This window comes from Pelobates fuscus, chromosome 3 (genome assembly GCF_036172605.1).
Source record: "Pelobates fuscus isolate aPelFus1 chromosome 3, aPelFus1.pri, whole genome shotgun sequence".
Lineage (NCBI taxonomy): Eukaryota > Metazoa > Chordata > Amphibia > Anura > Pelobatidae > Pelobates > Pelobates fuscus.
Genome location: NC_086319.1, coordinates 113,849,003 through 113,921,091, shown reverse-complemented (window position 1 = coordinate 113,921,091; position 72,089 = coordinate 113,849,003). Strand labels below are relative to the sequence as shown.

The following is a 72,089-nucleotide window of genomic DNA, read 5'->3' as shown; positions in this document are numbered from 1 at the left end:
GTCCCTCCCGGATCAGACCCAAGCCCGACACACGGCGGGTGGGGGGTACTTGACACCGGGACTCTTGTCCACTATCCTTACTAAAAACAGGTTCCAACGATACAGCAGGAACCACGACTACCTTGGCCACGCACACGGACACAACCACAACACCTCACGGACACTCACACCCACCGTCCCTAGCCGGACTAACCCACCTTCCCCCCCCTCCCCGCGAAGCACCATATAGCCCCCCCTGGCCGCTCACCGTAGGACCTCACCGTAGTCTCATACAACGTTCACGGCCTCAACGTACGTGAGAAACGAACTAGGCTCCTGCGAGATCTCAAACACTATAAGGCATCCATAGCCTTTCTTCAGGAAACACATTTCCAGGAAGGTAGAGCCCCAGCACTGAAAGACCGCTACTATCGCCAGGGATACTTCAGCAACAACCCAGACAGACGAACGTTAGGAGTTGGCATTCTCTTCTCTAGCCAGATTCCATATATTGAACGAGCCACGCTCAGATGCAAACAGGGCAGATATGTCTTCATGAAAGGCACCATACTAGACCAGGCCTACACCTTCGCCAGTCTCTATTCCCCAAACTCGAAGCAACATCAATTCATACGCAATACACTAAACACACTTACGAACTTCGCGGAAGGCACCCTGATCATCGGCGGTGATCTAAACCTGGCGCTGCACCCTGGACAAGATTCGACAACCAAACAAGGACCTACACCGGATAACAGACACGCCAACACACTACACACCATCCACTACCATCAACTCACAGACTGCTGGCGGGCGCTCCACCCCGCGTCCCGCGACTACACTTTTTACTCCGCGACTCACTCCTCATACTCGAGATTGGACTATTTCCTAATACCCCACCGAGACCTCACTTTGCTCAAGGAGGCGGAAATATTGCCCATGACATGGTCGGACCACTGCCCTATCCGTATAAAAATACAATCACCCCTGTACAGGCCGAGACAAACCTCCTGGAGACTGAATGAATCGATCCTCTCTGATGCGCTACTAGTAGACAAGACCAGACAATCCATACAAGACTACTTCACGGACAACGAGCGGGGGGAGACAACGCCCCTGATGTGTTGGGAGGCCCACAAAGCAGTGATCCAAGGCCAGCTGATAACAGCGTGCTCCACCCGTAAGAGGGAAGCAAAACAGGCCATGATAACCCTCAGCAGGGAGATTGCAACCCTGGAAGCCACCCACAAACGCACACTGGACGCAGAGGTCTACAGAGACCTGGTCAACAAAAGGGACCAGCTCTCCTCGCACCTGAACCGCTCGATACAGCGCTCCTACCAACACTTCAAGCACGTAATATTCGAACACGGGAACAAGTGTGGGAGACTACTAGCAAACCTCCTAAAACAACGCAGGACCCAGCTATACATCCCAAAAATCAAAGGCCCGCAACAACAGCACCTGCACCTCCCGGACCAGATCTCGTCCGCGTTCCTCTCTTACTACCAAGGACTATACCACCTGCGCCAAGACGCACCAGGGGAATCACACCACCAAAAACGCGATGAGATCCGGCGATACCTGGACACCGCAAACGGACCCAGACTGGAAAACGCTGACCAGGAGAACCTGGAAATGCTCATCACGACAGAAGAACTGACACACGCTCTCAAAAGAGCAAAAACAGGCAAGGCACCGGGACCCGATGGCTTCCCCCTCACCTACTATAAGACCTTCTCCACGGACCTCCTCCCGAAACTGCAAGCGGCCCTCAACTCCATTCTAGAAGGAGCTGCGCCAACGGCCCAGTTCACAGCCGCGAACATCACCCTTCTACCTAAGGAGGGGAAGGACCCTACGCTATGCCCAAGCTACCGCCCGATCTCCGTATTAAACACGGACCTTAAACTCTTAGCAAGCGTCCTGGCGGCACGCCTTGCCCCCCTACTTCCATCAACAATCCACCCGGATCAAACGGGATTCATCCCAGGGAGAGAGGTGAGGGACAACACCATCAGAGCCCTGAACATCATAGCACACGCCAGAACACTGAAGACCCCAACGCTCCTCCTATCCACGGACGCAGAAAAAGCGTTTGACCGGGTGGACTGGGACCTCATGTTCGGCACACTCCAGGCTCTGGGCGTGGGACCACACTACCTCTCCTGGGTAAAGGCATTATACACGCGCCCAACCGCCCGCATTCGGATCAACGGAGCACTAACGGACCCATTCCAGATCCACAACGGAACAAGGCAGGGCTGCCCGCTATCACCCCTGCTCTTCGCACTGACATTGGAACCCTTCCTGAACAGAATACGACAGAATGACAGCATACGAGGGATAACTATAGGACGGACCCACCACAAGACCCTAGCATACGCAGACGACCTCCTATTTATAGTCACAACCCCAGATCTGACCCTACAAGCCATCCAGTCGGAATTTGAAACATACGGCAGAGTTTCGAATCTCCAAATCAATTCAACAAAGTCAGAAATCCTAGGACTGTCAATACATCACGCTCTCAGGCAGACACTCCAGCGAAAGTACCCATATCGCTGGTGCAACCAGCACATGCGATACCTGGGAGTCTGGCTAACACCAAACCCGGCAGACCTATATGCCCATAACTATGTCCCCATCCTCAAGAAGGCGGTTGAGGAACTACAAACGTGAAACACACTATATCTCTTGGCTAGGAAGGGTGAACGCAGTCAAGATGACGCTACTGCCTAAGCTTCTTTTCATATTCCAGACGGTGCCAATATTGGCCCCGGATTCCTTCTTCTCGACCCTGAAATCGGAGGTTCGCAGGTTTGTATGGAAGGGCAGGTCCCCGCGCATAGCTCATTCTCAACTGACACTGCCCAAACTCCGAGGGGGACTAGCGCTCCCCGATTTCGGAAAATATTATCAGGCGACACACCTTAACAGGCTCTTGAGCTGGACAACGGAGAGAAGCACGAAAATATGGGCCCAACTGGAATCAGAAATAACCAACTGCAACCTACGTGCCCTGCCATGGATTACGAAAACCGCGTACCGCCGCATGCGAATACAGAACCCATTCGTAACGGCGACTATGCAGGTCTGGCACAGACACGGCACGAAACACTACTTGACAACGGACCCAGGTCCGCTACTCCCACTGACAGGCAACCCGGATTTCCCGGCCGGAGACCAGAGCCAGCTACCCGGCCTGACCAAACACATCCCAACCCTGCGTATCAAAGACGTACTCAGTCGACCATTCGCAGTTCGCCCGACGACTGAACTGTTCCCCGACCAACCACTTACATTCACGCATACCCTAGCACGGGCGCAGATCGTGCAATACATTCGATCAATCCCGCAAAGACCCTGCCTACAACGAGAGCTGACGCAGTTTGAAACGTTATGCACGCAGGACCAGGAACCGACCCGGGCCGTATCCCAAATCTATTCAGCCATCGTAGTGAACAGATATATTCTGGCACCACCATGCATCAGACGCTGGGAGGAAGACATTAACGAGTCCCTAACTGACGCAGACTGGGACAAGATCATCACCCACGTACAGAAAACACCGGGCTCGGCGAGACTACAGGAGAATTCATACAAAATCCTGACCAGGTGGTACATCACCCCATCGAGCCTCCACGCTAGAGACAACCAGATCCCCGACACATGCTGGCGATGCGAAACAGAGACGGGCACATTTACCCATATCTGGTGGGAATGCGCCCGCATTCGGCCCTTCTGGGAAGCGATACGCAAAGCGATACGGGACATAACGGACGAGACCCTACCGCGGACACCAGCCGCCTTCCTCCTCCATCATACTACAATACCGACGCCGGCTTACACCAGATCAGTCATCCCGAGACTCCTTAACGCGGCCAAGGCCACGATCCCCACGTTCTGGAAACAGACAAACACGCCACCCTTAAGAAGATGGGTAGAGGAAGTGGAGGACATAAGAAAATACGAGGACATGAAGGCAACTACCCCGAAACAGAGGGAGAACTACACAAACCGTTGGTTCTACTGGCTACGCCACATTAACTCGGACGACTTTCTACCACATCTTGCAGAACCGTAAGCAGGGATGCGAAGAGTGCAATGGAGGCCCAGAGGTCCCCCGAATGCGGCCCCGGGGAGAGGCAGCTCTGGGGCGGCGATGGGGGGCATCACCCTTCCCTACCCCATGGAACCCTCCCCCCCCACCCGAACAGACACACGACCACTTAATATAACCCAGACACACCACGGCATTACCCTGACTACACCTCGGCAGACCAGATCACTGAACCGAGCAGACGCGCACCGCCCACAGACGACCCACAAGCCACTGAAACCGAGACACATATACCCAAAACCCGAAGACGACCACATGACCACACATACACCTACTAAACAGCCCATACACCCACGAGAGACTCGGGCCAGCAGTGGACCCACAAAAGAAACGAACGACACCCAGCTACTCAGACCAGGCGACACGGACACACCAAAATACCCTGCGCACAAAGCCCAAGCACCGCACATGGTGCAGGAGCAAACACAGGACTGACCCCAAGACAACTACTCTTTTAGCACAACACGAGAGACACAGCCCCGCACACACGACCGATACCCACCTCCTTAGCGATGGGACAGTGCCACACAGCAACTCCCGACACCATACTAGATACCATCCCCCCACAGACAGCGTAACGCGGGGGAGAGGGGTAGCCATACACACAAATATACACCCCCCCCAAAAAAAAAAAAAAAAAAGCACGGCACCCACAAAGAGAGCCACGTAATGGACCAGCCATACACAGCCCAGCTACGGACCTTGTCACGACCCAAAATACAATGAGACGAGACACTGACCAACGCCCAAACGACCACACAATACACCGTGACACACAAAGGCACAAATACCCACACACGGCCAGCATAACCCACACCGTTTATCGACCCAGACGAGACATACCACCCACCAGGGACTCTCGAAAGAGATAGAACCTAATGTATTACACAACTTCAGAAGGAGACCCCGTGATCGCATACCCTCCAAACAGAGGACCCCAAACACCGTGAACACACACTTCAACACATAAGAACCGACCACAGTACAAGCAGACATAGGCCAAGGCCACAAACAACCAAACCGATTCGCAGATAGCACACACAAAGATACAAACTGAGAAGTATTGCTATAAGTTAGCCTCGACGTAGGCGTAATGTTAGTTACCTTTGTTATATAAGTAGAGCATCTACATAGGCGTTTTTCTCTTGATGATATTTTACCATAACAAGCAGAGCCTCTGCGTAGGCGCATTTCCAAGTTCTTGGGATATACGAACAGAGCCTCTGCGTAGGCGATTTCCTTCTGATTATGTTTTGCCATACCAAACAGAGCCTCTGCGTAGGCACATCCCCAAGTACCTGAGATATACGAGCAGAGCCTCTGCGTAGGCAATGATGCCACGAAAGTATTCATATATGCTTTGTGAATGTTTAACATAAGAGAACGTAATAAAAACTATTTAACACAAAAATTCTGGCCGGGCCAAATGTGGATATGACGGCACGTAGAGGCAAAAACCTTAGGAACCTTTTAGTCCCAAGCCATTTCCATCGTTCACCCACACGCACCTGGCTACACACCCCTATAGTGGGATCATATCAATGTGGCCATTGTGTCGCGTGTAAATACATCAAACGTGACTCTAAGTCTATTATGGATAGCGATGGGAAAAAGGCTTTTGGGATTAAATCCTTTTTCAATTGCAACACCGCTGGTATAGTCTATCTCCTTACATGCACCTGTAAGCTACAATATGTAGGAAAAACTTTTAGACCGTTTAAGGAGCGCATTATCCCCTTAAGGACCAAGCTTCTGGAATAAAAGGGAATCATGACATGTCACACATGTCATGTGTCCTTAAGGGGTTAAGGAGCATGTTAGATCTCCAAAACTACCTGTTGATACTCCCATAGGTCGTCACCTGAAAGACTTCCATGCGGGCAATCCGCAGGGAGTGCGGTTCTGTGGATTGGAATTGGTGCGCAAGGATAAACGTTGGGGCAACTATGACAGATTTTTGAGACAACGGGAAAGCCTCTGGATTTATCAACTTCGAACACTTCACCCAAAAGGTCTCAACGAAGGTTTTTCTTTTGCCCCTTTTATTTAAAAACACTGCAATGTCTTGATAAATTGTCCATTATCATTAATATCATCTATTTCCACCATTACTTACTACTTTTCAGTTTTGCGATTTATTAGTTATTTGCACCAATATTACATGATATGTGAATATGGATATATTATATTACTTCACTTTTCATTCATTCATTCATTCATTTTTCATTTTTCCATCTCTCCTTTCATTTTACCATTAATGGAGTATTTTTCAATTTGCTATCTAAGTCAATACAGGATTTCTACTCTAAAGAATTCTCTTTGAATCAATATGTATTCTCCCTCTTTATATTTGGAGTTTACTTTATTTTCTATTTTAACCACACTGTGGGGCTCATGTTTCTATGCCCTAATTTATTATTCTATTTATATAATTTTGAATACCCCTCTAATGTTGTTTTCTCTGGGCTCATTATATACTCACTACATGATAGAGTTTATTAAGACATACAAAGTCACACATTGTGCTTAATTATTACATCTTTACTTTATGTGATTAGTTTTACACTGTGTGTCACACTCATACATGTAGTGCCACTGTTGTGATATTTATCATGATTACTAGGGAATTGCTCCCTACATTGGCTTCAATTGTTTAACCTGTAGCGTTATGTCCATTTATACACTACCTTTGCCAGCTCTTCTGCTCAGCTACATTTACATTTTACATTTTGTGCCTTCACTCTATGAAGACAGAAGATATGTGCTAGCTTCCACTCATATTCTGGCTACGTGAGGGTTAAATCTATAATTAGCTTCACTCCTGTTGAGCTCGGTACTTTTCTCTGCCCCCTATTTCCTGATTGGACAATAATGATTACGTCATACTTATGGGCGGAGTTCTAAACACATTCAAAAAGAGGCTCCCTTCAGTCTGCAAATTGCTCTTGATAAAGGCATATTTTACTGAAGCGGATGATGATTTTAATTTAGGATTCTACTTTGTTTTCAGACTGTCCTATCATTTATTTATGGTGGGATTAGATACTAGTCTATTACCAGCATGATATTAGGGACTCCTTCCCCCAAATCTCCTACAGCTGCTTAGACAGTTCGTTTAACATTTATATTGCTGGCTATTTAGACTGCAGGCCTCTTTCCTGCAATGTTGCAAACTTATTCTGGTAGATCTTTGCACATATATATTTTTTATGCACTTGATATGCTCTTTGTTCTAATTATAGAGTTTATTTACTTTTGTATTTAGAGATCTTCAGTTTGCTACATTTAATGTATCTCCCCCCCTTTTGGTCATAGTTATTTGCTACTATTTATGGCAATTCTGCCCCACACACATACTTATAGCATTTCTTCTGACCATATTCCTATTATTTTTGGACTAGTCGATTCTATCCTATTAGATCCTAATTTTATTACTTGTTTGTTTAGTATCTGTGTGTTTCTCCCCCAAGAGAGATTAATAAAGAGTTTTTTGTTTTTTGCTCTCTGAGCTCCACTTTTATATTTATTATTGCAGAGTAGCTTTTTTTCACATAAGGATACAAGGTATTTTTGGGAGGCAGATTGTCTTTAATCTGCAACCCATTTGTCCTATTTTTTCTTTGGTCTTACCAGTGATTTATAAAGAGGCAAAATTATATTTTCATCCCAAGAATTTATGCCCCTATCTATACATGACAAAACCTTACTGGCCTTAGCAACTGCAGATTGACATTGCATATTGCTGCCTAATTGGTTGTCTATAACATTTCTCAAATCCTTCTTATGTCTTGTTATCCCTAATTCACTACCCTTTAAGGTGTAAGTTGCTTGTGCATTCTTGACCCCGAAGTGCAGAACTTTGCATTTCTCTACATTAAATTTCATCTGCCATTTTAGTGCCCAGTCCCCCGATCTATCTAAATCTCTCTGCAGCAAAGCAATATCCTGCTCACATTTTATTACTTTACACAATTTTGGGTCATCCGCAAACACTAAAATATGCCTATTTCAAGATAGTTTATAAATATGCTGAATAGAAGCGGTCCCAAAAAAGAACCCTAAGGGACACCACTTACCACTTTTGTCCAGCTTAAAAATGTACCATTAACTATTTCGACTCTATCCTTAAGCCATTGTTCTACCCAAGAACAAGAATATTCATCTAGACCAATTTATTTTAGACCAACCTATTGTGAGGAACCGTTTCAAATGCCTTGGCAAAATCCAAGTAGATCACATCCACTCCAACACCCTGATCTATACTTCTATTTACTTCTTTGTAAAATTTAATTAGGTTAGTTTGACATGACCTATGTTTCATAAAACCTTGATGATTGTTGCTAATTACAAAGTTCTTTCCAATAAATTCCAGAATATTATCCCTTAATAGCCATTCAAATATTTTCCCATTCACAGAAGTTAAGCTTACAGGTCTATGATATCCAGGCAAGGATTTTAAACCCTTTTTAAAAATAGGAACAACATCTGCCTTCCTCTAATCCTCCGGTACAATACTTGAAACAAAAGAATCTTAAAAGAATAAATACAGAGGATCACTTATTTCCCCACCTAGCTCCTTAAGTACTCGTGGGTGAATACCGTCAGGCCCCAGAGCTTTATTTACATTAATTTTCTTTAACTGCTGTAGCACCTTGTCTCGAGTCATCCAGTCACAAGTTATCTGCTGGTTTTTTGGTGCAATCATTTGCATATCTCTTTGCATATATACTGAAGAAAAATAGTTATTTAAAATTTCTGCCTTTTCCTGATCTTCATTAACTAACAGACCCATCTCTGTTTCCAGTGTACCTACACTTTCATTTTTTGTTTTTTTAGAATTGATGTACTAGAAAAAATTTTTAGGGTTGGTTTTGCATTCTTTGGCTATCAATTTCTAATTTTTTTTTAGTTTAGCCACTTTAATTGCCTTTTTGCAAGCATTATTGGCTTTCTCATATCTTATATAGGATGCCTATGATTTGTGTGATTTAAATACTTTAAATGTCTTTTTCTTATTTTTAATCTCGTTTTACTTCTCTACTAAGCCACATTGGTTTAAATTTTATTTTTTTTAATATTTATTACCCAATGGTACATACTGAGAAGTGTACCTTTCTAATATTTGTTTGAAGAGCTTTCATTTATCCTCAGTGTTTTTTTCACTAAGGAGCTGTCCTCATCTAATTGAAATTGGCTTTTTTTAAATGAAATTAGTATACTCCACATGCTTTTGCTTTTTTGAGTTTATTTCAAACGACACAATATTGTGATCACTATTTCCCAAATGCCCCCCTTCTTGAATGTTGGTCAACGACGTTCGGCTTCCGCCCCTGATCCGCCTCATTGATGACATCATCAGAATTGCTGAGTTTAAGCCAATCCAATGCTTTCCTATAGGGAAACCATTGGATTGGCTAAAATCGGCAAGGAGGTGGGATGGGGGCGGGGCCGAACGCCGTTTTGGCCAATTAGCACTACTTCATAGAGATGCATTGAATCAATGCATCTCTATGAGGAAAATTCAGCGTCCCCATGCAGAGCGTGGAGACGCTGAATGGCAGTGCTGCCTACTGTGCAACACTGCCCCAGGAAGCACCTCCAGTGGCCATCTGAGAAGTGGCCACTTGGAAGTGTCCCTAGGGGCAATGTAACCACTACATTTTCTCGGAAAAGGCAGTGGTTGCATGAAAATGCCTAAAGGCAATTATTATACTCACCAGAACAACTACATTAAGCTGTAGTTGTTCTGGTGACTATACACCCTGTTCTAAATTATTATGCAAATTATATTTAAGTGTCACAAAGATTAAATATTTTGTTTTTCAGTTTAACTCATGGATGGCATCGTGTCTCAGGGCTCTTTTGATCACTGAAAACAATTTTGGACGCCTGTGATAATTAGATTGCCAGGTGAGCCCAATTTAAGGAAAAACTACTAAAGGAGGGATGTTCCACATTATTAAGCAGAGCACCATTGTCATGCACTATGGGAAAGAAAAAGGATCTCTCTGCTGCCGAAAAGAGTGAAATAGTTCAATGCCTTGGACAAGGTATGAAAACATTAGAAAACTCACGAAAACTTAAGCGTGATCATCTGTGGCTGATTCAGAGCACAGACGGGTTTGTGCAGATAAAGGCACATTGAGGAAGATTTCTGCCAGATCCATGCCTCGGATCAAGAGAGCAGCTGCTAAAATACCATTACATAGCAGCAAACATATATTTGAAGCTGCTGGTGCCTCTGGAGTCCCACGGAAATCAAGGTGTAGAGTCCTCCAGAGTCTTGTAACTCTGCATAAATCTATTCGGCCACCACTAACCAATGCTCACAAGCAGAAATGGCTGCATTGGGCAGAAAAATACATGAAGACTAATTTTCAAACAGTCCTGTTCACTGATGAGTGCCGTGCAACCCTGAATGACCTAGATGGATGGAGTAGTGGATGGTTGGTGGACGGCCACCCTGTTCCAACAAGGCTGGTGGAGTCATGTTTTGGGCCAGAATCATGGGAAGAGAGCTGGTCGGCCCCTTTAGGGTCCCCGAAGGTGTAAAGATGACCTCTGCAAAGTATGTGGAGTTTCTGACTGACCACTTTCTTCCCTGGTACAGAAGAAAGAACTATGCTTTCCGTAATAAAATCATCTTCTACATGACAATGCACCATCTCATGCTGCAAAGAATACCTCTGCATCAGTGGCTGCTATGGGGATAAAAGGAGAGAAATTCATGGTGTGGCCTCCATCCTCCCTTGACCTCAATCCTATTGAGAACCTTTGGAGCATCCTCAAGCAAAAGATCTATGAGAGGCAGTTTACATCCAAACAGCAGCTCTGGGAGGCTATTCTGACATCTTGCAAACAAATTCAAGCAGAAACTGTCCAAAAAATCACAAGTTCAATGGATGCAAGAATTGTGAAGCTGCTTTAAAAAAAGGGGTCCTATGTTAAAATGTAACGTGACCTGTTAAAATGTTTAAAGAGTTAAAATGTTGTTATAAGTTTGAAATAGCTTCTGATTTCAGTAAATATGCTGCAAACACAACAAATGACAATTTTCAGTTCTTTACAACCTATAAAGTATTTTGAAACTTACTGTGGGCAGTGGTGTACACACACTCCATGGGGCCCCGGTGCGAAACTGATCCGTGGGCCCCCTCCCCACCCTGACCCTCTCCCCCCTGACTGTGAGACCCCCCCACACATACATACAGACACAAACACATACACACCCGACAGACACATACATACATTGCACACATGCAGACACATACATACAGAGACACACACGCAGACACATACATACAGAGACACACACAGACACATACAGAAACACAGACACACACAGACATACATACAGAGACACAGACACACAATCATACACATACAGAGACACAGACACAAACATACATATACAGACATACATACAGATACACACACACACACACACAGAGAGAGACAAAGACAGACATACATACACACACACAGAGAGACACAGACATACATACGGATATACACACACACACACACACACACACAGACAGACACACATACATACACACATACAGAGACAGACACACACATACAGAGACACAGACGCAAACATACATACACAGACATACATACAGATACACACACAGAGAGACACAGACACACACACATACACACATACAGAGACACAGACATACATACACACATACAAAGACACAGACATACATACATATGTAACTATGTAGAGGAGACACAAAATATGTATGTATACACACATACAGAGACACAGACAGAGACACAGACTTACATACAGACATACATATACACATACAGAGACACAAATACACAAAATGTTTCTTACCATGTGTGACTCTCCCTGGGGTCCAGTGGTGACTCCGCCTGATGGGAGTCAGAGTTCCCACTCTGACTCCCTTCTCCTTTCTGTTTCCACACGCGTGGGCTCTCAGTATGCTGGGAGGAGTGACGTGCGGTCACTTCCTCCCAGCAGTGATGATGTAATCACAGCGCCCAGCGCAAACCGGACCCCCTTACAATCCATGTCCATCGGGTGGCCCTGACAGCATGGGCCACCCAATGGACCCCTCCATATGCGGCCCCGGCGGTTTGCCGCACGGGCTTGGGCTGCAAAGCGTGGCAGCTGCTACCCGGCCGCGGGGGGCCGCAGGGCGGCCACGCCCCCTGGAGTACCGGGCCCGGTCGCAGCTGCGACCTCTGCGACCGCGGTATGTACGCCGCTGACTGTGGGTAATAATTTGGAACAGTGCATTGTAAGTTTTTATGTTTAAAAAAATACTGTTATCATTAGGAGGTTTGTTCAATAACATTGTGATTGTACTCTTAATAGTTGATAACATGAGAATTAAGCTGACTGTTATTTACATCAATTATTTAGGGAAATGAGAAAAATATAATTTGCATAATAATTTGGAACAGGGTGTAGTGTCCCTTTAAGCTCTTTCTTTCTTGAACTTAGATTCTCAATGAGGAGTAGCACAATTCAAGTCATTGATATTTGAATGAAATTATAGTTTCAAAACTTGTAGCAAAGTATAGCACTTCTATCTTGTCTACTTAGATAGTCTTGTACATCTCTTTGTTGTTGGCCTTCTACTCTAGAGCCATTATATTTAAAAGTTGTTCGAGTGGACAAGGTTCTACTTTGCTATAGTTTTTGAAACTATATATACGTTGACTTCAATACCAAGGATTTGTGCTGTGTATTTCCTGATTAGTTGTTTATTTATGGATATTTTTTGCATTATTTTTCAACCTCTTGACAACGTCTATAGTAATACATATAATTAGTTTACAATGAAGCATTCAACAGGATATCCTGTTAAAATAAACAGCACAGAAATATAACCTTGGTATTTTAAAATAGATATAACTTGTGAGCAATAAAGCAATAATAAACAATTATATTAACTGTATTCACAGTAATTCTTTCACTTTGGGGTGCTTTTTTTTCTTGGATACAGGGGCATATGGCTTGCTGGAGTGTGAAGGACAATGATGCAGAAACAATGAAGGAAAGTTCACTTGTGAAAAGAGAAGATTTGGTGGCATGCTTTGTTCCCTTTTTCTATACCCAAAACACTCAAAGTGAATTATTTTATGTTGTTGCTTCTATAATCATGGCACATTCTGTGCTAGCACAAGGTCTTTAACAACCATATTATGGTTAACCTCTTCACATCAAGACTTGTGTATAATTTGTACAATTGTGTACAATTTGATGGTTATACAATTCAAATTAAACTCACAGCACAGTTACAGAATCATATAGACAAAGAAAAACAGCAAATCAATTATATCTCCCAAGCATCATGTATCTAGTGGAGGAGGTGCCATAGGGAAAGTCACCAGATGCATTTATAAGAATACACATACCCTATGCTAAACTCTCACTTTCATATCTCAACCAAATCCATACCCCTAACACTGGTATCCTGTGAAGCAGGATGCTGGTAGGAGAGGTAAAATGAGATCGGTCAGGGAACCAAATCGCGTCATTAGCACTCCCCAAAGGGGCAGACCTGCACGGAAAGGGGGCAAGTCTGCCTGAAGAATTGGAAGGTCAGACTGGTGGGAACTCACACAGGGACGGACTGACAGACTTCTGGGCCCTCGGGCAAAATTAGATCCTGGACTCTTCGAAAACCATATTAAGTATTAAAGGGACACTATAGTCACCAGAACAACTACAGATTAATGTAGTTGTTCTGATGCCCATAGCTAGTTCCTGCAGGCTTTTTAACGCCAACACTGGCTTTTAGAAAAGGATGTGTTTACATTGCTGCCTAGGAACACCTTTAGTGGCAGTCATTCAGACAGCCACTAGAGTTGCTTGATAGGTCAGTGCTGCTGATGTTTAGTATCTCCACACTCTGCATGGAGACACCATAAGGATTGATTCATTGCATCCCAATGCAGAGGTGATAATTGGTGTAGTGTGGCATTTTGCTGCGCATGTTTTTCTATGAAAAAGAATTTGTGTAGTGCCAGAGAGTATAAAATGCAGAAGTCCATGTAGCGTAAATGGGTAAATGCATTGTTCCATGAGTGAGTAGAGCAGATGAAAAGCAGGAGTGCATTTGTATGTAATGTTGATGTGTGAATGTAAGGGTGTATTTATGTTGAATGAATACAGGGGTGTAATTTGTGGAGGACTTGTGTGTTGGTGTATGAAAGCCAGTGTGTATTAGTATGAAATGTCTGTGTAAGAATGTAAATATAGATTTGTATGGACTGTTTGTGCGTGAATGCAGTATGTGTGCACAGTATGTATGTGAATGCAGGAGTGTATTTTTATGTGTGCAGAGTTTATGCATGTGAATGAGGGGTGTATGTAACATTTGTGTAAGAGTGCATGTGTATGTGTGAATGAGAGGTGTATTTGAACCTGTGTCAGTGTATGTGTGAATGAGAGGTGTATTTTAAACCTGTGTGTGAATGAGAGGTGTATTTGAAACCTGTGTCAGAGTCTGTGAATTAGAGGTATATTTGAAACCTGTGTGTGAATGAGAGGCGTATTTGAAACCTGTGTCAGAGTGTGTGAATGAGAGGTGTATTTTAAACATGTGTCAGAGTGCGTGAATGAGAGGTGTATTTTAAACCTGGGTCGGAGTGTGTGAATGAGAGGTGTATTTTAAACCTGTGTGTGAATCAGAGGTGTATTTTAAACCTGTGTATGAATGAGAGGTGTATTTGAAACCTGTGTCAGAGTGCGTGAATGAGAGGTGTATTTTAAACCTGGGTCCGAGTGTGTGAATGAGAGCTGTATTTTAAACCTGTGTGTGAATGCGAGGTGTATTTTAAACCTGTGTCAGAGTGTGTGAATGAGAGGTGTATTTAAAACCTGGGTCAGTGTGTGTGTGAATGAGAAATGTATTTGAAACCTGGGTCAGTGTGTGTGAATGAGAAATGTATTTGAAACTTGGGTCAGTGTGTGTGAATGAGAGGTGTATTATAAACCTGTGTCAGTGTGTGTGAATGAGAAATATATTTGAAACCTGTGTCAGTGTGTGTGAATGAGAAATGTATTTGAAACCTGGGTCAGTGTGTGTGAATGAGAAATGTATTTGAAACCTGGGTCAGTGTGTGTGAATGAGAGGTGTATTATAAACCTGGGTCAGTGTGTGTGAATGAGAGATGTATTTTAAACCTGTGTCAGTGTGTGTGAATGAAAAATGTATTTGAAACCTTTGAGGCTCAGGCAGTTCGGGAGGAAACAGACGAACGGGGAGCTTCATGTTAGGAAATGACACATTTAAAAATCTGCATTTAATCCATTTGGAATAAGGGTATTTAATCTAAAGATCCACTCCATTTCTATCTTACTAAGTTTTAAATTGAAGTTACCTCCTCTCCAGTCTTTTTCTATTTTTTTTAAACCTAAAAATATTGTGCCTTTTAATTCACTGTTATGAAATTGTCTGTAGTGCAAAGAGATGCTGTGTTTCTCAAAGCGTTTAGTAATATTTCGGCTATGTTCCTCTATTCTGATATGTAAGGCTCTGGTAGTTTTTTCGATATAGTATAGGCCACATGGACATTGTATAAGATAGATTATATTCTTGCAATAACAGGTTATGAATTCTTTAATGAGGTACTCTATCCCTTCCTTTGTTTTAAAATGTTTAAGATGTCTTTGTTTATTCTCTGTTCTTTTGCAAGCCAAACAATGGCCGCAACCGAAAAATCCCTTTATCTGTATTTAAAAATATACTAGAGATTTTATTTTATTTGTATGTTGTTGTATTGTTAATGCTAGGACTGGGGAGTCTAGACAAGAATATTTTTGAGGACCGTATACAAACAGGTGTAAAAAAAATGCTGTGAAGTAAGAATGCTTTCAAAGGTACAAATGTTAATATTTTATTTTTATCAAATAACAAAAACCAAAGTCTACAAAGAAAAATCTAAATCAAATCAATATTTAGTGTGACCATGTTTTTCCTTCAAAACGGCATCAATTCTTCTAGGTACAGTTGCACAGTTTTGTAAGGACCTGAGTAGGTAGATTATTACAAACATCTTAAAGAACTAACTACATTTCTATTGAGTACTTACACAGCTGGCCTTAGGCCATTAGGCGCCCTTCGCAGTCCTCCTCCCTCCCCGATCATAAGAAAAGGAAAAAGGAAAGAAAAAGAAAAATTACTGTCCAATTTTAGTACTTATCATAGAGAAAATGGAAATAAAGCCAAAGAAAAATAAAATAATAGAAATTAAGTAAAAAGTTAAATCAATTTTGTGAGTATTTTAATAAATAAACAATCCTGCAAAATTGCATTATAATTACATTTTGTGTTTGGAATGAAACACAAAGTATTACAGCTAGGAATATTAAGTGCCATAGCCTCAAATAGTCTTCCTTTTTCCATCATTGATGCTTCAAACAATAGAACTGCGAAACTGCACAGCATCTAACAATATCTGTCATATTGGGTATGCTTGTGTGTATACATTATCAGCATTTATGTTGCATATGCAAATGTGTGGTAAATCTAATGACCTGTACATTTAATTAAATAGAGGATTTAACTACCCTAGACAAATTGTCTTGCATATATAAATGGAAACAAATGCTGCAAGTTTTAACTGTATTTGATAGAACATATTTTATGTTTAAATACAGAGATATAGTGACGATTATTACTGCCTGAGGAAATCCCTTGAGGATTTTACATCAAAATGTCTGAGCTGTTAATTGCAAAATTTTACAGTCGTAATTATGTGAAATAGATATATTGCATCAACATAGCGTGGAGGCTAAACGTTTGCCATAATTAATTGATTAGTGGTGGGTCTGCACAATACTCCTCACTGCCTGTGTAACCTTTAATCAATCTAGACATTGCTTCGAGGGAACAATTAAAAGTAGGCCAGGAACCAGTAGGCCAGGAGAATAGCTGAGCAGTGTTAAAAGGTATAGATGCTTGGATATATCTACTAAATATGCCCCCAAGCTGCAATATCTGAGAAAAGTCTTTTGAGTAAAGTTTAATTAAAGGGAACTGACATTATGGGACATTATTTACACAATGTATCATATATTTACTATTAATGTATACAAAGCGTGTTGTTCGCTTTATTTTGTGTATATTTTGGAGAATCAACTTAGGCAGACTCCTTGCTTCTGTCTCTTCATGCAATCCCAGAGAGGCTTGATGATGTTGAGCACAGGGCTCTATAGGAGAGATACCATCACTTCCATTAATTATTGTTCTGTTTTACACTGAAGACAGTTCTTAATAACTTTGGCTGTATATGTTTGGGTTTGTTGTCATGCTACAGAATACATTTTGTGAAGGATTTAGTGAACACCGAGATCATCCACTACTTGTTTACCTTGGTAGCCACCGTATTCACACTCCGGTATCCTAGGCGCACCTTACCGGAGAGATGCTGAGGTGGAGAGAAAATTTCACTCAGAGCTTGTGGAATTTCAATATTTTCTGTTTACGTCCGTTTACAAATTTGGATTACAGGATTGGAATCGAACACACTCATAACATCTTTACCCCAAAAGATCAGCATGACTTATTGGAAACGAGCCCAGGTCAGACTCTGTGTTTTTTCTATTTTGGGAGTAAAAGTGTGCACACTTTGGATTGGGAGCAACAGTGTGAAAATCCCCTTCCCTTGTTTTTTAGTTTGAATTTTTTATTGTTTATAAGTTTTGTATCAGTGTTCAAGTTTTTTTTTATATTTTATGTAATTTAAATAAAAGGTACCGTATATATTTTATATATTTCTTATATGCCTTTCTCCTTTTGCGCTTTTTCAGATTCTTACTAATTATATTCTACATATAAGGAGGAACAAGGATACCTCCTATCCGAAAGCATCCTTAGGGCTTGCAGCACATGTACACAAACATAGTGTTATTGAATATTGTTCACATTTCATCCATATGCATATTGTATTAGGTGTACTATTATCTAGACAATTACCATATATATACAGGCTGTTTGATTTTAGCATCATATTTGTAGCGCGGTTTTGATATACCCTGGAGTCCAGTACTCTAAAGTTTTTGAACACAGAATACATTTGGGGCCTATTGAAGTATTCGGTATTGAAGAGATCATTCACTCTAACCAAATCCCCAACTCCATATATGTAAAAGCAGCCCCAAACTTTAACCAAATCCCCAACTCCATTTATAGAAAAGCAGCCCCAAATTTGAAAATAACATCTACCATGCTTCATTGTTGACTGCAAAAAAATGTATTCTTGTACCAAGTCCTTCGGTGAACAAACTGCCTTCTGCTTCAGCCAAATATCGAAAAGTTTGACTCACCAGTCTAGAGCAGTCTGGACCTAGTGGCAATTTTCTCTGTTTTCATCCAGAGTTGCTAGGCCTTGCTTTCAAATCAGAGATATAACTTGTTTTCCTGACACTATATCATCCTTAGGACCCCCCAACCTTCAGGGTCCCCCTCCCTTGGCGCTGGTGACCTCTCCTCCCCACCGACGTCAGCAAGAGCCGTGCGCGCATTCAAACAGTCCCTAGGAAAGCCTTTCTCAATGCTTTCCTATAGATGTGTTGCACGCTGGGTGCAAATGTCAGGAAGACAGCCACTAGAGGTTCTCTGAAACTGCTATGTTTACATCTGAAGGGTTAAAACCTGGGGGACCTGGCACCCAGACCACTTTATTGAGCTGAAGTGGTCTGGGTGACTATAGTGTCCCTTTAAGTAATATACTACCTATGAATACAGAAACAAAAAGTACATTTAATTTAAACATTACTTTTCATGATGACCAAAATACTCTGATTGTGGAGGGTTTTGTTTGTTTAGTTTTCTTTTACAAACCACTTGGTAGTGGAGTCCCCGACATTGTTATTGATTCACTTAATATGTCAGGGAGTAGGCATTTTATTTGTCTAGAATGGAATGGAATTTTGGAATTCATGCAATAGAATTAAGTATGTAGGCAGTGGCAAGTTCTCTGTGTGGAAACCATATAGTTGGCTATTTTTAAAGGGACACTATAGTCACCAGAACAACTACAGCTTACTGTAGTTGTTCTGGTGAGTATAATAGCTCTCTTCATGCATTTTCATGTAAACACTGCCCTAGGGACACCTCCAAGTGACCACTCCTTAGATGGCCACTGGAGGGGCTTCCTGGCTCAGGGCTACACAGTAATGGAACTATTTTTTCCATTATTGATGCTTCAAACAATAGAACCACGAAACTGCACAGCATCTAACAATATCTGTCATATTGGGTATGCTTGTGTGTATACACACGTGTGTATTATCAGCATTTATGTTGCATAAGCAAATGTGTGATAAATCTAATGACCTGTACATTTAATTCGAGTATTTAACTACCCTGAGGTGAAATTGTTAGGATATACAAACTGAAACAAATGCTGCAATGTTTAAATGTTTTTGATAGATCATATTTTTATGTTTAAATACAGAGCTATAGTGAAGACTATTACGGCCTGAGGAAATCCCTTGAGGAGTTTACATCAAAATGTCTGAGCTTTTAATTGCAACATTGCACCAACATAGTGTGGAGGCTAAACGTTTGCAACAATTAATTTTGATTATTAGTGGTTCTACACCAGGGGTCCTCAAACTCCGGCCCCCCAGATGTTGCTGAACTACAACTCCCATGATTATCTGGCTATCTATGTAATTCAAAGAATCATGGGAGTTGTAGTTCAGCAACATCTGGGAGGCCGGAGTTTGAGGACCCCTGTTCTACACAATTATCCTCACTGCCTGTGTAACCTTTAATCAATCTAGACATTGATTCGAGGGAAAAGTTGATGGTAAGCCATGAACCATAGACAAAGGGAAACAGCTGAGTAGTATAAAATAAATAAATTATTGGTGATATGTACTAAATATGCCTTCAAGATGCAATATTTGAGAAACGTCTTTTGTTTAATAAAAAAAGGAACTGACATTGGCTGACATCATAACTGAATGTCATCAGAGGGATCCAGATACATAGTTTCTAAAATCTTGGGGGACGTTGAAATTTAACACATCGTGCAATACATAAAGCTAAAATTACTCTTTTTCAGTATTTTGGTGTAGGGAGACTGAGTAAGTCACATTCATGGAGGTGTGGCTAGGGCAGCATAAAAGGGACACTATAGTCACCAGAACAACTACAGCTTATTGAATTTGTTCTGGGGAGTAGAATCATTACCTTCAGGCTTTTTTCTGTAAACACTGTCTTTTCAGAGAAAATGCAGTGTTTACATTACATCCTAGTGATAACTTCACTGGCCACTCCTCCGATGGCTGTTAGAGATCCTTCCTGGGTCATGGCTGCCTAAAATGCATCCAAACATTCAGTGTCAACTCCCTCTGCATGCAGACACTGAACTTTCCTCATAGAGATTCATTGATTCAATTAATCTCTATCAGGAGATGCTGATAGGCCAGGGCTGTGTTTGAATCATGCTGGCTCTGCCCCTGATCTGCCTCCTTGTCAATCTCAGCCAATCCTATGGGGAAGCACTGTGATTGGATCAGGCTACCACGTCTGATGATGTCAGCAGACTGCTTATTTTTCTGAGGCAAACAGCATGCAGAGTTACAGCTGCAGGCTTGAATACAGTAAGATTTTGCTATATTTATGGAGACATGAGGGGCCCAGGGGGGCTAGATAGTGGTTTTAACACTATAGGGTCAGGAATACATGTTTGTGTTCCTAACCCTATAGTGATCCTTTAAGCTAAATCTGTTTTGGTGCTTAGTGTAGCCCTTTAGAGTTGGATAACATAAATACAGAAAATTGTAATACAGAAAGCTAACTGACTGTATATGTTCTACTGGAAACATAAGTTTGCCACCTTAGATGTCTGCTAAGCCATTCCAGCCGCTGTTGACAAAAGAACACTGAAGCAAAGCCATAGAAAATATCATCTGCCACTTCAAAGTGAAATTAGTTTGATGCACTCTCTCTTCAAAGTTTAATAAGTTATTGTAGTATGTAGTATATTTCTTTAAGTTTAATTTGTATAAACTGATACATTTAAGCATGCATTTAACTTGCCTATTTGTTTGATCGCATGAAGATGTCAACATTTTGTAATAAACAATGAGATTGTTATCATCCACATATTTTTTAGTCTGTGATCTTGAATTTTATTCTGTCTGTATTCAGTCAAGCGGAACACAGCTTTGTTCATTTTCTCTGTAAATGTCTTTCTTGGAGCAATAAAAACAAAAAAAAAATAGCAAAACCCATAGACTGCAAAACTTGTGTCTTGTGCTATTTTCTATAAGCACTAAAAGATATGGAAGGGCTGCGCCAAATAAGGGTAGATAGTCCAGTAAAGTATTGCTAGGGTGCCAATAGATGGTCTAGGATACTTGATAGAGTTCCTCTGTTGATGCGTCTAGTGTAGACCGTTCCGTATATGTAAATACAAGAGAGGTAGAGGCGACTAATGGTATAGTATGAAAGTTCAGGGTGTGATAGGTAACAAAATGTAGAGAACTCACATTCAAGAGAGCTATGGCCAGCTCTGGTGTGGATTGCGTACAGCGGTATAATCCCCGCTTATGGGATATGTAGGGAGGGGGTCTCCGTCAACACCGTCTGGTAGTCCAGAACTCGGAAAAGAAAGACAGAAAGTGACAATAGTGCTCTCAATTTTGATGTGGTTCAGTGTGCAGATAAGAAGACTCACATTTGAGGGAGCTATGGCCAGCTCTGGTGTGGATAGCGTACAGCGGTATAATCCCCGCTTATAGGATTTGTAGCGGCGATACGTCCGTCAGCACCGTCTGGTGATCCAAGACTCCAATATAGAAAAATAAAAAGCAGCAATAGTGCTCTCAATTGTGATAGGTTAAGAGAGTAGTAGAGGAAATAAAATAATACTCACAAAGATATAGCAGAGGTACTGCTCTATGGATAGGCGCTGGTGGTATGATCCCCACCTAGGATTTCTTGGAGTACTGGAACTTTAAAATTGCCAGTGGAAGTAAAAGTAACCAGGAAAGGTTAAAATGCCAGGAATAGGTAAAAAAAAGTTTAAAGTGCATAGAGAGTGCAATAAAAAGAGGATTGGTACAATAAAGTAGCCAAAAAACTTTTATTGATCTAAAATACACAATAAAATACAGAATTAATAACCATAAACGCGTTTCACCATAAGTGGCTTCTTCAGAATGGGATAAAAGTAGTAACCTGGCAGGGGTTGTTTAAATAGGGCTATGTTAATTTGAAAATTGTGCCAAAAGTGTAATTGGCCAATCAGAGACAATTTTTAAAAACACTTTTAAAAATTAGGATTCAAAAGTATGGGAGTGATGTTATAAGGGTGATGAGTCCATTTAAATTATTTAAATGTAAAAACTAGGGTGAGAAAGTTGTTTTTAAAAACAAAACAACAACAACAAAAAAAGGTTGTTTTATAAAGTTCATAAAAAAAAACAAAAAAAAAACAGCAAAGGTTGTATATAAAGTTCAGAAAAAAAAAAGTTGTTTCCTGGCCATTCATGGCAGCATCACTAATGGGTTAGCTCCGCCCCTAACAAGAACAGGACAGGAAACAATTAATCAATTAATCACCCAGACTATAGGTATAAAAGGTCCCTCCTCCTTCTAACCCACAGTCTTTTTTTCTGTCCTTAGCAGGACAAACAGGAATTATACCTTTCATATTTTTCTTTTGAGGCCACCTTCCCATGTGTACCATGGGTTCCTTCCAGATAAAGTTCAGCCTCTCTTTATCTGAAGAACTCAGTAATCAGCCTGCAAGAGCAGGACTAACTGAGTTAAGGTACATTATAGTATATGTACCTCTTTAATAGAATAACAGGGCTGTTAAAAACTTAAAAGGATGTGGGGTCGGTGTATCCTTAAAAATTCCCCTTTAAGCATCAATAACCCCCTCAGAATTGTGGCAGAAGAGAAGCTGGGTAAGTGACTGAAAATCTTGGTCTTACCCTGAATGTGCTTGCTGTAATTCATGTAGACAGTGTATTGTTTTAATTGTTTTCTCTTGTGTTTTCTCATTCTGGAGAATGAAAGCCTGCTTGTTTGCACCGGCTGGGTGCTACTTCCGGGTTCGGAGGGCGGGGCATGCGCATTAGCATCGGCGTTGGGGAGTTGCTATTGCGCATGCGCGAACCGCCGGACTCTTAAAGAGATCGCGCAAAAATTTTAAAATCCGAAAATCATATAAAAAAGCGTTTTTTGTGGGTTTTCCAATGTTTTGGCTGAAGTTTGGAACAGTTTTGGTGTGTTTAAGGCTGCACTAGACTGATTCTGGATATATAAGGTAAAGAATTTTTTCTTTCTTGGTTATATTGTTTTTCTTCTGTTTAGTTTTTCAAAGTAATAGGATAACAAAAATAATTTTTTGTTTAAATAGATGGCTTCTCACTCTGCCTCAAGATCTGTTTCTAGAAAACATAGGTGGGTTAAAAGAGTGCCACTATGGGCCAAAAATATATTATTGTTAATATGGCCTTTCTTGACAGCCCGAATAGTCCTAATGAGGATTCACTAAGACAAATGGCAACCAGTGAAATGAACTTATGTCAGGATTGTCTGCCAGAAGCTGCTGAAGTAAGGGAGAGAATAAATCTCCACAAACAGAATAAAGAAATGGATTGCAGAGGCGATTGCAGAAGGGTTCAAATCCACAAGCAAGATGTCCTCATCTAAACGCCTGAGAAGAGGATTCAAAATCAGTTGATAAGTTGATCAACATAATCAGAGAGACCCTGAGATTCCCAGAAAAAGAAAGGAAATGAAGGAATCCGATAGATAATTTGAGGATTTGAGAACCAATAGACCTACCTTCCCAGTATACTCTACAATAGAGGAGATAATTTCACAAGAATGGCAGAAACCAGAAAGAAAAGCGACTCTGAAAAACCGGGAATTTTGTCCCCAAGATTTATGCCGCAGTCATTCATATGGCAAAGAAGACAGCCCTTCCTATTGACTCCATGGATTATTTGAGAAACCGATGGAGAAAAGGCTAGATGCCAGCCTGATAAAGTCATACCTGGCCTTAGGATCAGCACTACATCTAGCAGTAGCGTTAACAACGTTAACTAGAGCCTTCAAAGTATGGCTAGACAACTTAGAAGAGGATATCACTAAAGGAGTTCGGAGAGATCATCTGCTGGAAGGACGGAGAGATTTGAAGTTAGCAACTGATTTTTGCTCTGAAGCATCTCTGGATGTTACCAGAATGGTGGTTAAAAGCATGGGCCTCTCTATAACAGCAAGGAGATCATTATGGCTACACTCCTGGGGAGCATACTACACCTCAAAAGCGTCCCTGTGTGCCTTCCGTTTCAAGATGATCTCCTATTTGGGAAGGTGTTGGATGAAGCTATACATAAGGCTAAAGATGGGAGAAAAGCCTTTCTTCCTCAAGTCAGAAAATACGGTTCTACAACATGGGAAGATAGGCGATATAAAAACCGTGCCTTTCAAGAAAGCAGGAGATATAATCCTGGGGAAGAATATGCCAGACCAAATTGGAGAAACACTCAGCAACAATCTTCCAGAGGAAGAGTAGCAAGACAGGGTGAAAACTTCTGAACGTGTGCCGGCCCAGCCAGGAATTACAGGAGGAAGACTGCATCTATTTTATCCTGTCCGGGTCAGAAGTGTGACAGGCGCCTGGGTCCTATCAATATTGGCAAGAGCTGTATGGTGGCTCAGAGGCATATAGCAGCCCCAGGACTACAAAGTACCCAGGTTCAATCCCCAGCTGGGAACTCTTGGGGTGACCTCATCTGGGTGTCTGGATGTCACGGTGAGAACCGTGACACCACTAAGGAGCCTATGGCCATACCAGTCTGAAAATGCCTGATCTTGTCAGATCTCAGAAGCCATCCAGACTCGGGCCTGGTTAGTACATGTATGGGAGACCAACTAGGAACCTCAGGTGCCGTACAAAAAGCTTGCTTGGCGCCATTCTATCTCAATCTAGTCTTACTTTGTAAGTATGCTTATACTTTAAAAGAAGGATACAGGTTAGAATTCGAGACCATTCCAATAAAGGATGTGTTTACCTAGTCTCGGGTAGCAAGGAGAAAAAGAGAAGCTATGAAGGATTGCATCGCAAAACTCCTAAAAGATCATGTAATAGAATACGTTCCAAAAAGAGAACAGAAGAGGGGGCACAATTATTCAGGTTTTTTTTTAGCCCCAATACCACAAAAGAAGTGGAGACTTATCCTGAACTTGAAGAAATTGCCAAACACCAGTGTGGGGGATCGGATGACGTCAATCGAATTTCTGATTATAGGTACATCCAACCAGACGGTAGCACTCCACAACCATGGTTGGAAACTGAACATGGAGAAAAGTATGATGGTTCCCTCTCAGAATATTATATTCCTGGGGACTGCCATAGATACGGTTATCGGTCAAGTGAATTTGTCTGTGGATGAAGAAATGAAGAAATGGGCCCAGTGGAAGATGCGTCCCATCCAGTTGCAGTTTCTAAAAGAATTCAAGACATGAGGACGACTGTGATCGAAATATTCCTATTTCTCAAAACACAATTGACGACCTGACTTGGTGGGAGAAAACCAAGAACCTATCCATGGGATTTCCCCTGGAGGATCCAACATAGATAATAGTTCTACAGACGCAAGTCTACAAGGAAAATGATGGGATTCAAGGTTCATGGACACAGAGAGAAGCAAGTTGCACTAATACCTAAAAGAAATTAGAGCAATATTATATGCCCTACAAGGCTTTCGGCAAGCAATAACGAATTGGGTGAGAATCCAAACAGACAACAAGGCAGTGGCCTCACATGTAAACAAACAAGGCGGAACCAAAAGCAAGGCTCTTTTATGAGAAATATTTCCATTGATGGAATTTGCTCAAGACATGCTACAGGGCCTGAAAGCAGTATATCTTCCAGGGAAAGAAAATGTTCTGGCAGACTATCTGAGCAGAAATAAAGTTCTATCAGGAGAATGGCAATTAAACCCAGAGGTATTTCAGAAGAGAGCGTCAAGGTACACCCCAGGTCGATTTGATGGCTTCATATCGGAATGCTCAAGTCCCGAAATTTTTTTTTTCTCAAGGCAGAATATCAATCAGCAGGACAAGATGCCTTTTCCTGTCCTTGGGACTTCGATCTGGGGTATGCATTCCCTCCCCTGCCTATGATTCACAGATTGTTGAGAAAAATTCGGAAGGGAATAAAGACGGTGATCGCTATACTTCCGAGTTGGCCGAGAAGACAGTGGTTCACACTCTTGAACAAAATGTGTTTGGGTCCTCCATGGCCTCTTCCTCCAAGAATGGATCTGTTAATACAAGGTCCAGCGATGCATCCCAATCCAAGCCAATGGAAGTTGGCGGCTTGGCTCTTGAAAAGCAGAGACTTTTAGAGCAAGGAGTACCAGAGCCGGTGGAGAATACACTGCTAAAATACAGGATAAATTCCACCTCTGCAGGTTACCACAGGATATGGGATTTGTTTCAATTATGGGCAGAAAAGAAATCCAAGAATTTCCTACAGCCTTCGATAATAGATATTCTGGAATCTCTAAACGAAGGTCTAGAAAAAGGCCTAAGCTGGAGCACTCTGAAAGTGCAGTCATCAGCTCTATCGGCCCTGTGTAAACACCTCCTGGGCATTAGACCCTATCATTGCGAGGTTCTTTAAGGCAGCTATACGCATAAGACCTCCATCTAGAAACTAGGCTCCTCCTTGGGATCTTCCTGTAGTACTGGATGTTTTGTCAGAAACCCCCTTTGCTCCGTTGGATGAGTTGGGTATTATTAATCTGACATACAAGACCTTGTTCTTGGTGGCGATCACTACAGCAAAAAGAATATCTGAAATTCAAGCCTTCTCCAGTGATCCAAATCACGTTCAGGTTTTCAATGATAGAATTATCCTAAGACCTAGAATGGAATTCCTACCTAAGGTGGTTTCTAGTTTTCGCTTGGCTCTAGAAGTGGTTCTACCATCTTTTTACCAAAACTCCTCTTCTGCGGAAGAAGTTAAACTCCATCAGTTGGATGTGAGAGATTGTGTAATGAAATATATAGAGGTCTCAATCAGAATTAGAAAATCGCAGCTATTGTTTATTATCCCGTCAGGATACAGACAAGTGGAGGTGGCCTCTACGGCTACTTTAAGGCGTTGGGTTTTCTTATACCATAAAAATGGCATATAAACTCAAATCTATCTACTCCGGAAAAGATAAAGACCCGTTATGCGAGAGCATTGACCACCGCCTGGGCTAATTGGGCAGAGGTTCCTGCTGACGACATGTGCAGGGCAGCCATCTGGTCGTCACCTATAACCTTCATCAAACATTACAAACTGGAGGTGGTCTCTTCCTCATCAGCCTTCAGGTAGAGGGGTTTTGTCCTCAGTGACACTCTTGTGATTACATCTCCTTGCAGCATAATATTGGAGTCTCGTTTTTTATTCACCCTCCCTTAATTACGGAGCTTGGGTATTACCCATTAGTGATGCTGCCATGAATGGCCAGGAATATAGAAAATTTTCTCCATACTTACCGTAATTTTCTTTTCCTGGCTATAATTCATGGCAGCATCAGCAACCCTCCCAAATGATTTTTTAGCTTTATACTAGACTGTGGGTTAGAAGGAGGAGGGACCTTTTATACCTATAGTCTGGGTGATTAATTGATTAATTGTTTCCTGTCCTGTTCTTGTTAGGGGCGGAGCTAACCCATTAGTGATGCTGCCATGAATTATAGCCAGGAAAAGAAAATTACGGTAAGTATGGAGAAAATTTTCTATATTTATAAAGTTCAGAAAAACAAAACAAAAAAAAAATAACAAACAAAATATACCCCAGAGTAATAATATATTACAGATGTTAAATGAAAATAATAGATAAAATAAAATAAAAATAAAAATAAAAATAAATAAAAGGTAACACAGAATGCAAGTTACATAAATGGAAAGGCATAGATGAAAAAATTATTAAAAATTATTATTATGAGGGTTGGTTAGGTCCAAACATAAAGAATAAAGGCATGTAGATAAGGGTTGTATATAGGAATTTAAAAATTGAACAGGTCAAAATCAACATTTAAACCAGATGGGGTAAGAGTTTTTAGATTAAAAACCCATTCCATCTCAGCTTTACCTAATATATTCTTAATGTTACCACCTCTCCATGGTATTATACATTTTTTTTATGCCGATGCATTTTAGGTGTCTTATGTCGTTATTATGTGTACAAAAGTGTTTGGAGACTGAGTGATTCAGGTAGCCTTTTTTGATATTTCTACAGTGTTCACTCAGTCTCACTTTAAGACTTCTTGTGGTCATGCCTACATACTGGAGACCACAAGGGCACTCCAGCAAGTAGATTACATTTTTGGTATCACAACTGATAAAATCTTTAATTTTATAGGTTTTGTTAGTGATATTTGATTTAAAACTGGTGCTTTTGGAAGGGACGGAGGGGTCTGTGTTTTTGCATACAATGCATCTTTTACATTTATAAAAGCCACTGGCATTGGGCATAAAATAATTAAAAGTAGGTTTGGTTTCTTTTGTAAAATTGGTGGTTAAAATGGATTTGAAGTTTGGGGCACCTCTAAAGACAACATTAGGTTTGTCAGGTATAATATTTTTAAGTATTTCGTCTTCTTTTAAGAGGTGCCAATGTTTTGGGATAATTTTTTTGACATGGCCACTTTTGTTATTAAAATTGAAAATAACAGGAAGGGGCATGGGGTTGGTGGTGGGTTGGGTATTGTAAGTTAGGAGGTCTGCTCTATCTTTTTTGGTGATGGTATTTATAGTGGTGTTGAGGCGGGTTGGTGAGTAATTTTTCTCAATACATTTTTCTTTTAGATAATTTGATTGTTTATTAAAATCTTCTATTTGGGAGCAATTCCTTCTGAGACGAAGGAATTGGCTTTGAGGGGCACTTTCCAACCAAGGTTTGTAATGGCAGCTAGATCTTTCGATAGCTGTGTTAACGCAGACTTTTTAAAAAAATGTTTTGGTGTGGATGGTGTTGTCTGTAATGAAGATGTTGAGGTCTAAAAAATTAATAGATTCCTTACTTGTTTCGTGGGTTAGGGTGATGCCTCTATTGTTGATGTTGAGGTGGTGGATAAAAGAGTTAAAAAGAGCTTCTGTGCCATCCCAGATAAAAAACAAATCGTCTATATATCTAAAATATGTTACAAGGTTCGTACACCAAGCGTGCCTTCCCCATATGGCCGTGGATTCCCAGTCGGCCATAAAGAGGTTGGCGTAGCTTGGCGCGAACCTTGTACCCATCGCAGGGCCTTGTTTTTGTAGGTAAAAGGAGTAAAAAAACCAAAAATAGTTGTTGGTTAAAATTATATTAATACCTTCTAAAATAAAATCTATTTGGGCTGGGGGGATTCTGTTTTCTTTAGTTAAAATGTCTCTGATTGCCTGGCATCCTATATGGTGGGGTATAATCGTGTATAGGGATTGGACAACCCAAGTAGCTAAAATGTAATTAGTTTGCCATTTGAATTTGTCTAAAAAACGTAGTAGTGACATAGAGTCTTTTAGGTAAGAGCGCATTAATTTAACAGATGGTTGGAGGAGGATGTCAATGTATTCTGACAGATTGCAGAGTAGGGAATTTATCCCTGACACGATGGGTCTGCCAGGGGGGTTATTAATATTTTTATGTATCTTTGGTAAAAAATATATGACAGGGAGTTTAGGGTATTTGATGTTAAGATAGTTGTATTCGTTTTTGGTTAGGATGCCAGAATCCAAGCCTTTTTGTAAAAAAGTGGATAGGGTGATTTGGATGGTAGGGGTGGGGTCAGAGGGTAATTTGTTATATGTTTCTGTATCGTGTAGTTGTCTATGTGCCTCATCTATGTACCTCTTGCTAGATAGGATAACTAGAATTTATGGACGAGTGGTACAGTAAACTTGAACTATGCACATTCGGACTCATGGAGACTCTAGTCACTAAAAAAAGTAAAAAATTGTCACTACTAGACATAGAAATTAATGACCTAAAAGAGAAATTAATGCCATTTATGGATATACGTGTATACAGACAAAATTCTATCCTTATTCAAAGCAAAATAGAAAAAATAGAAATGGACACCAAACACCTCAAAATCAAGAAATATATTAGAAACAAACAAGTGAGGACATATCACTTAAACAAAAAATACATTTCTGACAACCCTCCTCACAATGAATACTCATCTGAACCATACAAATATGACAGATCTCATCACCAACAAATTGCACCCAAACCCTCATACCGACCACCACAACACCACTACCAAGGACACAGACCCCCCCTACCGGTCTCCTTTCAAACCACACACTTATAGAACTAACCACCACCACCACCAACCTACCTCCAAGCCATCCTACTCTCACCCTCCCCAACACTTACCAGCACCCCAAAGATATCGCAAAACTTCATATAAACCACCACGATCACCCCACTATTACAATGTACCTGAACACTCACCCAAACCCCAAAGACCACAATACGCAAATAGTCACCAACAATATTCCAATTTCACCCAATCACCTACTGTTCCCAATCACCCTAATCGTTTCCAATTACTGTCACTTGACTCAGAAATAGAAAACGAAGATCATTTTTTAGAGATTCGCACCCACCCAAATTTAACAGCCAATACACCTTACCCTCCACGAACAAAAAAAAGAATTTTAAGCCCAGAGGTAAACGCAGCGGCGGAAGAGCACAAAAGAGAAAGGCTAGACAGACAGTAAACCCTTCAAACACTTCCTGCAACTGTATTTTTAATCTATCCAACAAAATCTTATCCGCCACCCAAATAGCCGTCCTTAACAAAGGTATGAAATTTGCACCGACTAACCCTTTTAAATCTTTCGAAGCCTTTTTAGACATCAACAAATTTGTTCGCAAAGCTACCCTAAAGAGATTTTTTAACGACAAATTACCCACCACAACCAATTCTCCACCCCCCACGCCTCGTATCAACCCCAATAACATCAACACTCATTTGAAAGAAAAATCCAAATTTTACCCTTCCTACTGCAAATCTGCACCTCTCATCATGTTCGAAAAACTTGTGTTAAAAGACTTTGAAAAAATTAAATATAACAAATATGACTCACACAACCTCACCCATGCCGAGCGTAACACACTGAAACAACTACAAGAAGACAAAGATATTGTCATAAAGCCGGCAGATAAAGGAGGTGGGATCGTTATCCTATCTAGCAAGAGGTACATAGATGAGGCACATAGACAACTACACGATACAGAAACATATAACAAATTACCCTCTGACCCCACCCCTACCATCCAAATCACCCTATCCACTTTTTTACAAAAAGGCTTGGATTCTGGCATCCTAACCAAAAACAAATACAACTATCTTAACATCAAATACCCTAAACTCCCTGTCATATATTTTTTACCAAAGATACATAAAAATATTAATAACCCCCCTGGCAGACCCATCGTGTCAGGGATAAATTCCCTACTCTGCAATCTGTCAGAATACATTGACATCCTCCTCCAACCATCTGTTAAATTAATGCGCTCTTACCTAAAAGACTCTATGTCACTACTACGTTTTTTAGACAAATTCAAATGGCAAACTAATTACATTTTAGCTACTTGTGATGTCCAATCCCTATACACGATTATACCCCACCATATAGGATGCCAGGCAATCAGAGACATTTTAACTAAAGAAAACAGAATCCCCCCAGCCCAAATAGATTTTATTTTAGAAGGTATTAATATAATTTTAACCAACAACTATTTTTGGTTTTTTGACTCCTTTTACCTACAAAAACAAGGCCCTGCGATGGGTACAAGGTTCGCGCCAAGCTACGCCAACCTCTTTATGGCCGACTGGGAATCCACGGCCATATGGGGAAGGCACGCTTGGTGTACGAACCTTGTAACATATTTTAGATATATAGACGATTTGTTTTTTATCTGGGATGGCACAGAAGCTCTTTTTAACTCTTTTATCCACCACCTCAACATCAACAATAGAGGCATCACCCTAACCCACGAAACAAGTAAGGAATCTATTAATTTTTTAGACCTCAACATCTTCATTACAGACAAGACCATCCACACCAAAACATTTTTTTAAAAAGTCTGCGTTAACACAGCTATCGAAAGATCTAGCTGCCATTACAAACCTTGGTTGGAAAGTGCCCCTCAAAGCCAATTCCTTCGTCTCAGAAGGAATTGCTCCCAAATAGAAGATTTTAATAAACAATCAAATTATCTAAAAGAAAAATGTATTGAGAAAAATTACTCACCAACCCGCCTCAACACCACTATAAATACCATCACCAAAAAAGATAGAGCAGACCTCCTAACTTACAATACCCAACCCACCACCAACCCCGTGCCCCTTCCTGTTATTTTCAATTTTAATAACAAAAGTGGCCATGTCAAAAAAATTATCCAAAAACATTGGCACCTCTTAAAAGAAGACGAAATACTTAAAAATATTATACCTGACAAACCTAATGTTGTCTTTAGAGGTGCCCCAAACTTCAAATCCATTTTAACCACCAATTTTACAAAATAAACCAAACCTACTTTTAATTCTTTTATGCCCAATGCCAGTGGCTTTTATAAATATAAAATATGCATTGTATGCAAAAACACAGACCCCTCCGTCCCTTCCAAAAGCACCAGTTTTAAATCAAATATCACTAACAAAACCTATAAAATTAAAGATTTTATCAGTTGTGATACCAAAAATGTAATCTACTTGCTGGAGTGCCCTTGTGGTCTCCAGTATGTAGGCATGACCACAAGAAGTCTTAAAGTGAGACTGAGTGAACACTGTAGAAATATCAAAAAAGGCTACCTGAATCACTCAGTCTCCAAACACTTTTGTACACATAATAACGACATAAGACACCTAAAATGCATCGGCATAAAAAAATGTATAATACCATGGAGAGGTGGTAACATTAAGAATATATTAGGTAAAGCTGAGATGGAATGGGTTTTTAATCTAAAAACTCTTACCCCATCTGGTTTAAATGTTGATTTTGACCTGTTCAATTTTATTTAAATTCCTATATACAACCCTTATCTACATGCCTTTATTCTTTATGTTTGGACCTAACCAACCCTCATAATAATAATTTTTAATAATTTTTTCATCTATGCCTTTCCATTTATGTAACTTGCATTCTGTGTTACCTTTTATTTATTTTTATTTTTATTTTTATTTTATTTTATCTATTATTTTCATTTAACATCTGTAATATATTATTACTCTGGGGTATATTGTAACCCCTATTTAAATCATTATGTTTGGGATTATATTACCCCCTTTTCATGCATACTTCATTTACATATATCTCTGTATCTCTGTACCTTTAAACCATCTCCTTATGTTTAATTTTTTTTTTCTGAACTTTATTAAACAACGTTTGCTGTTTTGTTTTTTTTGTTTGTTTTTTTTGTTTTTTTTTTCTGAACCTTATAAAACAACTTTTTTTTTCTGAACTTTATATACAACCTTTGCTGTTTTTTTTTTTTTTTTTTATGAACTTTATAAAACAACCTTTTTTTGTTGTTGTTGTTTTGTTTTTAAAAACAACTTTCTCACCCTAGTTTTTACATTTAAATAATTTAAATGGACTCATCACCCTTATAACATCACTCCCATACTTTTGAATCCTAATTTTTAAAAGTGTTTTTAAAAATTGTCTCTGATTGGCCAATTACACTTTTGGCGCAATTTTCAAATTAACATAGCCCTATTTAAACAACCCCTGCCAGGTTACTACTTTTATCCCATTCTGAAGAAGCCACTTATGGTGAAACTCGTTTATGGTTATTAATTCTGTATTTTATTGTGTATTTTAGATCAATAAAAGTTTTTTGGCTACTTTATTGTACCAATCCTCTTTTTATTGCACTCTCTATGCACTTTAAACTTTTTTTTACCTATTCCTGGCATTTTAACCTTTCCTGGTTACTTTTACTTCCACTGGCAATTTTAAAGTTCCAGTACTCCAAGAAATCCTAGGTGGGGATCATACCACCAGCGCCTATCCATAGAGCAGTACCTCTGCTCTATCTTTGTGAGTATTATTTTATTTCCTCTACTACTCTCTTAACCTATCACAATTGAGAGCACTATTGCTGCTTTTTATTTTTCTATATTGGAGCCTTGGATCACCAGACGGTGCTGACGGCCGTATCGCCGCTACAAATCCTATAAGCGGGGATTATACCGCTGTACGCTATCCACACCAGAGCTGGCCATAGCTCCCTCAAATGTGAGTTTTTTTACCTCTTCTTATCTGCACACTGAACCACATCAAAATTGAGAGCACTATTGTCGCTTTCTGTCTTTCTTTTCCGAGTTCTGGACTACCAGACGGTGTTGACGGAGACCCCCTCCCTACATATCCCATAAGCGGGGATTATACCGCTGTACGCAATCCACACCAGAGCTGGCCATAGCTCTCTTGAATGTGAGTTCTCTACATTTTGTTACCTATCACACCCTGAACTTTCATACTATACCATTAGTTGCCTCTACCTCTCTTGTATTTACATATACGGAACGGTCTACACTAGACGCATCCACAGAGGAACTCTATCAAGTATCCTAGACCATCTATTGGCACCCTAGCAATACTTTACTGGACTATCTACCCTTATTTGGCGCAGCCCTTCCATATCTTTTTGTATCTATCCACCGAAGGATCCGAGGGGTTTTCCTTCATTTGGGTTGCTGCCTACCTTGACTAATTTTGTGATTACTAGCGCTGAATTCTTTTTGTGTTTATTTATATAAGCACTGTTTATAGGAATAGATTACTGGACTTTTAATGGTACAAATACATTTACACAAGAAATACAAGATTGTGATGTAAATTGGAGCAGAACCAGCTGTAAATGTCTTTCTTGGAGCAATAAAAACAAAAAAAAATAGCAAAACCCATAGACTGCAAAACTTGTGTCTTGAGCTATTTTATATAAGCACTGTTTATAGGAATAGATTACTGGACTTTTAATGGTACAAATACATTTACACAAGAAATACAAGATTGTGATGTAAATTGGAGCAGAACCAGCTGGATCAGTCTATGAGAAGGAAACAAAAGTCTTGCAAGCATTTTGCACTGGGATAAGGATGGATGCTAAAAGTGGGATTTCCAGGTACCAAGTAATGGTCAGCCTGCTTACTATGCACTAAATGGCTGTAGGATGCACCGAGCAAGCGAAACAACTTTGTGGCATGTCTTCAGCTCCCAGCCCTGTCACTCGAGGAGTGGACATGAGATGTGTTCTTGTGGTGGGGAACTCATGCTGCACAATGACCCTCATTGCGTATGATGTAATTTTGGATTATGCCTAGTCACCAGGGCCAAATTTACATGCCAGGTGCAAATGTACTGGGGGCGGGGGTGGATACACACGCCTCAGTCACCTCTGTATCCACCTCCCCCTGCCCCCAGTATATTTGTCGGATTTCTAAACTAAACATTAACTTAAAAAAGTTAATGTATTTATATGTGGTGTATCCATGTGTAGGTGCATTTTTCTGCTTACATTATGTTATCTGTGATCATAATTTGGGTGACACTTTAAAAAAGCTTTCTTGAATAAGATGAAATATGTTTGGTGGGGATTATAGCCACCTATGCAAGAAGGATTGAGCAATATCAAGTATGTAAGTATTCACATAATTTTGTATCTGCAGAGAGCACTATATTTATGTTTTACCTAGCCTGTTGAATGATTTTACCAGATTAGAGTTGGAAATTACCAGTTTCAAGACACTTAATCAAGACTCATAAGCACATCTTTAATTAACAACATCTAACTTAAAGGAGCACTATAGGGTCAGGACCACAAACATGTATTCCTGACCCTATAGGGTTAAAACCACCATCTAGCCACCCTGGTCCCCTCATGCCTACCTAAATTTAGTAAAACGTGCTTGTATTCAAGTCTGCAGCTGCATGCTTTGTGCCTGTTTCCTTTAGACCTGTCCACTGCCTGCTGACATCAGCAGAAGTGGTAGCCTGATCCAATCACAATGCTTCCCCATATGATTGGCTGAGACTGACAAAGAGGCAGATCAGGGGCAGAGCCAGCACAATTCAAACACAGCCCTGGCCAATCAGCATCTCCTCATAGAGATAAATTGAATCAATAAATCTCTATGAGGAAAGTTCAGTGACTGCATGCAGAGGGTGGAGGCACTGAATGTTTGGATGCATTTTAGGCAGCCACGACCCAGGAAGGATCTCTAACAGACATCTGTGTTGTGTTCATCTCCTGTCTTTCATTTTTTTGTCAACCTTTCCTTGGGATATATCCACCTTTTTCATTGCTGCCCCACCTACTCAAACTCCTACATTTATTTGGCCTCACACTCCCCTTACACGCCTACAAAAAGCACACACACCATTCCTTACACATTCATACACATATATATATATTTTTAAATTAAAGGTTCATTTTTAATTTTAGATTATATTTATATATAAAAAATAAATAAAAAATGTTTATTAAGCAATTAAACTTACATGTAACCCGGTGCCAGAAGAACATTAGGGACATAGAGCAAATGAGCCACAATTGCAAAACTCCATCAATCACATACTTAATTGTGCCAAATATGCCAAGATGACAAATAAATAAATTAAACATACATAAAAGCATACACTGATCTTTTTTGGGGTGGGGGGTAAGGACGTGGCATTTTATTTGGGGCTTTAAAAAATAATTTCAAAATTAAAAAAAACACTTTTTTTACACCATAACTACTTATAAGTAACTCTTTCACATGAAAACAATTTCATCAGTAGTATTAATTAAAACATAACCAAGAGCTGGTCTGTCATATATTTAATAACCAGACTGCCCTTTAAGGCCATCTGAATTTACTGTGTATGGCATTTCAATCTAGGGGATGACTTACCTCAAAAGTACTATGACAATAAAAAGTTATTTTCTTAATACTTGTGAACAAAAAAAGCATCCTTACTCATATTAGACTTAAAACTTTTAATTTAAAATCAGTAAATGGAAAATGTTGATGGATACAACAGATCTTGGGAATAATATAAGTAGACTATCAATGTTGGTTCTGGTGCCACCAAGTGTTCATTTCTGTGATTGTTGAAATTCCAAAGTTGACAGATGAAAATTATAGTTGATCTGGTTTACAGGTAAATGTCTGAAATGTCTAGAAGGATTTAGTATGCTGTCATATTAATTTAGTAGATATATGACAGTGTGCACTTGTACTGTGATTTGACGTAATCTAGAACCCTTGCTTATTTTATCACACAACACAGAAAACTCTTTAAATGAACACTTTTTTTATATTTGTTTTTTTTAACAATTTACTAGATCTATCCCCCCCAAAATATGTATTTATTTTATATGCATGTTTTCTTTGGGGGCATGTGGAAAAAACTTGCAAAAGCTGCAGACTTGATGTCAGCCATCCCCTTTTTCAGCAGCACAGAAATTCAGTCTGTGCCAGGGAACACTAATCTCAGGCTTATTGTATTTGTTCTGGTGAGTAGAAAATGCAGTATTTACATTACAGCCTAGGGATACCTCCACTGGCCACTCCTCAGATGGCTACTAGAGGTGAATCTCTGCATGAAGACAATTAACTTTCCTAACAGAGATGCATTGATTTAATTAATTGATTTAGATGCTGATTGGCCAGGGGGGCTTTGGCCCAACTCCACCTCCTTGGCGATCTCAGTTCTGATGATGTCAGCGAAAGAGAAATCATTGTGGGCGTGGCCAGCACTAGCTGACCCGTGGAGCGCTTGAAATAAGGTACGTTTTCAGGAAGAGCAGGGGCAAGCCACCTAAATCTTGGTTTTAACACTACAGGGTCAGAAATACATGTTTGTGTTCCTGACACTATAGTGTTCTTTTAACCCCTTAAGGACACACGACATGTGTGACATGTCATGATTCCCTTTTATTCCAGAAGTTTGGTCCTTAAGGGGTTAAAGGGTTAATGTAATCATTTTCTGTGTAAAATGCCCTATTGGGCACTATAGGTAAGGTCCCTCCACTCTGATTGCAGTAAAATCTGTATTTAAAAAACAAAACAAAAAAGAAGGGCTTTACTTACAATTAATCCAGCACCAGGTAAAGCTCACAAGGAAAGCCTGCAGTCCAATCACAGGCTTCTCATAGATGCTCTGCTTGCAAAGGGAAGATTTAAATGTCTGTCAGCTCAGCCGCATGCAGTGCCCAATTTCTGAGTTGCCAATTTCTCGTGTGCTGGGGGTGCAAGTAGCCTCCAGCACACAATTAAAGCGGCACAGTCATGCCAAACTTACCTTTCATCTTCTCCCCCTTTCTCAGGATCTGTTCTTCTTTTCTTCCTGTCTTCTTTAGTTTTCTTTAAAATCATAAGATAAAGTAGGGACTCTTTGCCTTGTGGAGGTTTCCTCCGCTTGACCAGCTTTGACCAGCGGAGGAGCAAAGTGTGCTTCATTTCCGCTGGTCAGAGCAATTTTCCCATAATTCTTACCTTTCCTCTGTGATCTCGCGATGCTTCCTGTCATTTTAGACGAAACTGCTGATTGCGTTCTAACTGAATGAGAACAGTATGTTCGTTTGTTTTAGAACTCAATTCGGGACTTTGTTCGTATCGGAATTTCATTTGAATGAATGAAACTCCAATTCAATTTCCCACAGCGTGGGAAAGTTATTTGTTATTTGGAATTTCCCCACGCTGTGTAAAATGGCAAAGAGCACTCTGATTGGTGGGATCTAAATAGCTTCTTAATCCAAGCAGCCCACTGGGAAATTTCCTGGTGGGCTGCCTGCCCGTCTGGGGCCGCAGCACTGGGCGAGTGGCTCTTGAGCCGCCCCCAGCGCTGGGGCCGATCCACCTTCGGGCGCCTTAGGATCGGCCCCGGTGCTGGGGGCGCCGAGAGGAGCCCTTTCACAGGGGGCCAGGATTTGGTCATATGGCTCTCCGGCTGCCTCTCACGGAGAGGCAGTGAGTGTGTGTATGTATGTCAGTGAGTGTCTATCTGTCTGTCAGTGAGTGAGTGTATGTTTCTCAGTGAGTGTCTGTCTGTGTGTGTGTGTGTGTATGTCTGCCAGTGTGTGACATGAGGGGGCAGCAAAATGGATCTTTGCCTAGGGTGGCAGAAGTCCTTGCACCGGCCCTGACTGTCCCCCACACACACACTGCACCCCTGACACCCGCACACTGCACTCCTCACACAAACACATTGCACCCCTCACACACATTACAGCCCCTATCCCCTGCTACAGGCCCTATACCGGCAGATCCCAGGTAAGTTGTCAAACGGTTCTTAAACGGTTTGACTTCTTATTCTGGGAGGGCACCACAGCACTACTGGAACCATAACCACTACAGAGAGCTGCAGTGGTCATTGCACCTGGATTGTGCCTGTAAATAATAACCAAGTGCCCCTCCCGAGATTCGGTTCTGCATTTGCCCCTGGCTGGCACCCTGAGACCACATATGGTAACAGGTACTGCTGCAACATTGGGTACTTTTCACCACTTTTCAGCTCCCCCAACACCACTGCACTCTGGCATCAGCCTGAGCTCCTAGCCAGGAGCATGAAGAGCATACGGAGTATTAATGAAGTGGACTACATTATAATTTAGGTATGCAATTTTTATTTTATATAACAGTTTCATTTGAGCAATTTTATTGAAGATATAATAATAAATGAGCCTGTGTGTATATGTATGTCTGTTTGTACATTTATGTGTGTGTCTATCTATACGAGTCTTATATAACACACTTTGTGTGTTTCTATGAGTTTGTGTGGGTATATGGGTCTGAATCTGTGTGCATGAATTAATGTTTGTGTATTGAGTCATTGTATATGTGTGTGTGTATATAAGTGTATATATGTATATGAATGTAATTATGTGTGACTATGAATATCTAATTATATTATTGTGTATATATGTGAGTTTGTATGTGTGATTTCTCTAGGGAGGGAGTTGGGGCTGCATAGTAACACAAAATAGAAACAAATTATAATAATTCTGCAGTTTGTAGGTTTACAGGTGACATCTGGACTGAGATGGTTAGTTGTTCCATGGCACTGCTGGGAGCATATCTTTCTCTTCAAGGAGATTCCAGCAAGACAATTTCCCCAAGACATGTCAAACTTCTCTGTATCTAGTGACTTTGAACAACGGCTGGTCCTACAATGAAAGGCAGAAGAAAGGTAATGGCTAGTGTAGGTCTCACCTTTTGGAGTTTGCCTTGACGTGGCAGGTGAGCTTATATTGAAATGGTCATTGGAATAAAACTAAAGAGCCTCCATTTTGTTTAAATGTACAAAGGGATTAAGGCCCAGGTAACATTCTCTTTGTTTTTACTATCTAACAATACATATCTGCCTACCTCAATTCCTCATAGATTGTAAGCCCGTTTGAGCAGGGCATTGATCACCTCTTGCTTCTATTAAAGGAAAACTATAGTCAGGAAAAGAAACTTGCTTTCCTGGCACTGCAGCTTTCCCCTCTGTCATGCCCTCTCTCCACCCATGGTCCAAAAAGGGTTAATAACCCCTCTGTCACTTACCTGGGTACGCCCACACCCCTACCCCACCGAAAACCTAATGTGCATGCGCAGCAATGACAACTTGCATTAGGATTTCCCCATAGGAAAGAATTTTTCAATGCTTTAGTATGGGGATTCCAGTGACGCCTTCGAGCCCAGAAGTCAGTCTGGTGCCTGTCTTATAGACAGCCACTAGAGGAGTTAACCCTGTCCTATTGTGTTTTATACCTAAAGACTGTAAGCCGGTTTCGGCAGAGTCCTCTGCAACCTATCGTTCCTGTAAGTTTTTTTAATTGTTTTATTTATTGTTAAATCTCCCCCTGTGATAATATTGTAATTGTAAAGAGCTACGAAATATGCTGGCGCTATATACAATATATAATTACATGCTCAGGGTTTAGGTTGATGAAACACTGCACCCAGACTACTGCAATGAGCTAAAGTGGTCTGGGTGCCTACAGTGTCTCTTAAAAATTGTTTATGTCAATTACTTGCTGTCTAATATCCCCTGTCTATAATTGCAAAGCGCTGCGGAACATGTTGGTACTATGCGCATGCTTATCATAACAACCTACATAAAGTCTATAAATGAGCTTTGCATGTATGCTAGTAAATAGGCAGGAAATAATTCAGCAGAACTCTGCTTTGATCTTTGTTGTGTATATTCTTTGAAAATGTACAAGCCTTTCACTTGAGCTTTCTTTCCTAGCTGGACATGTCGGCTTCCATCAACAAAGCAATAATGTAAATCAAACAAAAATGCACCAAACAATTTTTTGCAGTAACCGATTGATAGGTGAATTTTAAATGTATTTTATAATTGTGATGGCACGTAGCTTGGCTGGGCTGTGGCCCTTTGAATTAACCAAGCAGTTGCATGACAGACTTCATGGATCAGTGTGTCCCGAACATGACCTGAAAGTTAATAAATATAATTCAATAAAGTAAAACGTTTTCTAATTAAATTATTTCAAATGAAGATATTAAAGATTTTGGAATCAGAATATGCAATTTTATCCACTATTCCTGTTTTTTACATTTAATGTGTTGATTCATCGTTAGTACTGCTCTTGTTTGTGCAGATATATTGTTTCACAGATACCAGGACTGTTAGTATATTGGTGACAAGAAGAGAGAGAAACAAGGGAAAAAAAACAAAAAAGAGATTGAATAACTTTCAGAAAGAAGTAAAGAGATGGAATATATGCATAGGTGCCAACAGTCACAAATTTGCCAGGACCGTCCTGCATTTTAGGGTACTGTCTCAGCAAATTAAGATCCTGGTAAAACTGTCCTGCATTTTGAAATCTGTCAGATTTTAAAATAGAGGAGGGGACTGGGCTCTAGGGCCATGCATGGAGTGCTTTAGGGGCAGATCTGTCTCCTTTGCCAGATGGGAAACCCCTTTTGGTAAGCAGTCCCACCCTCTATGGTAGGTAGGCCGCCCCCCTTTGAACTCCAGCAAGTCCCTTGGACACCTGCTCTCCCCTGCACACTTTTGTCTCCAGCGGTGGCCATGAAATATTGGTAAGTATGTAAATGCACAAATATTAGTGGGAAAAAAACTAATTGAAAAATGCAAAGGAATGCTGTACAATTTGAAAATAATGGAACAAGGCAATGTAAATAAATGATTTTACATTGTACTGAGCTTAAAATGACTGATGGTGGTTCTCATGAGAAACATCCGTAATATAAACTAGATATTAAGCTACCTAAGAAGATAACTTTGAAACAGAAAAGAACTACTAAATATAAGTCATTTGTTCCACAAAATTTTACAAAGCAAGCAAAGTAAACGCCACTAGCATGGCATGATACATATCGTAATTTACCTGCAGAGTCACTAACGTTCTCCGACAGATGTATAACAGAAGAGCCCTCTAAGTAAGGAGGTTGCTTGAAAGTGTTTTAACAGTGACCATCACTTTTCCTTAGCTTATTATTCCACAGAATTTTCAAGTCATAAGAAAGCCGAAACAAAAATGAACAAATGGTCAGTACAATGCCTGTTGTATTTATTCAGAATCAGACAGCAAGTTCTTGAATTGCTTCTTCACAGCATATGGAAACCAATAAATACATTTGTGAGTGAAGCTTAAGACAATGAATGTGCCTAGTTGGTAAATTTTCTTAAAGGAAAGCACACCCCTCTTTGAAAATGGTGCATTGTAGAGTTTGCCAACTTGTTTCTTTTTTTTGAAGTTTTTCACAAAAACAGAGTTTGGTGTCGAGAGTTCTGCTAGGAAGCAGTCAGGATCTCCACGATGAACTTTCCTGCAAAAGAAGAAAAAACATATCAGGCAATCAAACAACTACATGCTAAAAATGACATCTGGAAAGGTGTATCAATCCTCCTTTGATAATAAAATGCTGAAAGTAAAATATAATTGCACAGCATATATATTAAAAACTTGAAGCAGATCTCGCTATCTACATATTTGATGGTGTCTGATCTATGTACAAGACAACTGTCATGTTTTTTTGTTTGTTTTTTTAAATTCTTTATTTTTTCAGGTGTATGATTACATCGCAATTAGACAATAAGTAAAATAAGTGCAAAAAACGTGTATATAACCCCAAGGGTAGTATACACTAGTAGAGGGTGGTACAGAACAATACATCCTGGATATGGCTGATAATGAACGTGCGGTCTACAAAATGACAAAATACAAAATATGGTGAAGTATGTAAGAACAAGATAAGTAGCGCACGTGGTGGAAAACTTACAAAAAAGAAGTAATGATCACGCCTGTCACCCTCTCAGGGGTACTGTCCAAACCAGAGACCGGATGTATAAATGGAACTGGATAGCAGTAGAAATAGATGGTTATCCCACATACTTCACCATATTTTGTATTTTGTCATTTTGTAGACCGCACGTTCATTATCAACCATATCCAGGTTGTATTGTTCTGTACCACCCTCTACTAGTGTATACTACCCTTGGGGTTATATACAAGTTTTTTGCACGTATTTTGTATAGTGTGTGTGAGGTACACTTTTTTTGGGGGGGGTGTTTCTCTAGTGTGCTATATAGTAGGCATATTGTTTTGTATCTTCATTAAGTAATATACGCATAAAAGAAAGAAGCTATTGTATTTGTCAAGTATGTGCACCTATATTTTGTTATTTCTAGAAAAGTTACTAGTGGTGTGAAGGAGTAGGCTGTCCACGAGCATATACTTATCCTAACTTAACTATGACACAGGAAGAAATAAGTAGACCATAAGTAGACCACTGACCGCAATATAAAGTAAGGTAGCGCGTGTCCCTGATCAAAGAGGGGGTCACTTACTGCTCAGATTTACAGGTCTGCATAAGCCTAGCAAGGGACTTACAGAGTGCCTTTTGCAGGACAGTATAGTATAAGTAGATTACCAACTTGCATGATTAGGCTGTGTTGCCCGTAGTGTGAGCAAGAGCGTATGTTAGCCCAAGAAGATCCATAACCCAGAATCTCAAAGGGGGGAGGCGGGGGGAGGAATGAGTGCATGGGGAGTTACTAGAGAGTATATCGCATTGCACTGGATTTTTTAAAGCCCATAGAGGTCTAGGTGTCCAGGGGGACATATTAGCAGTAAAGCAAAAACCAAAACAGAACGTAAAACAACGTAAAACAAATGCAGAGATAAACTGTTACATAGAACATATGTAACTGTAGACTAGAAATCTGTACAATGGGACTCTCTTAAGAAGCCTGTTCTCCTAGGTGTTTCAGCCCGGGACTGATGAGCTTGCAGGCGTGAAGGTCGGTTGTACCTGGAAGTGGTGATAGCAGCCAGTGCCAGAGATTGCAGGAAACTGTCTGCTTAGATATTAAGGCGAGTCTGTTTCGCTCCACCATCAGAGCCTGTGGTGTCCCCCACCTGTACTGGATACCGGCTGTGGCAAAAGTAACCTCGCCACTTGTTCTTGGAGGGGCCTGTTTGCCAGCCTCCTACCCTGTGACTATGGCCCCTATGATAAAACTTATACCAGGAACACTTCGAACTCTCGAAACGGCACTTCAAACTCCTAAATGGTCTAAATGGTTTGAAGCGGCATTCGAACGCGTGGCGGCGGCCATCTTGAACCGCGAGTACAATGAGCGGTGTTTGGTCGTCGAATTCATGGAACTCAAATAGGACACTCTAGGGCACGAACACAGCTAACCATTTACCATCCATGGATGTTCGGCTAATCGAACGGGAGTCTAATGGCGTTCGGTAAGAACAAATCCAGAAGGAGAGACATAGACTAAGTGCCATACGAACTCTCTACGTTCGGTATTTTTATTGCACTTCAAATCCCCGAAGTAGACCGACCGCACAGCCTAATTCTCTGGAACTGTTTTGGGCATGGAACCACGCGTGCGGTAGGTCAAAATGTGACTTTCATAAAATTTCTAAAACCTCTGAACTAATCTGGGTAATTTTTGGATAGGTTAGTCACGCAGATCAGGGCTATCAGGGGATGTGACAATTGTGGGTATTTTATGTGTTTTGGGGTACTTTTGGGTTTTTAAAAAAAAAATGTTTTCTGCCTGAAGATAATTGAGTTAATACAGTATCTGACTCAATTATCTCTCAGGCAGAGGGGAGGGATTGTATGTTTGTTATGGGAGTATCATGTGTTGAAACACTGTTATGATTGGTCTGTGACTTTGTGTTGGAGTCCCCAACAAGGTCCATGTGGGCGTACCCCTTGCATGGGGATTGTCATATAAGGCCAAGCGTGGCACCATTAAAATCTGTTCCTGCTTACCCTCAACATAGAGCCTTGTCTCATGTGTGGGGGAAACGGCTGTATCTACCCTGGGGAATGCTATATCACTATACTCCCCTGGGATTATAATCACTTGCTCTTTTAAGAGCATATTGCTAAACTCTTTTGGAGGAGGGCTCTACCCACTGCAAGCTGGATCCTGGTCTTGGGTCCAGGGTGGGTGGAGGACAGCGAGACACCAGCCAAGCTGTAACACTGGGAGTGGGGACAACGGTGCTGATGGTGCCTGGTGGAGTGCTTGGAAGTACTCGGAGGTACTAGGAAGCAGTGATTGGCGGAGGGGGTCCGTCATATCTGGTAGCAGCAGTGAGATAGTTTCTTAGTGCAAGGAGAAGCACCCTGGAGACACCGGGTGGATTTTACAAATTCAGGGAAACACTAGCACTCGTGCAGCGCCCCTGTCTACAAAGGAACTCGGGAGAATGGAACGAGCTAGCAGCCGTGTAGCGTCCCCATGTGAGGAGGAGTTTCTCTGGAGGTTGCAGCAACACTTGGCCGGAAGAGGAGACAGCCGGTCCCTCTTCCCAGTTACAGGGGGACAGCACCCCTGACCCCAATGGTGTGGATGGGACCGCGGTCCCTGTACCAATCCTACAGGGATGCTGGATGGCCGGTCCAGATCCCCAACCAACCCCGCAGGAATACCAGCAGGAGGTATGCGATCCCTCCTCTCCACAGCAGATTCCTAACCGGGTCCTGGGGGTAGTATCCGCTGACCCCATCCCAGTGGAAGCGCTGGTACCAGGGCAGAGAGCAGTTGGCCGCTGCCCTCCCCTTGTCCTCAGTCCAAGACCGGACGACCCCCTGACTTACCCAGCTGTAGCTGGCTACAGGGCAGAACGCCAATGGCCTCTGCCCCCCAAGTACCTACAACTTTATGCCTGGGAGTACATGGGAGACCAGGAGTACCAGATGCCCACTTGACCGCTGGGGACATACAGGACAGAGATGGGCTACAGAAGTCACCAGATCCAGTATTTGCTTATGGGTGGGCTACTCGACTAACAGGAGGTCAGGTACCTGGTTAGTCTCCCCTTGGGAGGGAAGATATGTGGTGAAAGTAACCTCGCCACTGGTTCTTGTAGGGGCCGTGTTTGCCATAGACTAAGTGCCATACGAACTCTCTACGTTGGGTATTTTTATCGTACTTTGAACTCCTGAAGTAGACCGACCGCACAGCCTTATTCTCTGGAATGGTTTTGGGCATAGAACCATACGTGATGTGCACTCCTTTGCAAAAGTGCTTCCAATGAGAAAGTTGTATAAAACATTTACAACAATATGTTGTTAAAATTGCAGGCAGCTCTGTATCATCCGAGCTAGTATTCGGAAAAAAAAATACAGAAAAAAAACATAGTGTGATCTTTTTAAAAAATATTATAGGTGTAAAATATAAAGAAGTACTCACAAATAGAGAGCAGATGAGCCTGCTCTAACTTTCAGCACATGTAGACCACAAATTGGGTAGATAATGCAGGAGAGAACGCAAATATTTATTCACATAACACTTTAAAAGAACGTCCCCATTCGTCTTTCGAATGTGTGCTGTGTACAGTCTTTTCACCATTCAGTTTGCTACCAGCTGCAAAACTTCAGCTCTTCCAGATCTCTCACACGGCCACTTCCGGGAAGCAGGGTAAGAGTCCGGACCACGTGACGAAGTAACGTGACGTGGGAGTGCATGATGACACGTTTCGCCTATCAGCTTCCTCATCTCCTGCCAGTCTGCATTTAACGTCCGCCCACCTGGGTGGGTTTGTTTCAACAAACGTAATCATTGGACATTGGTAAAGTCTTTCCTTGCATAAATCACTAGATTTGTTTAGCTGTATTCCTGACCCTCTAGCCACCCTGAGTCCCTCAATGAATCAATGAATCTCTATGAATACAGTTCAGTGTCTGCATGCAGCGGCTGGAGACACTGAATGTTTGAATGCATTTTAGGCAGCCATGACCCAGGAAGGATCTCTAACAACCATCCGAGGAGTGACCAGTGAAGTTATCACTAGGCTGTAATGTAAACACTGCATTTTCTCTTAAAAGACAATGTTTACCACAAAAAGCCTGAAGGTAATGATTCTACTCCCCAGAACAAATACAATAAGCTGTAGTAGTTCTGGTGACTATAGTGTCCCTTTAACATACCTAGATCTTAGTAGTGGCATATTGCCTAAATAACACAAATAACACAAAGCGTAAATTCTCTTTAAAAGCTAAGAACATTTTTTTTAAAGAATAATAATAAGCAATATAAATTACATAAAAAATAATCAAAACGTATTATTATGTATCACCTAAGTTACATATCCTGTAAAAAACGTAAAAAGTCTCAAGCATAAAACAAGAAATAAGAGAGCACTTTTACCTAAAAGCTTACTAAGGGAAAAGAAAGAGAGACATTTTATTGCATCTATTTAAAAAAAGAAAAAAAAAAGGAATATTTTTAAAAACTTTTAATGAAACAACAAAGGTAAAAACTAGAACAAAAAAGGCTGGCATCATAATATACAATTGAAAAGAACGGGGATAGACACCTAACCACATTATAAAAAGTTATATTGACACACTCACACACATTTCCTCACACACTTGCAAATCATTATTATTTTTTCTATTTTACTCAGGCTTCCTACCTTAGGGATAGCTGGAATAGATACTTTCCCTGGGGTCCAGTGGGACTGCTGTGATAATCTTCAAGCTCTTCTTTCCCCACTCCCTTGCCTTGGTTTAGTGATGTCAGGGAGTGATGTCATCAAAGAAAAAATCTCAGGCACTCACTCTGATACGTTTAAAGCAGTTTTAATGGATCCGCAACGTTTCGACCTGTAACAAGGTCTTTATCGAGTACAGGTTGAAACTTATTCTATGGGCTATGCTGACCCATACTCGGTTAGCACCCTGTGATTTTAGTAGCACCCTCTTTTCTATTTTTGATAGGGAGTGATGTCTTGTCCTAGCTCTCGTTATCGTTGCAGGGCGTACGTGGGAGCAGATCAAGAAGAGTCAGAAGATCACAGCCCCTCGCTACCCTTGAATACCAAGGCGACAGGACCGGGGGGGGGGGGGGGGAGAGATACCACAAAGGGATGGGGGGAGAGACCACAAAGGGTCAGGAGGGGTGACAAAGAGGTATGGCAGCTGAGGGCAAAAAGACACACAGAGGGCCTCGGGGGGGGGGGGGGGGGAGAGATACACAGACAACAAAAAGGGTCTGGGAGAGGAAGAGACGCTCAAAGCAGCTGGGGGAGAAAGAGACACACATAATAGCTGGGTGGGAGAAAGTGACACACAAAGTTGGCAATTAACTGGTCTTATGTACACCAGAAAACGAGTAAATCAGGCGCTAACCAATGTCTACATTTTTTTTTTTTAAATATGTGCAATAAGAACATATTGATGTATCATATTAATGTATCATATTTTTGCACAGATTGTGTTATAGGAGATTATTGCACAGTACAGTTTTTGCATTGCAATTCAATAGAAGTTTTTATTATCACTTAAATTGTGATTTAAAAAAAAAAAAATTAAGTAACACTCTTTTTTAAAAAAATATTATTCTTTATTTTTGTAGTGCATATAGAGAGTTACAATGAAGCCTGCAATGCCCGAACGGTCAAGGCAGGTGCAACATCAACAGTAGAATAAACATATGACATTGTGAGAGTGCAGCACCAACTTTTATGTTTTAACATATTCAGGCTAGGCACATATGTGTAAAATTAGTAAGTTCAGCTAGGTGAGAATATCAGTAAACTAAAGTAGACATATACAGTACAAGATATATTTACTCCTCAGCTGTTTGTGGTCTGCGCTGCTCCCAGGGTCCCTCTTGGTAGCTGCTTCCACCATTTTAGGTATGCAGCGCGTGCCGCTTCTTGAGTATCGGAGCATTGGGGCCGGGATGCCCCCAACAGGTCCAGAGGGGAGGACACGGGCTCAGGCGACAGCTCGGTCTGCTTGATTTCGGACAGGGAGGTCAGCCTCCCCAATCAGGTCTTGCTAGGCTGCAAATATAACATGTCGGTTTCTCCGGCCCTGCAGGGCACTCAGATGGGATCCAGTATCCTCCCTGCACCCCCAGAACACATTTCAGGTCGATTAGTCTTTTGATCGATTTTGGCAGTATAATAAAGAGAGCTCACCAGCCATGTGTCTGCTTAGAATGGCGGTCAAGCCCCGCTCCCACACTCTTTGTCTTAAAGACACAACGCACCTTTTAAAAAAGTTTTAGTTGTAAATAAGCACACTGACACAAAGGAAACCTGAATGCTTCGACTACACACTGCATGGTAATCTGGTGTGCACTGAAGGCATGTCTGGTCACTATTTGTATGTATTAAGAGGGGGTTGTAGATGGCGGGGGCTATAGATGAGAAAAATGATCATACTGCCTTTATACTCGGACAAATACATAAACTAATATTAAACACCCACAGAAAGACAAACACAAACTGACATTGTACAAGCTATGTAGGTCAGTGACCCACCTGTCTGCCTGACATTATACTGTTAAAAAAACACCATCTAGCCCCCCTGGCCCACCTTTACCCCCTAAATATAGTAAAAACTTACCTTTATTCCAGTCTGCTGCTGGTTCTGCCCTGATCTGCCTTCTTAGCTGACATCATCAGAAGCTGTGTTCTTAGCCAATCACAATGCTTTCCCATTGAAAAGCATTGGATTTGCTGAGATTGTCAAATAGGCAGATCAGGGGCAGAGCCAGCACAAGCCAAATACAGCCCTGACCAATCAGCATCTTTTCCTAGGCTGTAATGTAAACACAGCATTTTTTCTGAAAAGACATTGTTTACGTCAAAAAGCCTGTGTAGGTAATATTAGTTTTCAATGCAGGTGTGTTCACATCAAAGTTGCCTGCATTGAATATAGATGATGTTATTGTTGGGGTTAATTCAGCTATACACGAAACTCTCTTAGTTAGATGGATATTTTGCTAGAGCCACACCCTCTGTGATAGACAGGATCCCGGGAATCAGTCAAGAAGACAAGAGATGTGTTCTATAACCAATTCAAAGTTTATTATATAGTCATATGCATTTATACCCCATTTTCATGTCGGTGGGGGCCATGAGCATTAGTGACATCATTTGTTTTTCACAAGTTATAAACAGCTGTTTCTAGTTATAATCTTTCGTCATATAACGTATCACATATTTGATTAAAACCAGATATTTACAAATACCGATATATTGGACAATTAACAAGAACATTTCGAAATCAGTATTTTTCCAGCAAAAAGGATTTTATACAAATCCTTTTTCCGAGAAATAAAGATGAAATGCCAAATTCATTCTTTGTTCAAATTAACTCTTATATGGACAGCTAGGATAGATATCAAAATGGATATTTGCATCTACAGTTCCCCTCTTAGATCATATCATGATCTATCTTACGGTAAATATCCATGGGAGGCCTGCGGCAGAGAAACAAGAGGAGGTATATTCAGACGTGCTAATCACGTCTGCGGGACTTTCATTATTTCTTCACCTCGATTTCCCCCATTTGCTCTGTGCCATAGGTTTTCCCTTAAAGAGGAGTTCGAGCTGTTGATTTCAGCTTTTTCAATTATCTGCTGATCTTTTAAGTGTACATCATGTTATCTGTATCTTGAGTCTTGGGTCAATATAGGCAAAGTGTATTTGTGAAGGCAAAGTGTTATTCCCAACAACGGGAATATTATTATTATTACAATTCAAAATGTAAGCTCGTATAGTCAAAACGGGAATAAGATCCATCCCCTCTTTGGACCAGGGTCCTGGATTACCATTCCACCCGGTGATCTGGGGCCAGGTCAAAAAACCCAGTGGCAAAAACTCATATTTGAGGAAAAAAGCACATCTGGGGAAACTCTGAGTGAGGGCCATCCCCTCACGTTGACAGCATTAGTGACTTATAAAACCCTGCATTTGTAAGTAAATAGCTGGGTATCGGGATTGGGAAACATTTCTTGATTAGTTTCAAAAGGCCCATTTACATATTAAATCATGAGATAACTTATAATCAGTTTGTAATTCTAACAATAATCCCAATCATGACCTTGCATCCTATGTCTCCTAATTACATCCCTATTTCGATGGTCCAGTCATATCCACACTTAATAAATGGGAATCCATCCTTGGTACACTCAACATACATCAATGACACACATAGTACATCCATGCCTGAGTAAGTTAACACTTCCTCTCTCTCCGGCTAACTCTACAAAAATAAAAATAACAAAATAGTTCAATAGTCCAGCATAGTCCAGCATAGTCCTAAAAAATAGAATAAGTCTTTCAAGGAGAATAAAGAATGTTAGACACCATAAACTTTGTTCCATAATCTTAGACACCATAACATAGCTAAGGGTAGCAATATGGCTGACAACAAGACAATGTCAGCTTCCACATAGTTCTTAATTCTTCTGTTTGCTGGATGTTCACCACAATGCTCTGTGCAACACCCCAATTGTTGAAAGGGTTAATACAGACATAGCGGCATTAGACAGCACTGCACCTTCAGGACTTTCCAAGTTAGTTTATGTACTCATAAGTAAGCATCTTAGTTTCTTCGGCCAGCATGGATTTTGACCAAACAGATTTAATTGCAAAAAAAAAGGTAGGTAGGCAGGTAGGTCAGCCAGAGAGATTGGTGTGTAGTCCCAAATATCAGGCGGCACAAATACTCCAGTATGGTCTCTATAATCATACAAACACAAGGATCAGTACGACATCAATAAATTAATTATCTAGGCTAAACTCAAATTAGAGACTAATGTTAAATCCTTAACTTGTGTAACATGTACTTCTCTCAGTGTTGCTTATATTTCATTGCATTGTCCTTTATACAATTGTAATACATAATTTCCCTTTAGAGATGAGAGAAGCACTCATTCTATATAAATGCTTGTTGAGTACTAAAACACTAACATATACATATTGGAATAATTCCTAATAAAATACTGTTCTTAAACTTAAACCTTAATTTGATAATCCCAATTAATTACTTTAATAGAATTGGAATGCTGAATTCTGTCAAAAATGTTGTGGACCCAGGTAACATTTTTTTAAACCAAAGCCTTTTATATATCCCGATGTCCAAAAAGCCACCAATTCTGTATGTGTGTGATCATGTTTAATACATGCTGGAACCTCCATAGAGTTATCCCACTTAAACAATATTTTTTTTTCAGAACAACTAGGAATGAAATAGGAGAAACAAAATGAATTACTGTTGTTGCAAAGTGCTTTGTTTAATACAGAGTTGTCTTGCTTTGCTAAAATTGCAAGTGGCCTCTGATAAGGAAGGGGCAGCAAACTGTAGACATGTGTTATATTAAGTTGCCCTCACTTGTCAGGTCTTGTAAACTCACTTATTTTATTGCAGATGCCTCTATGATACCACGTTACAAATTGACTAAGCATACTTATTATTATCTTATTTTATTTTAGTTATTTCACAATGCGCAGCCTATGCAAACAATGTCTACATCTAAACTTCAGCTTGTACTTTCCCTAAGAGCCAGCATTAATACTGTTTTATCTATATATAAAACATTAAGAACATGAACCATCTGTGTATTAGGCTGAGGTTGTTGAGTGTGGGTATAGGTTGGAAGCTGTGGTTGGTATTGAGGAACCTGCCAGGGTGGGTCCAGGAGCACCACAGGCACCAGGGAAGCCAGAGGCACCAGGGAAGCCAGGGGCACCAGCAATATCAGGAGTACCAGTGGGGCCAGCTTGATCGGGTTCACCACGAGTACCTTGGGGTGAACCCCTGCTCTCCACAATTAAAACAATTAAAACAGTGCTGAAGTTGCCACCTCTACAAAAGTTAGACCCTTTGATAAAATGCTCTACCTCTGCCTCCAAAACTTGTCTGATTCAATCTCCTATCACCTCCCAAATGTCCTTGTCTCGTCTGCTTAAGATCACAATCCTTTGTGACCGATACAACATACTTTTCCCTCTTTCTTTATATCAAAACAACCTGCTGTATCTTTCTCATGAAGCATATTCCATTTGCAGGTCGAGATTACCTAACTCACACCCCCTCTTTGTGTACACTTCTTAGTGTACCACACAGATATAATATTAATAAGCTTTTGAAGAATTAGTACATAAACAGTGAAAGCAGAGTCTTCCTACAGGGTTTGCAATACTGACAGTCTGGGTCATAGGTGTAATGCAGTTAGTTACTTTTCTATTGTTAGAATACATTGAAAACATATATTGCAAATATTAAAATCATATTGCATATCAAATATATTGCAAATATTGCAAATATTAAAATCATATTGCAGCCGTTTCCTACACCTATAAGGATATGGTTGTTATACTTCAATTGAGTTCAAATTGAGTATCAAAAGACTAACCACAAAAACTAAACGTTATATGCTTATCAAAAATGAGTTTAACCCCTTAGAGAGTTAATAGCCTCTTCCCATAGTATGGTTCCTTTTAAAATTATTATATTATTTATTCTCTTCTAGGTCTGCAAAATGCTTTCAATATACCAATACAAATATAATACAGTAGTTTAGAATTGCCTCAAAATAAATTGTCTGATCTCTATTAAAAATACCATTTCATCATTTTGCTATAATCAATGAGGCATATTAGATGAATCTTAATCTGGGAAAAAACGTATCCACTTCTGGTCATCCATTAATTTTGTACTTGTTAAATATATAATATAACAATTGTTTATGTTAAAGATAACGCTAAATACTCCCCTAATAATATGAAGAATGAGAGATCCACGATTTTGAAAAGCAGATTTTTTCCAGGGGCCCCTTTTTCGTGAGCTGATCAGCATTTAATCTGTTGTAAAAAGACACTAAAAGCTTGACAGGTCTATAGTCGCCATTTGGGCAGTCGGAATCCAGGACAAACCACCCCCATAACCTAACCCAATAATACACAGACACTAAGTAGTATGGGGAAATTTGTCCACAGCTTTATTAACCAATAATTATAATAATAATAATAATAATGATAATAATAATAATAATATTATCGATAATAAATTAACAGGTAAACATGGGTCATTGCCCCCCATACTCCGCCCCCTCGCATCCTGTTCCTTCGGCTACCATACAAAAGGCAATGACCCCCATATAATAACACATATACATAATTATAACATACACCAACTTTATATCAAAGTGCCAACCACCATTAACCACGGCAGGGGTATACCCGGATACCCCTGCCAACCACCATTAACCACGGCAGGGGTATACCCGGATACCCCTGCCCCACCAGGTTCTGAGCCACCTCCAGGACTCGAAACCTCTCAACCACCGATGACCACAATCTGTTTATTCCACCTCACGTTCATCCAGGGGAGCCTATTTCCTCTCCTTCAGCTCCCCGTCCCGCCGCTGTGAAAGAAACGGGTTAAATAAACACAAAACAAACAAAGGGAGGGTGGGTGGGACAAACTCGACCAGGTAGGAAGTTAGAATGACTCACCTAAAATGGCTGCTCATTTAAATAGCCAATCCCACTTACCCATAATTCCAACCCACGCTTACTTCCTCCTAAGCCCGCCTCCTAACCCCTGTCAAGGCCTTTTTCCGCTTAGCTGCGCTCTAGCTACATGGGGCTACATGACAGGTCTATAGTCGCCATTTGGGCAGTCGGAATCCAGGACAAACCACCCCCATAACCTAACCCAATAATACACAGACACTAAGTAGTATGGGGAAATTTGTCCACAGCTTTATTAACCAATAATTATAATAATAATAATAATAATGATAATAATAATAATAATATTATCGATAATAAATTAACAGGTAAACATGGGTCATTGCCCCCCATACTCCGCCCCCTCGCATCCTGTTCCTTCGGCTACCATACAAAAGGCAATGACCCCCATATAATAACACATATACATAATTATAACATACACCAACTTTATATCAAAGTGCCAACCACCATTAACCACGGCAGGGGTATACCCGGATACCCCTGCCAACCACCATTAACCACGGCAGGGGTATACCCGGATACCCCTGCCCCACCAGGTTCTGAGCCACCTCCAGGACTCGAAACCTCTCAACCACCGATGACCACAATCTGTTTATTCCACCTCACGTTCATCCAGGGGAGCCTATTTCCTCTCCTTCAGCTCCCCGTCCCGCCACAAGCTCAGACCTTGACCCCTTAAGCTGTCTGAGCTCCGCCACCCCGAAGAAACAGGGCCATCCCTATACCATCCTGCCAACCCAAGTTGAGCAGGTCCAAACCCACATCCGAGAGGTGAACACCATCCGAGCGGTAGTATCCTGGCAACCCTTCCTCCAACTCCAGGTGCCGTACCACTACACCCCCTACTTTCCGCACAAAGCTTGCCATCAAGCTATTCACCTTCTTCCTGCACCTCTCCATAGCCCCCGTATCCCGAGCGTGCCGCCACCGGCGCCGCGGGACAATCTCAGACCAGACCAACCTTACCCCCGGAAGCAGGCCCCTCAACTTATTAATGTCCTGCTTCATCCACTTCACCAGCCGGCGCTGCGGCGTAAGGCCCAGGTCATTACCCCCCACATGTAATACCAGCACGTCTGGCGTGTACCCTGCTGCCAGCATCCCAAACAGTTTCCCACAAACATCCCCCCAGCAAAAACCCTGATACCCAAACCAACGAACTGCCAACTGGCCTCTCGGAAAACCCAGCTGCTGGCCTTGCGCTCGAGCTGCGGCCCTCCTCTCGGCCCAGAAGACAAACGAATGGCCCACGATCCATGCCACACGCCCTGGGGGGAGAAAACAAATGATGAGGGAAGTCCAACAGAGACCCCTACCCCATCCCCAACCAACACAGCGAAACATCCCAACATAGCCATTAACCCCTCATATCATAACACAACACCTTTTAAATTTGATGGTTATTTTATTTTATTTTTTTTTGAAATACAAAACAGTCCCATGCCATTAATCCAATAGACCCAACCGGACATAGGAGCGGAATCTTACCGACTCCCACCTCCCGATCCTCTTCACCACCTCGTCCCCCAATCCCAACCGTGCGGCCTCCGTGGCCGCCCCAATACGGAACGAGTGCGTCCCAAATCGTGCAGCTTGAAGCCCCAACCTGCCCAAGCCCAACCGAAAAACTTTCGTGAACTGGAACCGAGAAAGGGACGATCCGTCAGCATGTACCAATAAGGAGCCCCCTACCGCTGGCCTCCGCGCCAGATACTCCACCGTAGCAGCCACCGGGCACAAAGCCGAGCCCGGCAAGGCCCCCAGTGTCACGTCCCGGCCCACGCCGCGGACGTCCGTTTTGGACCTGCCAAGGTGCACCACCACCTTCCTATCCAAGATACGGACCCCCGAAAATTGCAGGCCCCCCTGCGCCATTTTACTAGCACTCACCAATTCCCCTACTCGGAATGCCCCAAAAAACGCCAAGACAAACGCTACTTTGAACAGTAAAGCCTCAAACCCATCAAAACAAACCTCAGGCAATATACCCACCAAATCCCCCAGCAGCCGCACCGACACCGGGCGCCTGGTATCCGGCGCCCTGCGCCCCTTGCGATAACCCTTCAGGGCTTGCCTGATGACGAAGGTCTTGGTAAAGTCCTCCTTCCCATGCCACCGAAACCAAAACGCCATCGCCGCCATGGATCTGTCCACCACGGCAGGGGACGGCCCTTTTGTCAGCAACTGACAGGTGTACCACAAGAAAGCGTCCCGCAGGGCCTCCCCGCTGTCCATGGCCAACCCTTCCAGTGACCGTTCCCACAAGCCCCAAACCTTACTGTACGAGGCCCAAGTGGCCGGTGCCAGAGAAGCCTTCACGAGTCCTCCAAGCAGGACGCCCCCAGCTGCCAAATCTCGTCCGGGCAAGCCAGCCCTTCCTTCGATGCCCCCGGCGCCGCCAGCCAGAAACGGGACCACTGAAAACGAGATAGAGCATCAGCCACCTCATTCAAATAGCCGGGAACATGGCGCGCGCGAAAAACAACATTTCGGGACATACACAGCAATACCAGTCGCCTAAGCAGCTGAACCACCGGCTTTGATGCCGCCGACTGGCGATTCACCGCGTGAACCACCGCCATGTTATCCGAGAAAAATACCACTTTCCGATCACGCAGCCTGTCACCCCATAACGCTACTGCAACAACCAACGGGAACAACTCCAAGAAAGCCAAGTTGCGCATAAGAGGGCTCGAACCCCAAGAGTCCGGCCACCGCTCCGCACACCAGGAGCCCCCAAAATATGCCCCAAAGCCTATACTGCCCGAAGCATCCGTAAAAAGCTCCAGCTCGGCCGACGACTGGCCCTCCTGCCGGAACAACACCGTCCCATTAAAATCCCGCAAGAAGGCATCCCAGATGCCCAAGTCCGCTCGCATGGCCGCCGACACCCGTACGAAATGGTGCGGGGATTTAACCCCCGCGGTAGCGGCCGACAAGCTGCGACTAAACACCCTTCCCATCGGGATGACCCGACACGCAAAATTGAGCAACCCAATCAAGGACTGTAGCTGCACCAGAGTCACCTTGCGTGCCCCAGCAACGGCAGCCACCGCCCCCCGAAGCCTTGCCAGCTTATCCTGGGGCAGCCGACATTCTCCCCTCCCAGAGTCAATCTCCAGACCTAGAAAACTCAGACACGTGGTCGGGCCCTCGGTCTTATCCGCCGCCAGCGGAACCCCGAATTGGCCCGCCACCCACTCAACCGTCCGCAGCAGGCGCAGGCAATCCAGGGAACCGGCCGGTCCCACGCACAGAAAATCATCTAGATAATGTACAATAAGACGACTCCCCGCTTCCACCCGTATCACCCATTCGAGAAAAGTGCTGAATTTCTCAAAATAGGAGCAGGAAATGGAACAGCCCATGGGCAGACACAAGTCCACGAAGTAGGCCCCTTCAAAGAAACACCCCAGCAGGTGATGACAGTCCCGGTGGACCGGTAGCAGCCGGAACGCGGCCTCGATGTCCACCTTAGCCATCAGGGCCCCATGCCCGGCCCGCCGGACCAAATCGACCGCCCGGTCGAAAGATGCATAGGACACCGAGCACAATTCCTTATGAATACCGTCATTCACCGACTCCCCTTTCGGGTATGAGAGATGGTGAATGAGTCTAAATTTACCCGGCTCCTTCTTGGGGACCACCCCAAGTGGGGAAACCCGCAGGCCCTCCAGCGGAGGCACTACGAACGGCCCTGCCATGCGGCCCAGTCCGACTTCTTTGCCCAGCTTTTCCCTAACCACATCCGGGAAGTCCGCCACAGACTTCAGGTTGCGTAGCCTCCCTTGACCCCCTCGTCGCTCCTGAAACGGAATAAAGAACCCCACCGCAAACCCCGCCAGGAGCACCGCAGCGTCCGCCCTGTTACCGTAGCGGCCTAGCCACGGCTCCATCGCGCTTAGCTTCACTGGGGTTAGGCCCAGGGGAAGCGGATGCACCCCCTCCCCCCGGCGCGACAGCCGCGCCGGCGCCTCCGGACTTACCCTTCTTAAAGCAGCGGTTGAGCCCATGAGCTCCCCCGCAGCCGGAGCACTCATGCTTGAAACGACAGGAGGCTCCCCATTTGCATTGGCCCTCATTATAGAGCCAGCATAAGCCCTTTTGTAAGGTGGCCGACGAGGCGGACTGCCCCCTGGCGCCGGCCGAGCTCTGAAAGGGCTGCGCTTTTTGCGCCATCATTAGCTTCATCCAGAGCGGCAGGTCCATTTGGTCCCACCGCATACCCGGGTTAGCCGCCAGCCGCTGCCGAAACTGCTCGTCGTACCTCCACCAGGCCAACCCCCCGTAAGTCCGGTACGCCTCCCAAATGCCATCCAAATAGCAGAACAAAGACGAGCACAACCCCGGCGATTTCTCGCCGAGCACGCTAGCCAGCACACAAAAAGCCCGCAACCAATTACCGAAGGACTTCGGTATCTTGCGGTACCGCTTCCTCTTCTCCTCCTCCTCCTTTTTCTCATCCTTCTTATCCTCCTCCTTGAGGTCAATGAAGTCCTCTAACGGGAGGAGGGAGAAAATCTCACAGAACTCGCCCTTCCAAATCTTATCCTTCACCTCCTGTTTCAAATGGACCCCCAGTGGGCCCGCAAAAGATACGTACGCGTGCTGCCTAGCCGCGTCGGGGATACCCCCGGACAACTCAGCCCTTTCGTTCCCAACCTCCCCTACGTCCTGCGGCACCACCAAATCCCCGCCTGAACTAGGCCCCGCGGAATCCCGGATCTGAGAACCTGAAGCCACTGCTCCCGGAGCCCACACCTGACCAACGCCGCTAGTGTCACCCCCCGCCCCCAATGAGTGGAGTAGTGCCTGAAGTGTGGTAACTAGTGCGCTAGAGTGTAGTGACCCACTGGACTCACCGGCCAAGCCCCCCGACACCGGAGCGGTGGGGGCTGCAGTACCGATCGCCTGACGTCCGGGAAGAGGAACTTCCGCCGCCATCTCGCCGACCGGGGAGCCCACCCGGTGCCCAGCCTGTGATGAAGCAGAACGGCTCCGAAATCTAGGACAAGGAGAAGAAGTCCTGGGTAGGGGGTAACGAACATCCACTCCCCTCCCGTCCCGACCCCGGGAGCGCCTGCCCTGCACCGAAGCCTCCCGCTGACCTCTACCACCACGTGGCACCCGGGAACCCCTGGGGCTACGACTCCTCTCGTCTCTACCAGCAAGCCGCCCCTGCTGTCCATACCGAGGGGCTGCCGCACCTTCCCCTGCTGAGCTATCCGAGGGGGAGCAGTGCCGACCCGACCGCCCCCGAGCATCCCGGGACCCCAGAGATCTAACGGGCGAGGGACTGTCACTACTACTCCTGGAACCCGGGCCCCCCCTGCGCCCTCCCTCTACGGACAGACCCGACTCCCGGCCTACCCTACGCCCTTGCCTAGCTACCTCCGAAACCCCTTCCCCCACCCCTTTACCTCTGACCCCTTGCTTGCCAGACCCCGATGGCCCCGAACTACCCACCACCCTTATGGGAGACCCCTTGTCTGACCTAGGCCCCCCCCCGGGAACCCCTACCGCCCTTAGAACTTACTCCTTTGGAGCCACATTTTCTCTTCGGGGCCCCAGGGCCCTCCCCCTTTCCCACTAAGGCCTGTGTACCCCCAACTGGCTTACTCCCGCCCCCCCTGGTGGCAGAGCTCCCCCGAACAACCTTCCCGCCAAGAGGGCCCCGACCTGAGCCCTCTGCACTTGCCTGATGCCTGCCATGCGGTCTCCCGGATCCAGCCTCTTCATCATCTCCGCTGTCCGAAGGGGGGGAAGCCCTCCTGGGCCTCCCCTCCGTGGGTCTCGAAGCGCCAGGGGGCCGCCCGGCCGCCTCCGACCTGCTAGCAGCCGCGCCCCCGTCCACGATATCCCTTTGCCGCCTAGTGCACATCCGAGGCTCCGTCCGCACACGGGGAGGCAAGGCCTCGACCACGCGGCTCCCGGGCCTGCTGCCGGTCGGAACTGGAACTCCACTGCTACCGGGTACCGCTTCACCGGGCCCCGCGCCCGGGCTTAGCCTCCTCGGGGGCCTCCGGGCCCGGACCGGTCTCCCGCCATCGCTGTCCCGATCCGCCGCCTCCGCCAGGGCAGGGCCAAGCTGTGCCCGTAGCCAGTCCACACCTTGATGCCGTGCTGCCGACCTGATCCCTTCCAGCAAACGCTCCACGTCGTCCATGGTTCCTGCAGAGGAGACAAAGAAATCCGACCAAGCAAAGTCCGCGCTCCCCGAGGCGAACACAAACTCGACCAGGTAGGAAGTTAGAATGACTCACCTAAAATGGCTGCTCATTTAAATAGCCAATCCCACTTACCCATAATTCCAACCCACGCTTACTTCCTCCTAAGCCCGCCTCCTAACCCCTGTCAAGGCCTTTTTCCGCTTAGCTGCGCTCTAGCTACATGGGGCTACATGCGTTAATGACATGCAAATATTCTTTAAATAGTCTTCATACTCATTGTAATATCACACATGTCCTCTTATAACACAGAACACAACGAATGTAGCAGATATCCAGCAGACATCCCAACACAAAAACCCATTAATGGACAGGCAATTAACTCAATCCAAAATACATTATTAAATGTCACACCCAAAAGAAACACAGACATAATGTAGGTTTCCCTTGTTTGTGCATTCTGCAACTATGCAAGCAGTACTGCTTTAAGATCAGAAAACCTGGCAGCTGGACTGGAAAGTCGAATTTTGGCAAGAAGTCCATTATTACAACAGAATTTTGGAAAACAGCTAAAACTTAGCGTGTTTTTTTTTTTTTTTCTTTAAGGATTACAACTCATATTGCTCTTGGACTAGTATTCAATAATAAATCAGTTATTTAATAGATTATTAGATTATTACGCTACCATTTCCAGCTGTATCAATACTGAGACAAATTTATTCAAATATAATTTAGAATAGCACAGCAAATTACCCATTAACATACATGACAATCAAACTGTATACTTTAAAATGAGTAACCAAAACACATTTATCACAATCACCATTTACACAGAATAAACTTTTAACAGCTGTATTCAGAACATATTATTGTATATTTTCTTTATTTTTATTTGATTTTATTATTTAGGAGTTCTGGTACCAATGGTTTTCTTATTAAAGAAGGGATCCCGTATGGCCATATAACGCGTTTAACTTAAACATTTGTATAACACTTGCATTAACCAGTTGCAACATATGTACCTTATCAATAGAATTTCTCTCCTATACGCTTATAGAACATTTGGACCAGATTACACAGACATGGTATCACCTGCATTTGTCAGAACTCTCAAACACTCAAAATATTTAAACTACTCCATGTTAAAAGCATGGCAAAATTTTGACCGGTCAATTTGAGTTCCCAAAAGTCATTAAAAACACAGGTAAAAACCTTTGTCCATGGTTTCTGATCCTACATTCTATGACCAAAATTTCAAACCCACTTCTGCACAGGGGGTCCACCATTTGGGTCACAATCAATAAAATCTCTGCATCCCCAGACAACAATTTACAGATTTGCACAATGCTACAGATTACATACAATTTAAAGCATTTACAACATGTCAGGTACCTGTAGCAAGCAAGTTAGTTTACAGCACGAAATGAAGCATGTGCTGAAAATATACATTTCATATTAATTTATAATCATCTACATTTACAACATGAATTTGTAGCCCCCCTTAATTAACCTCTATTTTTTCTTTTATTTATCATCACCTTCTCATGTACCTTTGACATTCCCTCAATTATTGTATTCCCTTAATTCTTATACCTGGTTTGGACACCCTCAGGGCTTTAGAGGAGCTGCCCAATCCTTTCTTCCTGGGGAGGGGGTAAAGGGGAACTCTATCGAGCAGTGGGTACTAACTACCACAGCAAGGATAGCACCCAATCATCATTATCTTAGGTAATCAGGAGGGGGCAGTGATTTGCAGGTATCAACAACAGTCTCTCCTCTTGGGAAACAGGGTATCAGTGAGGTGCAATCTTAAGCCAATTCTCACCCCCCTGTATCATGTATTCCTTATCCCATCCTGGATCTCCCTCATATCAAGGAAAATATTTCTTATCTCCCAAACATAATCCATTAACCATACTCAGAAAATCATAATTAGCCCCGTCTTTAGGGAAGGGAGTTTCATTACCCTGTCATGGTGTCCACCCTGACATATTGTCCACCCAAGGATCCTCTACATAATCCCCCAGCTCACCAACTCTAGCAACATACTGTTTGCAAGTCTCCCCTGGATTAGGGCGAGGGTATTTTTTAGACTGGGAAGTACCCATTTCAAACTTAATGAGAATTGGATTTGGAATAGCTGATTATTCAGTGGTTAAAGAACAGCTGTACGGAATCAAATGTTCCAACAAAACTGCTACTTCTCCACGAGCTGTATCGCTTAAAATCAGAAATTCCAATCCCTTGCAAAAAGCACAAAAGCCAACAGATATATCGCAAGCAAGCAAAACAGAGGTTGCAGCCAAAATAACCATCAGAGTACGGAGTTTCAAACAATTCCCTTTTTAATTTTGTTTTATTTTTTTTTACTTTCCTTTGCTAAAACATTACAGTTTGCAAAAGTTTTACCTGTACATAACTTTACCGCAGTCTGCTAAGAGACTGAATTATACACCGCAGTCTGTCTAACAGACTGAATTATACCGCAGTCTGTCTAACAGACTGAATTATACCGCAGTCTGCCAATACCTGTCAGACTGAATACCTTTTTTTACAACCTTAACAAAGGCAACCTCTTTTCTTTCAAAGAAAGAGGGGTCCTGGGACGTCTCCCACAGTTATGTACAACCTCATCTCCTACCCAAGGAGTGAAAAAAATCTCAACAGTGAAATTCCCCTTTAAATAAAATCATAATCTAATGTGCAATGTGTAAAGGATGGGAAAAGACAGGTAAAAGAATAAAGGTCAAAAAAGACACCGAATCCTCCTACCTGATTTCCTCCTTTAATTGACCCCACTTCTGGTACCAAGTTGTTGGGGTTAATTCAGCTATACACGAAACTCTCTTAGTTAGATGGATATTTTGCTAGAGCCACACCCTCTGTGATAGACAGGATCCCGGGAATCAGTCAAGAAGACAAGAGATGTGTTCTATAACCAATTCAAAGTTTATTATACAGTCATATGCATTTATACCCCATTTTCATGTCGGTGGGGGCCATGAGCATTAGTGACATCATTTGTTTTTCACAAGTTATAAACAGCTGTTTCTAGTTATAATCTTTCGTCATATAACGTATCACATATTTGATTAAAACCAGATATTTACAAATACCGATATATTGGACAATTAACAAGAACATTTCGAAATCAGTATTTTTCCAGCAAAAAGGATTTTATACAAATCCTTTTTCCGAGAAATAAAGATGAAATGCCAAATTCATTCTTTGTTCAAATTAACTCTTATATGGACAGCTAGGATAGATATCAAAATGGATATTTGCATCTACAGTTATCTGTCCTCATGCAAAGCGTAAGGACATAAAACGTCAAATAGCCGAGTTTTACTTGTTTATTAACCAGGAAGCTCCATCTATTGTCTGTCTGAGACACAGCCACTAGAGTGATGATTAGCCATAAGGGAAAACAAAATAGAACACTGCAGTTTTTTCCAAAACTGCTGTGTTTTTCTTTACAGGCCAAAATGACAGGGGCAAGGCAACCATCAATAAGATGAAATAGTCTGGGTGCTATCCAACTATCCAATATTAGACTTTGTATTACACCTCCAATATTAATATTTCAGTCTGTCTATCTATACCAGCATCCCCAATATTAATGTCAGTCTGTCTATACCTCCATCCCCAATATTAATATTTCAGTCTCTCTATACCACCATCCCCAGTGTTAATATTTCAGTAGGTCTATACCACCATGCCCAGTGGTAATATTTCAGTCTGTCTATCCACCATGCCCAGTGTTAATATTTCAGTAGGTCTATACCACCATGCCCAGTGGTAATATTTCAGTAGGTCTATACCACCATGCCCAGTGGTAATATTTCAGTAGGTCTATACCACCATGCCCAGTGTTAATATTTCAGTCTGTCTATACCACCATGCCCAGTGTTAATATTTCAGTCTGTCTATACCACCATCCCCAATATTAATATTTCAGTCTGTCTATACCACCATCCCCAGTGTTAATATTTCAGTAGGTCTATACCACCATGCCCAGTGTTAATATTTCAGTCTGTCTATACCACCATCCCCAATATTAATATTTCAGTCTGTCTATACCACCATCCCCAGTGTTCATATTTCAGTAGGTCTATACCACCATGCCCAGTGTTAATATTTCAGTCTGTCTATACCAATATGCCCAGTGTTAATATTTCACACTGTCTATACCACCATGCCCAGTGTTAATATTTCAGTAGGTTTATACCACCATGCCCAGTGTTAATATTTCAGTCTGTCTATACCACCATCCCCAACATTAATATTTCAGTCTGTCTATACCACCATCCCCAGTGTTACTATTTCAGTCTGTCTATACCACCATGCCAAGTGTTAATATTTCAGTCGGTCTATACCACCATGCCCAGTGTTAATATTTCAGTCTGCCACCATGCCCTGTGTTAATATTTCAGGCTGTCTATACCACCACCTCCAGTGTTAATATTTCAGTCTGTCTATACCACCATCCCCAATATTAATATTTCAGTCTGTCTATACCACCATCCTCAGTGTTAATATTTCAGTAGGTCTATACCACCATGCCCAGTGTTAATATTTCAGTCTGTCTATACCACCATGCCCAGTGTTAATATTTCAGTCTGTCTATACCACCATCCCCAATAATAATATTTCAGTCTGTCTATACCACCATCCCCAACATTAATATTTCAGTCTGTCTATACCACCATCCCCAGTGTTACTATTTCAGTCTGTCTATACCACCATGCCAAGTGTTAATATTTCAGTCGGTCTATACCACCATGCCCAGTGTTAATATTTCAGTCTGCCACCATGCCCTGTGTTAATATTTCAGTCTGTCTATACCACCACCTCCAGTGTGAATATGTCAGTCTGTCTATACCACCATGCCCAGTGTTAATATTTCAGTCTGTCTATACCACCATCCCCAGTGTTAATATTTCAGTCTGTCTATACCAGCATCCCCAATATTAATATTTCAGTCTGTCTATACCACCATCCCCAGTGTTAATATTTCAGTCTGTCTATACCACCATGCCCAGTGTTAATATTTCAGTCTGTCTATACCACCATCCCCAACATTAATATTTCAGTCTGTCTATACCACCATCCCCAGTGTTACTATTTCAGTCTGTCTATACCACCATGCGAAGTGTTAATATTTCAGTCGGTCTATACCACCATGCCCAGTGTTAATATTTCAGTCTGCCACCATGCCCTGTGTTAATATTTCAGGCTGTCTATACCACCACCTCCAGTGTTAATATTTCAGTCTGTCTCTACCACCATCCCCAATATTAATATTTCAGTCTGTCTATACCACCTTCCCCAACATTAATATTTCAGTCTGTCTATACCACCATCCCCAGTGTTACTATTTCAGTCTGTCTATACCACCATACCCAGTGTTAATATTTCAGTCTGTCTATACCACTATGCCCAGTGTTAATATTTCACACTGTCTATACCACCATGCCCAGTGTTAATATTTCAGTCTGTCTATACCACCATGCCCAGTGTTAATATTTCAGTCTGTCTATACCACCATCCCCAATATTAATATTTCAGTCTGTCTATACCACCATCCCCAGTGTTACTATTTCAGTCTGTCTATACCACCATGCCAAGTGTTAATATTTCAGTCGGTCTATACCACCATGCCCAGTGTTAATATTTCAGTCTGCCACCATGCCCTGTGTTAATATTTCAGGCTGTCTATACCACCACCTCCAGTGTTAATATTTCAGTCTGTCTATACCACCATCCCCAATATTAATATTTCAGTCTGTCTATACCACCATCCCCAACATTAATATTTCAGTCTGTCTATACCACCATGCCCAGTGTTAATATTTCAGTCTGTCTATACCACCATCCCCAATATTAATATTTCAGTCTGTCTATACCACCACCCCCAGTGTTAATATTTCAGTCTGTCTATACCACCATGCCCAATATTAATATTTCAGTCTGTCTATATCACCATCCCCAATATTAATATTTCAGTCTGTCTATACCACCATCCCCAGTGTTAATATTTCAGTCTGTCTATACCACCATACCCAGTGTTAATATTTCAGTCTGTCTATACCACCATCCCGTGTTAATATTTCAGTCTGTCTATACCACCATGCCCAGTGTTAATATTTCCGTCTGTCTATACCACCATGCCCAGTGTTAATATTTCAGTCGATCTATACCACCATCCCGTGTTAATATTTCAGTCTGTCTATACCACCATGCCCAGTGTTAATATTTCCGTCTGTCTATACCACCATGCCCAGTGTTAATATTTTAGTCTGTCTTTACCACCATCCCCAACATTAATATTTCAGTCTGTCTATACCACCATCCCCAGTGTTAATATTTCAGTCTGTCTATACCACCATGCCCAGTGTTAATATTTCAGTAGGTCTATACCACCATCCCCAGTGTTAATATTTCAGTCTGTCTATACCACCATGCCCAGTGTTAATATTTCAGTGTGTCTATACCACCATGCCCAGTGTTAATATTTCAGTGTGTCTATACCACCATGCCCAGTGTTATTCTTTCAGTAGGTCTATACCACCATCCCGTGTTAATATTTCAGTCTGTCTATACCACCATGCCCAGTGTTAATATTTCAGTCTGTCTATACCACCATCCCCAATATTAATATTTCAGTCTGTCTATACCACCATGCCCAGTGTTAATATTTCAGTAGGTCTATACCACCATGCCCAGTGTTAATATTTCAGTGGATCTATACCACCATCCCGTGTTAATATTTCAGTCTGCCACCATGCCCAGTGTTAATATTTCAGTAGGTCTATACCACCATGCCCAGTGTAAATATTTCAGTCTGTCTATACCACCATCCCCAATATTAATATTTCAGTCTGTCTATACCACCATCCACCGTGTAAATATTTCAGTCTGTCTATACCACCATCCCCTATATTAATATTTCACTCTGTCTATACCACCATCCCCTATATTAATATTTCAGTCTGTCTATACCACCATGCCCAGTGTTAATATTTCAGTCTGTCTATACCACCATGCCAGGTGTTAATATTTCAGTCTGTCTATACCACCATGCCCAGTGTTCATATTTCAGTCTGTCTATACCACCATCCCCGATATTAATATTTCAGTCTGTCTATACCACCATCCCCAGTGTTAATATTTCAGTCTGTCTATACCACCATGCCCAGTGTTAATATTTCAGTCTGTCTATACCACCATCCCCGATATTAATATTTCACTCTGTCTATACCACCATTCTCAGTGTTAATATTTCAGTCTGTCTATACCACCATCCCAGTGTTAATATTTCAGTCTGTCTATACCACCATGCCCAGTGTTCATATTTCAGTGTCTATAGCACCATGCCCAGTGTTAATATTTCAGTCTGTCTATACCACCATTCTCAGTGTTAATATTTCAGTGTGTCTATACCACCATGCCCAGTGTTAATATTTCAGTGTGTCTATAGCACCATGCCCAGTGTTAATATTTCAGTGTGTCTATACCACCATCCCCAGTGTTCATATTTCAGTGTCTATACCACCATCCCCAGTGTTAATATTTCAGTCTGTCTATCCACCATCCCCAATATTAATATTTTAGTCTGTCTATCCACCCCCATATTAAGTCTCTCCCTCTTTCCCAAACTCCACATCTCTCCCAATACTTTTATTCTCTCCTGTACCTCATACCAGTTATGTCTCTCCTTCCATCCCCTCTTGCCTATGTCTATCGCATCCCATCACCACTTCCTTTGTTCTTACCTTTAACCCATGCTATGCATGCCACTTGCTGCCTCTGTTCTTGCCTTCACAGCAGAATTTCCTCTACATCTCACTCTGTGTGTGAGGGGGTATGGCATCATATCCTGTCCCCCTCTCAAAGTGCACTTAGCACAGGAACCAGAAAACCTTCATGCAGGGGAATGGTTCCAGGCAGTATTGCTAAAGAGAATGTCCTGTCACTAGACTATTGTAACTGCTACTTAATAAGTAGTGTGGGCATATTGGGGAGATCTGCTGATTGCAGCTTCAGACTGTGAGCTGAGTTGTCTGCCTGGTGTTCTGTTGCCATGGCACCCTGAACTGTTCGCACACCCCAAAGGCCTGATTTAATCCACTGAGCCCTTCAATGCAAGCCAAGCAATTTGTTTGTATGGATTAAAGTACACCATGTATAGATAGAAGTGTTGTAGAATTATTAGGCCTCATAAAATTGTCTTAAAAGAATGCTTTGTTAGAAGGAAATGTGCGCCAGCAGAACATTAGATTCCTGTTGAATTAAACATTGTAGCCAGTGAACAACATGGTTTGTCTCAATAAAGCATGTGTCAGCTAAAGCATAACATGTATATTTACTAAAAGCCTTGAAAAACTAACCTTGAAACTAACAGTGCCAACTACTCAAAATGGCTGCCAAAGCACCCCTCCCATCGAGTGAAGACCTCGTGCTAACAAGATGGTGCTGGAATCCGGGGGAGAACTTCATGACGACAGTAATGACATAAGATGGCACACCCAGTAGGGCGTGCTTTGAATGAACCACTTAACACTTAACCAATTATTAATGCATAAATCAATGTTATCTTGAATTCTTTAGTGATGTAATAATGCCTTTATAAGGGTCTGCGCACCCATTTTCTGTGCTCTTGCCATTAAATTTCCTGAAGTTCTTTCATTAACCTGAACCCTGTGTCTCAGTGTGAAATTACTTCTGCGTGCACGCAACTTTGTTATCTTTAATTTGGACAGGAACAGATAGTCATTCAAACTTATTGGTTTGCATAAAATAATCCACTACAATTTGGCGCATCAACGTGGGGCTCTGGGTTATGACTTACCGGACAGCTGTCCAAGAAGACGCTGGGAGGGTGAATCCTGGGGGAAGGAAAGAGCTTGATCACCTCTGAGTACACGGTAGAGATTGCTGCAGCACCTAGCCGGTATGTTCCTGCCCCTGTGATTGACCTGTCCCAGTGTCTGCGACTGCTGCCGAGAGGACATCAAAGTCAGGTAATAACTTGCCCAGAGTCTTTGTATTGTTATTGATACCTAGTCTACCTGCATGTTGACTATCTGTTACCTGGGTGTGTTTGCATTGGTGTATGCTTAGCATAGTCCCCGGGGAGGGTAAGTGCCTTAGGGAGAAGGCGGGGTGGACCTGGAGGAAGTCCGTGTGGATTCACTAGTTTCTCAGGTCCTGAGTGCCACTTTAAGGGCCTGGCTAGCCTCATTGTGTGCAAGTACTCTGCTTGCAGAGTGTAGGACACTCCAGCCTCGAGCGCTGACGCTGGTAGTGTTCTGATAACCTTTCAGTGCCCGCGTGAACGGACATTGGCTGGTTGATGGTGGGATTGGATTTGGGCAGGTATTGCTGTTTCCATCACCGTGAGGTAGTGAGACTTGCAGATAAGTCTGCAACAGGGACACTACGAGGTTGAGGGAGGTGGCTTGGGCCACAAGAGTAAAGGAAACGTATTATTGTATTTCCTTTGTGTAACCTTTCAATGCCCGTGTGAACGGACATTGGCTGGTTGATGGTGGGATTGGATTCGGGCAGGTATTGCTGTTTCCATCACCGTGAGGTAGTGACACTTGCAGATAAGTCTGCAACAGGGACACTACGATGTTGAGGGAGGTGGCTTGGGCCACAAGAGTAAAGGAAAGGGATTACTGTTGCTTTTATTTGAACTGTGATGCATACACTGTATTTTAATTGAAATGTTGTCTTAATTGTCTATCACACAGATTACTGTGCTTACTCTTATCTTACTCTCTGTATTGTTTACTCTTTACCCTCCTATTTCTCTTTGTTGAGAGAAGTGATTGGTCACACACTTCTCGCCACGCTCCAATCCGCGGCTACCGCGGGTAGGCGGAATTAGTGACTAGTCTACGTTTTGGGAAGACGTACGTAGGAACCCACTCTTACGTAGCAGTCGAGCACTGTAGACCTTCTTTTCCTTTTTCTTTCTCTATATCTGGGACGCCTTATATAGGGAGGATGGGACAGAAGTTAGATAAACCCAATAAGGGTTGGTTAGCATGTGATTTGGTTGAAGATAGAGATGGTTAAGAAAGTTGATAAAATTGCTAAAGTATGTGGAATTCCCGTACCTCCATGCGGTAGATTGCAGCCAGAGAGCTGGCGTAAGTTACTGACAGAGAAGAAAGGGAAGCTGTTGGACCATGACTTGGTCCGTACAGCGGAAGCCTGGTACAGAGTAGCAAGAGCTATTCAGCAAGAGGGATGGGTCGAGGAAAGAAATTGATCACAAAGGTTTAAGATTGTATGTTTATTATAATAATTGTGTTACTGGGAAGTTCTCCCAGCCAGCGCCCTATTATGGCCCCAGGAGGTGACCACTCCCATCATCCCGTCAGTAATGACCGAAATGTAGCTGACCACGGTCACCACCCCTGGTCCCCACCCTACCACTGCCCCTGTTTACCCAGTCTTAAATGCTGTGGGGTTTTTGTATTGCTTGTTGGCCAATTTAGGAGCCGGGTACCACCCTGATAGAGGGTTGGGGGTTTTGTATTGTGTTTCACTATGATTATTACTGTGTTATGGTTGATCTGACTGGATCAGGAGTTATTTGCTGTGTTTAACTGTTTATATGCGCATCGTTCTAATATGTACATGGCCATATTACTTTCTGCTGTTCTGTGGATTTTGTTCAACTGTTGTTATAGTGTGGGTACCCTAGGTGTGTGTGGTGTATTGTCTAAATATTGTGTTTTTGTGTCTCTTTGTTTGCAATAATTGTAACGTAACTGTCCTTCTGTCTTGTTACTTTACAACGCTGACATGGTTAAACTTCATGCCTGCAGTTTCTCTCGTTTCTCTCTCCCCTTTTTGCACTCTGTCTCAATTTCTCTCCCCCCCCCCCCCCCCCCCTCCCTCTCTTGTTTTCTGTGACGTACAGGTTTGGGGGGAGGAGTGACATGCCTGCATTCAGTGGAGAATGTGGCAGGTCTGTGTTCAGTGAAGTTATTCAG

At 42.3% G+C, this 72,089-nt stretch overlaps 1 long non-coding RNA gene and 1 pseudogene across 3 annotated transcripts; one reads left to right on the top strand and one right to left on the bottom strand.

Annotated features, from left to right (window-relative positions):
* Positions 1 to 24,908: 24,908 nt before the first annotated feature.
* LOC134603743 (5S ribosomal RNA) lies at positions 24,909 to 25,027 on the top strand (annotated as a pseudogene).
* Positions 25,028 to 40,048: 15,021 nt separating this feature from the next.
* On the bottom strand, positions 40,049 to 68,932 carry LOC134600875 (uncharacterized). Of its 3 annotated transcripts, XR_010090375.1 has the most exons (4): positions 68,853 to 68,932; positions 42,482 to 42,923; positions 41,380 to 41,561; positions 41,027 to 41,346 (listed from the first exon to the last, which is right to left on the bottom strand). It is a non-coding gene; the product is annotated as an uncharacterized LOC134600875 (long non-coding RNA). The 3 variants fall into 3 exon arrangements; XR_010090374.1 differs by lacking the exons at positions 41,027 to 41,346; positions 68,853 to 68,932 and adding an exon at positions 40,049 to 40,285 and having other exon boundaries at positions 41,412 to 41,561; positions 42,482 to 42,974; XR_010090373.1 differs by lacking the exon at positions 68,853 to 68,932 and having other exon boundaries at positions 42,482 to 42,974.
* Positions 68,933 to 72,089: the final 3,157 nt, after the last annotated feature.